At 41.9% G+C, this 72,089-nt stretch overlaps 1 protein-coding gene across 1 annotated transcript; it reads right to left on the bottom strand.

Annotated features, from left to right (window-relative positions):
- Window positions 1-33,804: 33,804 nt before the first annotated feature.
- rragca (Ras-related GTP binding Ca) lies at window positions 33,805-67,888 on the bottom strand. Its single transcript, XM_078422945.1, has 6 exons — window positions 67,384-67,888; window positions 51,587-51,786; window positions 47,545-47,659; window positions 45,566-45,708; window positions 42,953-43,101; window positions 33,805-36,723 (listed from the first exon to the last, which is right to left on the bottom strand). The coding sequence occupies exons 1-6, from the start codon at window positions 67,771-67,773 to the stop codon at window positions 36,572-36,574; spliced, it is 1,149 nt and encodes a 382-aa protein (XP_078279071.1). The 5' UTR covers window positions 67,774-67,888; the 3' UTR covers window positions 33,805-36,571.
- Between the last annotated feature and the right edge of the window lie 4,201 nt (window positions 67,889-72,089).

Here is a 72,089-nt window from a genome sequence, read left to right as displayed (position 1 = left end):
ACAAACTCCACTGGCTCCCCATCCCCCAGAGAATCCAGTACAAAATCCTCCTCATGACCTACAAAGCCCTCCATAACCTGGCCCCATCCTACTTGACTGACCTCCTCCACAGGCACACTCCCACCTGCACCCTCCGCTCTGCTGCTGCCAATCTCCTGTCCCCCCCCATCCGGACCAAACTCAGATCCTGGGGGGACAGGGCTTTCTCCATCGCTGCTCCCACCCTCTGGAACTCACTACCGCAAACCGTCAGAGACTCCTCCTCACTCACCACATTCAAAACATCACTGAAGTCTCACCTGTTCAGCACTGCCTTCAACCACTGAAGATCACCTCACCTTCTGTCTCCTTTTTCTGTACGTTTACTTATTTATCTATTTATTCAATTCTCTATGTTCTAGAAATCCCTGTAAAGCGTCTTTGAGTGTTTGAAAAGCGCTATATAAATGTAATGCATTATTATTATTATTATTACATATGTTATATTGGTGATGAGTTTAGGATGTTGCTGGGGTTGGCTTGAAAGAGTGATAAAGAAGGCAGGTTATAGATGTGGGATGGGTGTGACAGGTATGTTGGTAATCAGAGGAAGGAAAGATCATAGCTATCTTTCCATTTGCATGGAATGGGTGGAAATGTTCCTGAGAGCAAAAAATATCACTTGGGTGCAGGGGAAAGCATTAAGAAAGCAACAAACATTTGTGAAAAAAGGAGGCAATATCTTTGAGACAAAAGACCCACCCACGACAGATAGGGTCATCCACAGAGAGATTGGAAGAACCGTGGAGGGACAGTTCAAACCTGCACCTTCAGAGATTTTGCAATTTATACGTTCAGTTTGTGCAACCAAGGAACAGAAGGGAGAAAACATGTTTAGTAAGGAACTGCAGATGCTGGTTTAAACTGAAGATAGACACAAAATGCTGGAGTAACTCAGTGGGACAGGCAGCATCTCTGGATAGAAAGAATGGGTGATATTTGCCAGGTTAAAGATATTGGCTTTATGTGCAACTTTTTGGATCAGGTTATATGGGGTTGATCGTGGACAAGCTAGCAAACAAGAGAACTCAGTGAAACAGTTGGGCATGCTGGACATGTTATTCAGAGAGGAGGCAGAGAGTCAGTGATGTGGAAAGGACACTGAGCATTGGGCAAGCATTTCAACCAGGGAGCAAACCCACACGGATGGGAATGACGATGCGGTCTTTCTCTTCAGGCTCAATGCATATGGATGCCACAAACACCTTTTGCAAATCAGTAGGTCATGGAAGTGCCAGAGTTGGAAGTGCTGTGAATCATATGGGGGAGGGAGGCATGAAGCTTTGCTATGTCTGCCATAGAAGCCATCCAGCCTCAGTCCATGCAAGATAGTCCAGCATTTTAATTAACACTGAATAGAAAACAATGCACAGGTGAGCACAGGTGAGCACAGGTGAGCAGCTCCCTGAAAAAAGGCAACTGCTGTTAAGTACTGTAAGGGTCCCAACCAAAAACATCACCTAAGCATGTTCTCCAGAGATGCAAAGAGGCACATGTGGGGAATGGTTCCGTTAGAGTATCACCCAGGTGTGGGAATCTGAGAGAAAAAGGTGGAGAGCATACTATAGGTCTTAGCAACACACTGGCAACCTCCTTATGAGCTGAACAATTAGCATGCTTATTGGCACAATGGCAAACCAGTTGTTTAAAGGGCAAGATATGTCCTGGAAATATCTCAAGCACTTTTTGTTGAGGCAAAGTACATCAGTGTTCAGCACCTGTCCTGGTTTGAGGAGATAAACTATTGGGTTGCCAAAGTAGATTGATGGGTCAACGTAGATGGTGGTGATGGATTAATGTTGTGCACCTACAATCATGTGCTTTGATTGGATCAAGTCATTGAAATTGAGTGACTGGATTACAGCATCACAGCATTGAGATGCGAGGCGATCCTTCAATTACACAAGCTATGGCGTACACTCACCACACTCAAGAAGAACATGCATCAGGTTGGTTCAGGAGAGGCCAAAATGCCTGGAGCTCACAGACTGGACCAAACCAACACAACTAACAGGATGATCATGGCAAACTGAAAAAAGGTAATCACTGTTCTACCATCCAGGAATATGAGAGCAGGGTCTATGATGGAAGTAAGTGGCATGTTCACAGGGCAGGTAATCATGCACTAACAGCATTACAGGAGTCAAAGGTGAGACCATCTGAAGAAGAGTTTCTCTAATTTGGGCCATTAAGCAACTGAAACAAATAAATTCAACGACAAGTCTGATGAAGGGTCCTGAACCTACAATGTCATTTGTCCATCCTCTCCACTGATGCTGTTGGACTCATTTAGTTCCTCCGGCATTTTGCTTTTGCTCAAATGAGTGTAAGGTTTGCTTAATTGGAGAAAAGGCTGAAGTTGGGTAAAGGCATGCAAAAAGTTGTAAGCACAAGAATAGTTTAGTTTAGAGATACAGCACAGAAACGGTTCCTTCGTCCCACTGACTCCACACACACTAACACCATCCTGCACACTAAGGACAATTTACAATTTTACAGAAGCCAATTAACCTACAAATCCTAATGCCTTTGGATTGTGGAAGGAAACTAGAGCACCCGAAGAATAGAGTCCCAGCCTGCTCAACCTCTCCCTATAGCTCAGACCCTCTAACCCTGGCAACATCCTTGTAAATCTTCTCTGTACCCTTTCCAGCTTGACAACATCTTTTCGATAACATGGTGTCTGGAACTGAATACCGTACTCTAACTGCAGCCTCACCAATGTCTTATACAAATGCAACATGACCTCCCAACTCCTATACTCAATACTCTGACTGATGGAGGCCAATGTACCAAATGCCTTTTTGATACCATGCACCTGCACTTCTGGGTCCCTCTGCTCTGCAACACTCCCCAGAGTCCTGCCATTCACTGTGTAGGTCCTGCCCGTGTTAGACTCCCCAAAATGCCCATTCCTGCCCATGTTAAACTTCCCAAAATGCAACACCTCACATTTATCTTTATTAATTTCCATCAACCATTCCTCAGCCACCTGGCCAATCGATCAAGATCTTGCAGAAATTTTTCACAACCATCTTCACTATCTGCCAAGCCACCCATTTTAGAAATTAGAAAACTCAAGAGAATGGCATTAAGAATTTGCCAATAATAACTTCTGGCAATAGTACCTTCAATTTACACCCTTCAAAATCCTTAGTGTAAAAAAAAGTCCTAAAGAAAATGATTTGAATTGGTGTTATATTTATAACTGTGGAATTAGAAAACTCATAGGCACAATCCCAAGAGTTTAAATATATAGTTTTGTTTGAGTCATGTTATTCTTTGACCAATGCTGTCAATGATCTGTTGTGTTCGGGTAATAAATCAGCTTCAGCTATGAGTTACCAGAATGCAACTTAATGAAGTACAATACAAGCTCAATCTCCACAGAAAGTCCTTCTTAAAATTTACAAAAAACTTTATCTGGTGCAGATGGAGTAAAACTGATAGCTTTGAGGTTAAATACATTTATTCAATTATTTATAGCTAAGTTTATTGAACTCTAATAAATGAATGGACCATTGGTGTACAGGGAATACTGCTTATATCTATGGACTGCTTGCAAAAGATTGAGGGAGCTTCACAAAATATTTTATTTTAGTCTTCCCTAATATGTGCATGATTTCATTTTCACTCCACAGTTGGTGCTTGCTATATGCTTTAGCTGAAAGGCTGTGGATGAGAGGGTTGTGGAACAGAGAGAAGAATGTTCTCCTGGATTTGGTGGCATGTTTTGTTTCCAGAATGACAGGCAAGGTGACATCTCCATCTCAGGTCTTGCTCCAGTTTCCCCACACCAGAAAGTACTGGCATGCATTATTCGATTAATCAACATTTTTTTCAGAATTAACTTACCTGTAAATTTAATACAACGCAATTGTGTACAGAAGTTCAGATGAAAGTCATCAGTGCAATTACAGTATGTCAAGAAAGATTTGTTACTCCCAAATATTTCTAGTTTATGTCTAAATGACTGAAAAGAGCCTACGACAGTGAGGTAGTTACAGAAGCCACAGCGTCAACCCGAATGATATCAAGGTGCCAATCTTGCTCAGAACTCAGAGTCTGTGGGCGACAGCTATTTCAGTAGCGGTGCCAGAGGACAACCTATCTAATGTGCCCTTTAATACATTTGCAAAACAGTGGTTGAAACAAAATACATTCTCCTTTGCAAAAAAAGGAGAGAAGGGGGAGAAATCAAGGAGTTAATACCCAAATAATTAAAACTTTCATTTTGTACTCTAACTGCACATCATTGTTGTTGGGAAATGTTTCTCATGTTCGACTTCGGAGCAAAAGAGTAATTATAGTCACCCGGCGAGATCGGGGTGCATGACCTCCTCGAGTGCTGTGTGTGACACACGGTAAAACGATCACGTATCTATTTCTGTGGCAGCTTATAACATCAAATCGCCAAGGATCAGGGGGAAATACATAGCGATCTGGTAAGTGGCAGAAGTTAATAATTAGTGACAATGATTGGCAGGTCTGCTCCATCTGCTGCTCCGCAGCCGGAGAGCACACATTCAGCAACTGTCTCTAGGCAAAATTAATACCTCTGGGAAAGAAAAAGAGCATGATTGACAGCCACCTTGGAGACAGATCGAGCCACAATGTCGTTGCCAGTAATGACTTTTGTGTGTAAACATCTGAGCAGGAGAATGGGTGTGCAGATTAGTAGGTTAGCCACCAATTAATTTTTTTTTCCCCCTTCAAAACTTATTCTTCTCAAGTCCTTAATTTTGCCATTCCCCAAGTTTTTTAATTTGTTGTTTTTAAAGCTGCCCACCCGTTCTCCCTTTCTGAAGCCCTCTCCGTTTCATTGTGAAGCAGAATTGTTATACCTCAGCACAGCCCTGAGTGAGATGCAGAAGCGGAATAACAAATAAATCTGCAAAAATAGCCGCGTAGTTTGCATTGCATTCACTTTTTACCGCACCGCTGACGTGAGAATCCAACCTCCTCCAAAGTGATTCAATTGCTTATTTGAATAAAATGATCAGCCTACACAACAAAATGCATTACAATTGTTTAGTCCATTCTGAACACACATTTTTTTGTTGAAAACAATGGCCAATTACGTGTCACACAGTTGGATAGAAACATTTGACAAGCAGAAATATTTTCCTGCTTGTTTGGTGTTGATATGACTGCCTAATACATCTATCCCAATTGATTTGGGGTATGATTAAGTAACTACAGACTTACTTATCCATTATGCATTCTTTATAAACTAAGAGGAGTACCCCTATTAACAAAAAATGTAAGAACCACTTTGGGTCAACAGCCTTCCTGTAGTAACGCACCATAAAGAAACCTATTAAAAATCAACCATTCACACAGAATTTACTTTAAGTTCCTTTTGTTCTGCTCCATTCATTTTCATTGATGTCACATTTTATATTTTGGGCAAAAAAAATACAGGCTGTTGAAAGGATTTGGGATTTTGCCTGAACAATCTACCAAAGGGAATGTAAACTTCATGGTGAAAAGTATCTCTGGATTAAATGTTGCTTTAACACAAATAGAAATTCAACTTCAGGCTGTCAGGTTTTATAACTCCATCACCACTCTTCTACCACATTATCACAATGGTCTGTCAAAGTAAATGAGGGAGAGAAACAAACCGAAAATATAAGTAAATTGGCATTTTTAAAATAAATTTTACCTAATGGATTTCTCATGGGACTTCTGGAACTGTGTCTTGGTAGTGTACGGTAAAAAGGATTTCATTTGTGGAATGGAAGTTAATGATTTCAGGTCTCCTAATGTTAACGAGTTAATTTTCATCACGGACACTGGCAATTAAATGGAATGTTTCTGTTGTCTATATTGAAAAATTAACTATCGACAATTTCCCATTAGTTAACGGAGTCTTGTTTAAACCCCACTGGGATTCATGTTTGCGCTCGGTAATCCATTTTTTAATATTTCAATATCACCAAAGCACAAAGAATAATTTTGCTGAGTAAATGATTTTATTGAAAATATGCAACATAATTAAAACCTTTCCAGAGCCGAAAATCAGTGAGGGATCAACTCAGACATCTCTGTTAAATATAGTGCCAAGCTACATAAATTAGAAGTTTCTGACATCGAGGAAGTCCAATTATTTAAGGTTTCAGACCCCTAAACATTTTAATAATAAGGCAATTACATTTTTTGCTTCATTCATTGGAAATAGGTAGAAATCTTTTCAAAAAATGCATCCATTAATATATTTGCAATGGCAGAAACATTTGTTACCTTGATTTTGCTTTCTTTAGTACTTTAATTTAGCTAAGAGATACAGTTTAGTTTAGAGATACAGCACGGAAGCAGGCCCTTCGGCCCCCCAAGTCCACGCCAACCAGCGATCCCCGCACACTGACATTAACCTATACACACTAGAGACAATTTACAATTTTACCATGCCAATTGGCCTACAAACCTGTTCGTCTTTGAAGTGGGAGGAAACCGGAGGTCCCTGAGAAAACCCACGCAGGTCACGGGGAGAACGTACAAACTCTGTCCAGAGATGCAGGTAAGGCAGCAACTCTTCCACTGCGCCATTATGCCACCCCTTTTATTCTTTTATTGAATGATATCCGCCATTTTATTATTCGCACAATATAACCCAAATTTTTATTGTTAACTGCATAATTATTCTTCTCCATACTAGCACACACTACAACCAGAATAATTTATGTGTAAGCTTTCTATTCTTCAAATACTTAACCTGAGAGTACATCTCTAGTGCAGAGAGCTGGACGTCCATTTCTTTATTTTCTTGCATTTCACCATTCCGTTAATTATCAGCTGTGATGTTTCAGTGCTCACTGGAGACACGAGCCTCAGTAAAATACTGGGAACCATCAATAATCTTTCAAATGTTTTACGGTTTATGAATCTGGAGGCTTTAAAATATACATCTTTGGAATGTCAAAGACCAGTACAAGTGCAGTGAAAATTGAACTCACCACCTTCTCCCTGTTTTCAGGAGTTAGATATTCTCCAGAGCAGAGCATAGCACCTAAACCAGATCTCTCAATTCACACAGAACCTACCTAATTTGTTCATTGCAGAGTTCACACACACCCACACTGTTTCTAAAACGAACAAGCTCTATAATTGCCCAGCACCAGAATTTGGCTTTAAAATGTTACATTAATTTTTCATGGAGAGAGCTTGTGAGTTGGGTGCAATCTCTGACACTGGAAACTGTGCCCAACCAACAAAGTCACAGTTCTTTATTATGAGGGCCATCAATTGCAAAACCCTAAAGTATGTATGTCATTTAAAGCACACAGGATGCCCACAAGAACTCTGAAATTATACTTTGCGAATTCTATAAAGTAAGTTCTACTTCAGATGAAGATTTATTAATAAAAATAAAAATGCTTGTAATTCAGCTGGATTCATTTCCTAACGGTCCCATCATTGATAAGACGCTAAAAGCAATGATGTTTAGTTTAGTTTAGAGATACAGCATGGAAGTAGGCCCTACAGCCCAGAGAGTTCATGCTGACCATCAATTACCTGTACACTAGTTCTATGTTATTCCACTTTCACTTCCTGCAAAGTAGGGGCAATTTACACGTCAATTAACCCACAAACCTGTATGGCTTTGGAATGTGGGAGGAAACTGGAGCACCCGGTGAAACCCCAGGCAGTCACAAGGAGAATGTACATACAATCCCCTGTAGCAAATAAATCTACATTGTACAGGCGTACCACCCTAGCTACAGTGAGGGCATGAATGAAAGTATTGTGAAAGGAGACTTCATCGTGCTCGTTTTAACACTGGCAACTTAGCCAACAGTGCTAGAGCCTGAGAAATGCTCCTTTCCATTATAAGTAAGGACTTAATGAAAAAGTATCAAGACCGAGCAGCAGCTGGTACAGTTCCTTTTTAACAAATCTCCTATTTGATGTGAGTCCTGGTGAACGTTTGTGATGTTTTATGTTCCTGTGTGCCAATATGGTCAGTGCATACAGTAGCACTGGAACTGTTTGTTGCAATGGTATGCACAAGAGACCAGAAAACTCCGTCGAAGCAGAATCAAACAATAAGGTTTGAAAAATATCACTCCTTCTCAAAGAGAGAACCATGTCCCTGTGACTTTAGCTTCAGTTTTAGTGAAAGACATACGTGCCTTAAAGTCTTCTGGATAAGGCTATTTGGCTTCTACTGCTTTCAAACCATGGTGGGTTTTCAAAACGGTGTGGACTCACCCATGCTGAGCAGCATATTATACTCATCATCTTTGGCTAGAAAATAATATTCTCATTGGCACTCCCAAACCTCCATGACAAAACCATTTTAAAATCATTGTCTACTGCATTTACAGAGAGAAGCTATACCCGATCCTTTGGTTCTGCTGCGAAACTTTAATTCACAAAGGCAGCTTTGTGAAGCTCGGGCACTGTTTCCTGATTACATTGGAACATTATGTTCAAAGAATGAATGGTTTTACATTTCAAAAGATAAGTGCTGGTTATTTATTATCAGTCTGAATACTTAGATTATTTGAATCTTCAAAATAAGTGTGTCCTTTTCTTTCATTCATCCTCAACAATGAATCAATTTCTAATGCTGATTATAATCAGAGTCGGAGACCTGCAGTGAATTAAACAATTCATAGTGCTCTTGGCATGAAATAAAACCTTTCATTTGATTTCAATGCAAAAGTGCTCTTACAGTCCTCAAAGGTTAGAGGGATGCACCAAATATGAATTTAAGATTATTTGAATGCAGCACTATCAAGCAAATGATCATCTTGTTTATTCTAATATTTGAGTTGAATAGTTTCCTAAATTGCAGTTCATTATCCATAGACATTGTTGTATTTGCCTCTTAGGAAATACTGAATTGAGAGAACATTCTGCTTATGGCATAAAATTGCAAGTAATTGTGATCTTATTTAATAACGCCGCCAAAATAAAAAGCCCTTTTAACAAAAGGGTGGATAATTGGCACTCTGTTTAGAAAAAAAAGTTTTTTTTAAGGTACGAGGAAGTGCCGCCGGACGTTATGTACCTCATGGAACCCACGTGAGCCTCTCTGGAGGTCTCGATACCTCAATATCTGGGCGACCAGTCTCCACCCAATCTACCCAAACGTGGCAGGGTGTGCAGAATGGTCGATACATTTTCAGTCTCATAACCATAACCATAACCATAACAACACTTTATTGTCACTCGGCACAACACCGAGTGAAATTTCAGCAGTCACACAAAATACAGCAAAAAAGAAAAGAACACAGGACACCCGACCCCAACACAAACATCCATCACAGTGACTCCAAACACCCCCTCACTGTGATGGAGGCAACAAAACTTCCCCTCTCTTCCCCCCGCACCCACGGACAGGCAGCTCGACCCCTACCGAGGCAAACGACACGCACAGCCCCCGCAAGGGGATGGAAGGCCCCGCGGCCGAGCCGCCCCGGGCACCGAAACGTCCCGCGGCCACACCGGGCGATGTTAAGTCCAACGGCCGAGCCGCACCGGGCACTGAAACGTCCCGCGGCCGAACAGCGCTGACGATGTTAAGTCCAGCGGCCAAGCCGCACCGGGCACTGAAACGTCCCGCGGCCACACCGGGCGATGTTAAGTCCAGCGGCCAAGCCGCACCGGGCATTGAAACGTCCCGCGGCCGAGCCGCACCGGGCACTGAAACGTCCCACGGCCACACCGGGCGATGTTAAGTCCAGCGGTCGAGCCGCACCGGGCACTGAAACGTCCCGCGGCCGAGCTGCGCCGGCAATGTTAAGGCCCGCAGCCGAGCCGCACCGGGCACTGAAACGTCCCGCAGCCGAGCTGCGCCGGCAATGTTAAGGCCCGCAGCCGAGCCGCACCGGGCACTGAAACGTCCCGCAGCCGAGCTGCGCCGGCAATGTTAAGGCCCGCAGCCGAGCCGCACCGGGCACTGAAACGTCCCGCAGCCGAGCTGCGCCGGCAATGTTAAGGCCCGCAGCCGAGCCGCGCCCCGGGGAAGAGACCTAATAAAATAAAGGTTTCCCCCCGCCCCACCCCCCCACCCCACCCCACACCCCCACCACACACCCCCACCACACATACACAGCCAAAAACAGAAACAAAAACCATCCCAACACCGACACAAACAAAAAAAAAAGAAAAAAAGACAACAGACTGCCAGAGAGCCGCAGCCGTTAGGCGCAGCCAACTCCTCCCATCATGTCTTCTTCCTCATTTACACAATCCTGTATGAAGTCACGGTGCTCTGAGGTAGTGGGAACATTTGCGATTTAGGATTGAATTTTGTGATTTAGGGCGTGGAGTTGCAGCCTTACAGCATCAGAGACCCGGGTTCGATCCTGACCAAAGGTGCTTGTCTGCATGGAGTTTGTACGTACTCCCTGTGACCTGCGTGAGTTTTCTCCGGGATCTCCACTTTCCTCCCACACTCCAAAGACGCACAAGTTTGTAGGTTAATTAGCTTGGGATAATTGTAAATTGTCCCGAATGGCATTAGTGTGCGGGAATTGTTGGTCGGCACAGACTCAATGGGCTGAAGGGCCTGTATCTCTGAACTAAACAAAACTAAACTAAATTATTCCTAGTGGTCTTTCCAATATTACTCCTCACCATGTCATCAACACCATGAAGATAGATTATCTAGTCTAAATTACATTGCTGTTTCAGGGAACATGCTTTGTGCAAATTGGCTGTCTTGTTATTGTAAACCAACTGTAGTATATTCACTTCAAAAAAATATTCAACACACCTCAGGATCATTAAAGCAACATATAAATACAGATCCACCTTTTCTTGGATTTTGGGCAGGATGTGATCAATGCTACCCAGAACTTAAAAGAATCTCAGCCTTGAAACACTGGAAATACTCAGCAGGTCAGACACCATCTGTGGAAAGGTGCCGAAGTGGATTATAGATAAGTTGGTCTTTTTGAGAATATACACTGCTATTTGTTGGAAACATGCCAACCAATTTGCACACAGAAGGTTCAGTGCGTTGGGTCTACAACCGTTCATTAGATTTCTAGTATCTGCAGCTATGTTTGATCCTCACTTCCAAGGTGACACTTCAGACATTTGTCGATTGGCAGCCAATAACATTGTCATTCACACGTTGCCCATTTCTTTCCTTACTGCCATAAACTGGAGCACAATGGCTCAATCTGCAATCACCCTAGAATGGTCACAGAGGTACGAGGAGTACATCATGCTACTGTGTTGTTTACCTCATTATTTTTAAGGTGTGTTCTGCTGGCATGGGGAGAGTTGACCGTGTATGGTCACACCTCATTACAGGTTGCTCAAATTCTTCCTAAGTGCATCATACAATGGCACAAAATGATTTCTCCAGCATTAATCTGCTGACATGCACATTCAATTGGATCCACGATATTGACATTACAAGCAGTGTTCCACCCACAACCATCACAGATGAAATGTGGAAGAATGTGACACAATGCCATCAGCTGCCACACCAGTGCCACTTATATCTGCAAATTGAAGTAAGTAATTTTTCTGGTTAGGATGAATTCCAGAAGTCTTAGTGTGTTTACATCAAAATATTAAAACAAACAAAAATCAATTAAAACAAAAAACACACGCCATTTTAGTTCTGCATTCTAATAACCAATTTCTTTTTTAAATTTTACAGCTTTATAAGTGGTTTCAATCTTCTGTCCTTTTATTCTGCGGCGGTGCTCTCTGATCCTAGACTCTCCCACTAGTGGAAACATCCTCTCCACATCCACTCTATCCAAACCTTTCACTATTCAGTAAGTTTCACTGAGGTCCCTGAGTGAAACATGGGTCCTGGTTTGTCTCGGTCCCTCTCTCAGTCTGCCTCTCTCCGTCTGGCTCCTCTACATTGCAGGATCACTATCCTCCCTAGCAACCAGCCTGGAACTTATGGGATCAGTGCAGGCCCTGTTTTAGTTTATCTGAAACCTGGGTGTAAATTAGCCAAGCACTGCATCAAATATCCTTTTGGCTAATCTCAGCAGTTCTTCCATGGGACCCAAACGAGAGTTAATGCAAAACACAAGAGTAGTTTAACACACTGAAAAAAAAAGATTAAATCTAATTTCTAGGTATCTGGTAGCCAAAATAAATTTACCAAGGTCACTCCTACTGAGACCTACTTTCTTCCAATATTTCAACGAGTCGACTTGTAAAAATAACTTTTTGAATAAATGCATCCTCCCTCTGATCCCATGTGATGTGCCTCATATCCTGACCATAATTAAGTTGTACAAACTTAAATGTGGCAGCCAACGTTTTGGTGAGAAATATTTAAAATATAGTGGCAAAACATAGCACTGAAAATCGCTCAAACTCAAGAAAATTCCTCCACTTTGATATTTTTCCCTATACTTGCCAGATCCACATTTGAATGCAGACATGCCGACCCCAATCCCATTTCACAAGGGGAAACTTGGGATGTAATGGGAATCTCAGTACCTTCAGAAAAAAATCTCATACAAGTGCCAGTGTAACCACTTTATAAAATTGCCAATGAAACCATCTCCTTCATTACTCAGTCATACAACATGGGCTCCACACCAGCAATGTTATGCAGAAAATCTGCACCAAGACTACAACAAAAGATGAGGTAATTTGAAGGCTAGAAATGAAAGAAAAATAAACAAGTCCTGCTGTTGAATATCATGATGTTAGGAGCCTTATGTGCATACCTTCCTATTCTTGCAAGGATACAACAATATGTTCTGTTTATCCCATTCCAAGAAACCTTGCAATAGAAATAAAATAGCTGAGACAACCAAAGCGTTGGTCTCCAGATCGATTGTTAGAGCTGGAATAGGCTCTAAGATAAACAGACCTGCCAAAGTGACAAACAGACTTGACCACCTTGGGAGCTGACTTCTCTAATAAGACTCTAAGCTCCCTCCCTTACCTCCAGCCCTGATGCAGGGGGATCACTATAAAAAGTAGGCAATTTGCTTCTGCCAGCACAACAGGAAGAAATAGAAAGCTTTTTGGAATAGATCCATTCTGACTGCAGTTTAATATTCTGATTAGTTCAATGAAGTCAAGAAGTTGATCATAAGTCAAACACCAAAGGGCTGATGAAGAATTAACAACTGTTCTGTGTCCACTGCCTGAACAATGCGGGTTGGTAACTGCATTATTAACTTCCTGCTGTATAACTTGTGAGCTGTGACTAGAGAGGATCAGATAATAAGTCTTGTCAGTTTTCCAATATGGCTAGGGTCTGAAGTCTTAAAATCCTGGCACTGAAAACTCTCTTCAAATACAAAACATGAATTCAATGTAAATAGACTTGGATATTATCAAAAGTTAATTGAAAAGAAAATTAGGTATTTAGCAAATAAGGGGAAGCATGCAGGCAAGTTCACCAATGGAGGTCAACATACGTAACCCCTCTCTCCTTCCCTCCCCCACGCTAGTTGTCATGCTAGTTTCATAGTCGTCCTGCCAAGTTTCACTGTCCCCCATGGCCAACAATGGACCATTGTGGGCTTCATCTTTCCTTGATCATCGATGTTTTTTGCATACCATTCATGTGTTCTATGTACCTTCTATATGTATTCAAGACCTCTGGGGAGGAAATCAATTGCTTTAAAAATAAATGCTTTCATATTGGTCTTGTGTTTCTCATCATATTGGTCTTTTGTCATCTATCATTTAAAAATTCCAGGTGAATTTCTAAAATGCAAATTCAGTGTTCTTGTTTTTGAAACATTTCATGATAGAATAAAAAACAGTAAATTTGAATGGGATCAGATTCTCCGCTACAGCACAGTTCACAGTTTGCTTGTCTCTCTCCTCCAAAGACCACTGATGTTAAGCATTTCAAATTGCCATCATCTGGTTACCTTCTCCAAGGTCACCTGTACCTTCCCACGACCACCGATATCATCTCAAGGTTTACTATCCTACCAAGCTCATCACACTGTACCCAATCCCTTCAGCCTCCATCAATGGCTACGAGTTGTGAAAGTCATCATAATTAATTTGTGTACTCTCCATTACCCTCTTTTCATGAAGTTGTTTATTTTCAAGAAACATTTTAAATACAATTCATTAAGTAACTTCTTTTAGTTCGTGTTACCATTTTCCAATTGATGAGATGTTAAAATTCTCATTGTTATTGCAGCACGTTGGAACGCATACATTTTTCTGGCAAATTATAGCATTTAGGATGAATTCTTTGTCGCTCCCTTATTCAACCCATTATAGTTTCACCTGTTAATTAGATGAGAAGGCATTGTTACCACAAGTGCATGTTTTATCTTCATTCTTATATATTTTCAACATTTTTTTTCACTCAGGACAAAGGGTGAGCAAGGGTCTGGTGGAAGGAAAACCAGATCTGAGCAGCACAGTGCTGCAGCTGGTAGAGCTGCTGTCTCACAGTGCCGGGTTCGATCCTGACCTTGGGTGCTGTCTTTGTGGAGTTTGCACGTTCTCCCTGTGACCGTGTGGTGTTCCTCCACCTGCTCCAGTTTCCACCCACATCTCGAAGACGTGTGGGTTTGTAGGTTTATTGGCCTCTGTAAAATTGACCCTAATGTGTAGGGTGTGAAAGTGGGATAACTTTGAACGTCTGTGAACGGGTGATCGATAGTCGGTGTGGAGTTGGTAGGTCTGTTTCCATGCTGTATCTTTAAACTAAACTAAATTTAATTACAGCAAGACAAAGCAAAAGCCATTTTATTACCCAGCCGACATCTGAATCAGTTTGCTGAGAGGGTGAGATGGCGGCTGCTCATGTGAATGAGAACATCCTGAATTCTTGAGCGCCTCATGAGTCAATCTGACTGCAGTCCAGTGTCAAACTCCTCAAATGCTCTAGTGACAGGTGCTAGCTTTCTGCAGTTACACTGGGTAACATGGGCACTGAACCTACTACGAGTTACAGCAGGTGTAAGAACACCAATTCCATGAATTTCAATGGAGAGGAACAATTCAAAGAGAAAGAAGGAAGTTTCAGGTAGTAGGCCAATTTTGATTAATTAAACTACTTTAAATCTATTTGTTTTATGTGTTTTCTGCCGTTTAATGTTTTAAATATTCAAATCTTTTAAATAAGTGTAATTTGAATGTAATTGTTTTAATGAAATGATCAATTTTAAATAGTTTAAATATTTTCCAGAGACATTCACAGACATTTAAAGTCTTTTGACAGTTTGACAAGTGGGGAGTGTTAAATCCCCCAAGTGGCGACATGATGTTGAGCAATCTTCATCATTATTTAGGGCTTTACCACTATGGATCAGGTCATGTTGAGTGCACGAGTCGACAGGTTTTGGCAGTTTTGTAAAAGGTAAAGGTGTATCTACCTCATGGGTCAGTGTTGAGTGTGAAGCCAGCCACTGCCAGCAAGTTCTGGCCCAATTAGTTCAATACTTCCCAGACTTTCCAATCATAAGCAGAGACACTGCAAACAGAGCACATGCCAGTAAACACACAATGCAACTTTCCAACACAGTGAATTGTTGGATTAATAACATTTAACATAGTGTAATTAGAGCACTGGGAACCCCAGCTCTAGAGTTTCCTTCCTGATACTCTCACTCCTCCATGGTTCTGCTTTATGAGAACTTTTACCTTCATCTAGCTTTCGGTCATTTGTCCAAGTATCTTAGTTTAGAAATACAGCATAGAAACAGGCCCTTCAGCCCACTGAGTCCACGCCGACCATCAATCACCCATTCATTAACTCGATGCTTTCCCACTTTCACATCCTACACACTGACAATGTATAGACAATAGACAATAGGTGCAGGAGTAGGCCATTCAGCCCTTCGAGCCAGCACCGCCATTCAACGTGATCATGGCTGATCATTCTCAATCAGTACCCCGTTCCTGCCTTCTCCCCATACCCCCTGACTCCGCTATCCTTAAGAGCTCTATCTAGGTAATTTAAAGAAAATGTTTGGAATGTGGGGGAAAACCAGAGCACTCAGAGGAAATTCCTATGGTCATAGGAAGAACATGCAAACTCCACATAGACAGCACCCAAGGTCAGCGTCGAATTTGCGTCTATGGCAATATAAAACAGCAACTCTACCGCTGTGCTACCCTAATACATTAATATACAGAGGAAGAGAGAGATAGTCTAACCTAGCAACCATGGCATCCTGCAAAGTGAAGCATCACGTTTGACATGGACTTGATGAGCCAAAGGACCTGTGCTATACTGTTCTATCTTCTATGTGAGTGGGCTCCTAGACCAAGTAGGTCGCAGGCAACCATCAAAGGCTTTTGAATATTTTTTGTGACTGAACTCAGTGGGTTAGGTTAGGTTGTTTTGGACTTCCTTTTCAGAGTCAATGCATCCCATTAGCATGTATGCCTGCACCATGAATATTTCTAATAAATGCATCATTACACCAGGTACAATGACAGTCAAAGTAGAATGTTAATTAAATTATAATGTAATACTAGCAGATATAAGTATTTAAGTGAACACTACATTATTGGGAACAACTGGGCTAAAAAATGAGTCCATGCTCTGTTCCAATCCAAGGAAATTGTGCTCAAAGCTAAATAAAATGATTCTCTTGAGCAGGCAATGGATGCCAGCACGTGAGCTGAGCTATAATAGCATAGAATAACAATATGCCATTTTTTAAGAAGCTGTGAAAAGGATTAATGTACAATTCTTTACAAGAAATTAGTGACCTAATGAAGTGGCTAAGAATACTGTCATGGATTTTTTATTAGATCTAAATTATGTAGCACAGGAGTTAAGTGCCTAACACATAATGACATAATGAATAATGACTGGAGCTGGCTGCTAATTTGTCCCAAATCGAGTCAAGGCTGAGGGTTAACTTGCCAGAAAATGTTATATTTTCACACCATTTATAGGCTTCTGGGATCAGTACCACAAACTACTGACACTATGTCTTGGGATGCATCAAATATGTTTGGTGTAGTGCAAATCCTGAGTGTCCTGTTGTCTCCACAGTTGGATTTCTCTTCAATCTAGTCAAACTCAACAGTTCAGTAACTGCAATCATCTGTCTTGTGCAATTGCAACTCCAGAGGCGGCAGGCATTTAGATTTTCCGATTTTACACAATGTAGATGATGGGGGATCACAAAGAAGAAAAGTGACGCAGGGGGTTAATTTACCTTAAATCACTTGGATCAGTAAATTTGCGTGAATGTATTATTTCCAGTTCAAATGCCCAAGAACTTTGGATTCCAAAATAACCTATATTTCAGATAATGTACCTCACCCACTTTGATGACTTTTCTGTTTTCATATCTTCAAGTCCCACCAGAGTTAAGCACATAATGGAAAGAGTTTTATCTGTGCCCAATAGATGTAAAATAGCAGCGGTTGGTTAACGCTATCTTTATATTCTTCCGATTTCTCTTTCCATTCAAATCGGTATTGTGACCTCTGATGTCCCCTTACAAGCTGCTTAATTTTTGCCTGAACTGCATGAAGGTCTACAATAAGAATACAACCAAGAGACTAGCCAACATCGACCAATGTACCGAGATCCACAGCAACAGAAGGCTCGGTGCTGGGACAGCAGCTATTTACAATATACATTAATGATTTAGATGAAGGAATTAAAAGTTACATTAGCAAATTTGCAGATGACACAAAGCTGGGTGGCAGTGTGAACTGTGAAGAGGATGCTCTGAGGATGCAGAGTGAATTTGGACAGGTTGGGTGAGGGGGCAGATGCAGGATAATGTGGATAAATGTGAGGTTAACAACTTGAGGCAGGAACGGGAATGCAGATTATTATCTGAATGGTGTCAGGTTAGAAAAAGGGGAACCTGGGTGTCCAAGTACATCAGTCACTGAAAGTAAGCAGACAGGTACAACAGGCAGTGAAGAAAGCTAATGGCATGTTGGCCTTCATAAAGAGAGGAGTTGAGTATAGGAGCAAAGAGCACCTTCTGCAGTTGGATAGCACCTGGAGTATTGTGTGCAGTTTTGGTCTCCTAATTTGAGGAAGGACATTCTTGCTATTGAGCGAGTGCAGCGTAGGTTCACAAGGTTAATTCCCGAGATGGCGGGACTGTCATATGATGAATGAATGGAGCGACTGGGCATGTATTCACTGGAATTTAGAAGGATGAGAGGGATCTTATAAAAACATAAAATTATTAAGGGATTGGACACGCTAGATGCAAGAAACATGTTCCCGATGTTGGGGGAGTTCAGAACCAGGGGCCACAGTTTAAGAATAAGGGGTAGGCCATTTAGAACTGAGATGAGGAAAAACTTTTTCACACAGAGAGTTGTGAATTTGTGGAATTCTCTGCCTCAGAAGGCAGTGGAGGCCGATTCACTGGATGCATTCAAAAGAGAGTTAGATAGCGCTCGTAGGGCTAGAGGAATCAAGGGCGATGGGGAGAAGGCAGGAACGGGGTACTGATTGTGGATGATCAGCCATGAACACGTTGAATGGCGGTGCTGGCTCAAAGGGCCAAATGGACTACTCCAGCACCAATTGGCTATGTACAGTGCCCTCCATAATGTTTGGGATAAAGACCCACCATTTATTTATTTGCCTCTGTACTCCACAATTTGAGATTTGTAATAGAAAAAAATCACCACATGTGGTTAAAGTGCACATTATCAGATTTTAATAAAGGCCATTTTTATACATTTTGGTTTCACCATGTAGAAATTACAGCAGTGTTTATACATAGTCCCCCCATTTCAGGGCACCATAATGTTTGGGACACAGCAATGCCATGTAAATGAAAGTAGTCATGTTTAGTATTTTGTTGCATATCTTTTGCATGCAATGACTGCTTGAAGTCTGTGATTCATGGACATCACCAGTTGATGGGTGTCTTCTCTGTTGATGCTCTGCCAGGCCTGTATTGCAACTTTCTTTAGCTTATGCTTGTTTTGGGGACTAGTCCCCTTCAGTTTTCTCATCAGCATATAAAAGGCATACTCAATTGGGTTCAGATCAGGTGATTGACTTGGCCACTCAAGAATTGACCATTTTTTAGCTTTGTTGCTTTAGCAGTTTGTTTGGGATCATTGTCTTGCTGTAGAATGAACCACCGGCCAATGAGTTTTGAGGCACTTGTTTGATCTTGAGCAGATAGGATAGGTCCATACACTTCTGAATTCATTATGCTACTACCATCAGCAGTTGTATCATCAGTGAAGATAAGTGAGCCAGTAAGTTCAGCAACCATACATGCCCAGGCCATAACACCCCCACCACCATGTTTCACAGATGAGGTGGTATGCTTTGGATCTTGGGCAGTTCCTTCTCTCCTCCATACTTTGCTCTTGCCATCACTCTGATATAAGTTGATCTTCATCTCATCTGTCCACAAGTCCTTTTTTCCAGAACTGTGGTTGCTCTTTTAAGTATTTCTTGGCAAACTGTAACCTGGCCATCCTATTTTTGCAGCTAACCAGTGGTCTGCATCTCGCAGTGTAGCCTCTGTATTGCTGTTCATGAAGTCTTCTGCGGACAGTGATCATTGACAAATCCACACCTGACTCCTGAAGAGTGTTTCTGATCTGTCGGACAGGTGTTTGGGTTTTTTTCTTTGTTGTAGAGAGAATTCTTCAGCTGTGGAGGTCTTTCCTGCCAGTCCCTTTGCGATTAGTAAGCTCACCAGTGCTCTCTTACTTCTTAATGATGTTCCAAACAGTTGATTTTGATAAGCCTAACATTTGGCTGATGTCTCTAACAGTTTTATTCTTGTTTTTCAGTCTCACAATGGCTTCTTTGACTTTCATTGGCACAGCTTTGGTCCTCATGTTGATAAACAGCAATACAAGTTTCCAAAGGTGATGGAAAGATTGGAGGAAAGACTAGGTGCTGAGAGTTCTCTTATACCTGGCATCTGGGATATCAGGCTAAACTAGGATAGATTGTTCTATAATAGACACAAATTGCAAAAGTAACAGCGGCTCAGCAGAAAAAAGAATAGGTGACGTTTCTGGTTGAAACCAATCTTCATATCTTGTTCCAGTAGATTAGTAAAAGAACAGGCTTTGTCAGACATCACAGATTCCTGTAACAGATTCTAATTCAGATTAGTCTGTTGCATATACACCAGGGTGCAATAAAATTTATAGTTTGCATGAAACTCATCGAGTAAACAATAACTATAATAAGTACTACGATATATATGATGGCAAATGCAAAACAGCAGGATAGTGGAAAGATTTGAGTGTAATCTGAAGTAATGCAACAAAAAAAAACTACATTGTAGAAAAACGGAATGAAGTAGAGTTAAGAGCAGTACTTTCTCCGTACAGCCAAAGATCCTGGTATGCATGGTTAACAAACATATTTGCCACATAGCCAGAAAACAAAATAATGTTTGATTTTTTAGTGATGCCAATCTGCCGTTTTGGCCCGTATCGTTGCAAAAAAAAAAGTCAAGAGTGTATCCAGAAAGCGAGTATGAAAGAGGTGACAGGTTCACGAGACCAATAAACATGGGGAAGAAACTGTCCTTATGTCTGGATGCCTGGGCTTCCTTGCTCCTGAATTTTCTCCCAGGAGATAGAAGAGCAAAATGAGAATAGCCAGAGCCTTGACGATACGTCCAGCCTTCCTGAAGATGGACTGGGATGGAGGAAGTGACAAGCCTGTCATGGCTTGCTGTGTTCACCACTCTCTGCAGGTTCAGCCAATCAAGAGCACAACAGTTGCCATACCTGGCTGAGATGCATCTCATCGAAATTCTTCCTATGGAGCATCTTTTTTCCAAAAGTCTCTTGGACATGCCAAATTATTTCAAATGCCTAAGAAGAATCTTGGTCGCCACGTCAGTGTGAAGGAACCAGGTTAGGTTGCTGGTGATATGAAAGCCAAAGATGTACAGGTATGTAGGTTAATTGACTGGGTAAATGTAAAAATTGTCCCTAGTGTGTGTAGGATAGTGTTAATGTGCGGGGATCGCTGGGCGGCGCGGACTCGGTGGGCCTGTTTCCACGCTGTATCTCTAAATCTAAAAAAATCTTAAAGAAGCTTGAAGCTGTTGATTATATCTACAGCAGCTCCTTTAATGTGTTAATCCCCTGCGGACTGTAGGGCAGCAGCAGCAGGACTGTATTCCAGATAGTCCCGAGGTCATCTTTTGCCTGCCTTGATTTGTTCTGGTCTTTTCTCCCCTCCAATTTATTTCTTCCCCCCCACCTCTACTTTCAGTCTCAAGAAGGGTTCTGATCTGAAACGTCACCTATTCTTTTTCTCCAGAGATGCTACCTGACCCGCTGAGTTACTCCAGCATTTTGTGTCTATTTTCATCCTAAAATCCACAACTTCACGTGCCTTGCTCGGAAATTACCTGCAGATCTAAGGGCAAAACTTGGTGCAAAGAGGAATGCTGAAGAGCATGCTAGCAACAGCATGGGTGAATCTAAAAATGAGAATCATCCCAGTGAAGCTGCACCACATGCATGCTAATGTGTCATTCCTGAGTATTCCTAATCTCAAATGCAACATATTACGGACTAGCATAATTATAACTTCCAGACAAGAATGGCAATAGACAATTAAACAATTTGTACGATGGGAGTGTTTTGGGAATATATGCTGAATACACAACACATGAATACACAGACAATGCTCAACCATTTACAACTGCCTTCAGCCAGAAATGTGAGGTCAATGATACAGGTGTGCTTCCTCCACCATCACTGAAGCCAGACTTCAATCAATCCAATTCACTCCACAATCTGTTAAGAAACAACTACCTCCTGGCAATATTCCAGATTTACAATATTTTCAATGAATACTGTTCTGTGAGGAAGCCAGAGTCCAGTTATATTGTGATGAGTGATTCACCTTCTCAATTGGCAAAGTATTTATGCCCTCTACAAGACACAAGTCTGGCGCGTGTGATCAAATGCTGTCGATAAATAAGCTGCTGGAAGAACTCAGTGGATCAGACAGCACCCGCGGAGAGAAATGGACAGTCAACGTTTCAGGTCGAGACCCTTCATCTGGACTGAATGAGTAGAGGGAGGAGAGCCAGTGCAAGGAGCGGAATGTGAAGATTGTGGCAAAAAGGGGCAAAAGGTGGATCCAGGAGAGGAGTGGTTGTTTAATAGAAGAGTCAGGCGGCTGAGGGAATGGTGGAGATGTGACAGATGGGAGGGGAGGGGAGGTGATAAATGGAGATTGTACAGGGCTGCAGATATGGAGTCTAATAAGAAAGGAAGGTGGAGAGTGAAACCTAATAAAGGAGGTGTGGTATGTAGATAGAAACAGTGAAAGGAGGGGATACGGGACCCAGTGGGAAGAATGTGTGGTTATGGGCAAATGGAATAGGCAAGGAAAGGGAAAGAAATGGGGTGATAAGGGGCTGGTCGGTTGTGGGGGATTAGAACTAAGGGTGTGTATGAGGGGGCCTGGGTAGATCAGAAGAAAGAAAGGGACAGAGGAAAAGCAGGTTCCAAAATTGGAGAATTCAACATTCATACCATCACATTGCAGACTACCCAGGCGGAAGATGATTTTCTTCTAAATTCATATCCCTTCCTTATTTGGTCCCACACTTTACATTCCTTTCTCATCAGATAGAGTCAGAGTGCTACATTGTAGAAACAGGCCCTTCGGCCCAACTTGCTCACAACAGCCAACGTTGTGGCTGCCCCAGCTACACTTGTCCCAACCTGCCCGATGGTGATTCCATAGAGTGCAGACCTTTGCGGTCTCTATTTATGGCCTCTACCCTTCCTTTCCCTTCATTGATGCTGCCTGATCTGCTGATTTCCTCCAGCAGCTTGCATTTTGCTCCAGATTCTGGCACCTTTTGTGTTTCCAAGTGCTGTACATTTGGCTGGACCCTAATATAGTTGCAGCAAAGAGAGGCTCAACAACAACCTGGACAAAGCAGCCCACATGATTTCACCATCTAGAAGATAGAAAAAGAACAGGCACATAGGCAGACCTGAGACTTATACTTAAAGTAACACAGCATCCTGATTTGGATATATTGTCATTCCTCAGTTGGTGTTGGGTCAAAATCCTGGAACTCAGTACCAACTCTTGGTGTGTCTTCATGATACAGAGGTTCAGAAGCTGGTTTTCCAAAGGCTATTACTAATTGGCTGCCTTTCCCTCTACACCTCTGTTCCATGAATGGGTAAATAAAACAAATTGGCCCTGTGTTAAGTGGGTTTCCAACCTTGCCACCTGTTTTTCACCCACTGGAAATAGGTAGGTTGGGCACTCTAGACTGACAATTCTATTCAGCAGACAGCGAGTGCAGAGTTGTCGAACAATATACCTTCTGAATGTTAAACCAAAGTCACTATCTGTAGCTCTTATTCCCATGCAACATTTCAACTAAACTTCTTTTACTTAAATAATTAAAACAAAAATTGACCATGGGAACTTAAAATTATTGCCACATTATTATAAACTTCCATTATTTATTTAACTTTTTGAATTAGTTTTGCAATAGTTCAAGCTTAAACTTATTGTTTTAAGACCCATTCACAAGAAATAGGTAGCAATGCTGAGATCTGGAATTAGACGCAATTTCATTGCACTTTCGGTTCTCTGAATTCCAAGTGCTTTTTAAAATAAAATAAACATTCTGCAGTATTACTCAGTGTGAGTCTGCTCTCCCTAATATAACATCTAGATGGCATACATGATATATGCGCTACATCTCAGCATATTTGCTTCAAAAAGAGAAAAAATGACATTTGCTAAATTATATGATAATCTCAAGTGATTTTTCATTGAACCCATGGAAAGAGTAATGTGGGCTGTGAATATGGTTGCATGGGGAGATGACTGCAACATATGTCCAAAACTGGCCTTAAGTAGCTGCCTAGTGACCTGATTTAATGCTTGGTCTATGAAACATAGTTAACTGAAGAAACAAGCATATTTTAGAAGATTAATCTTACTTAAATAGATAATATGTATCGTTCTTTTTCCCTGATATTTTCAATTTGTTTACTTAATGGAATATTGAATTTGATGCTTTGTAAAATATTCTTTTCTGCAACAAATCAAAATGTTAATCGCTGTTCACATGGAAGTACCTTGGGAAAGCAACCAACATTAATCAGAGGTGCAGAAGCTCAATTGAAGAGGTGTGCAAGGTGCCTCCCACCTCCTTCAAATGAAGGTACTGGTAGTCCTAGCTCTTCTTTGCCAAATTATTTGAAGTAATTTATAGAACTGCTCTTGCAAATATTTCATCAGTGGGATAATTCAAATGAATGACAAATCTGATTTGTTAGGTGTGAAGGTCCCACGTTTCTAACATGTTTCTTTAGCTATTTTCTAACCTTGCCTCTCCTCTGCCCAAGATTTTAATAAGAACTAGGATGTAGTTTCACAGGCACCGATTACCCCTCAGTACTTGTAAGAAAATAACTGCAGATGCTGTTACAAATCGAAGGTATTTATTCACAAAATGCTGGAGTAACTCAGCAGGTCAGGCATCATCTCAGGAGAGAAGGAATGGGTGACGTTTCGGGTCGAGACCCTTCTTCAGATCCCTCAGTACTTAACTCAAGGGCCCATTATCCTTTGAAATGATTACCCAGCACTCAGATAGACAAATCAGAGCAGGGCCTGATTGGGTGATGGGTGACAAGACATTTTCTAAGCAGAGTCATTCACAGGATGGGTGTATTTTTGTGAAGATCATCAGTCATTGCCCATCTGTGACTCCGTAAACACACTGCAAAAAATGTTGCTCTCCTCACCATGAAGCACTCTACAATAATGTTGGACAGAGAGCTCTAAGACTGACCCAGTGATGAAACAGGCGATATGTTTGTAAAGTGGTGCAGCAAGGGACTTGGAGATGGTTTGCACCCTGACAGCTGAATGTTTGTTCCCTTAAGTGGTAGAGGATGCAGCTTTGGAAGATGCTCAAATGAACATTAAAGATGGTGCATGCTGCAGCCTCAATTCTTTCGTGGTGGAAGGTGGGTGAAGCAGCAAGCAGATGCTTTGCTCTGCAAATGTCACGTTTCTTAAATTGACGGTATTCATCATTCTTTCTTGCCCACTGTGAGTGGTGGAAAGAGTTGACAGTAAAAGAACGAGTCACTCACCTCCCTCTCCAGTGGTAGTATGTGTGTGGCTGGTTAGGTTCTGCACATGTTCATACTTCTGGTAGCAACCTGCTGGATTATAACCTGGGACAAGATTATACTCGCCTCCAATTTGAGGTGCTGAAACCTATACATAAGACTTGGAGAACAATACCATCTGATGCTTTCCTATAGTTCGGTTATTCACTGATACAGGAAGCTTCAAAGAGAAAAAAAAAACGTCAATGAAAGACATGATTGCTCTACATTGTGTTCACTACACTGACGAAGAGACCATCCTGAGATAACCAAGATAAGGGAAGTTCTCGAGATTCTTTCTAAACTGTTCTTTCGTGAATGATAAGCCTACTGCACTTGGTCAAAGTTACAAACTTGATTCCCAAATTGCCCTGTTCTAAACCTCTCACATTTTTAAACGTTCTTCTTTAACCACCTATTCCCACTTTAGTTCTATAATATTATAATATTTGATTGAAAATCACTTTCTGATCTGTCATTTACCAATCCATTTCTTCATTTACCACAGCCTTTTTTCTGATCCTATTAATATGCTTCTCTATCTCCTGTTCAGTTTAAGGATGTCAGTGCAGATCAAGTCAAGTCAAGTCAAGTCAAATTTATTTGTCACATACACATACTCGATGTGCAGTGAAATGAAAGTGGCAATGCCTGCGGGTTGTGCACAAAAAGAATTACAGTTACAGCATATAAATAAAGTTAATAAGTTACTAAACATAGCACAAAAAGTGTCGACAAAAATTTAGTCTCCCATAAACTGTCTGTTCTCCACAGCACACATGGGCTGACCACTGTATGCTTTTGCCCATTTCAAATGTTCTCAAACCATCTTGTAAATATTAAATTGCTATTGATTTGGAAAATGTTTATATGCTCAGGAACTGCATTCCTTGACAAATCTGAAGTATCATTTCTCACACTGGCTTTTCATATGCCAACTGCTCAAGATGACACACTCTTATTCTGTCAAGAAATGCCGCTTCTAGGCATTTAAATGCAAAGCATAAAGAAATAAAATGTTTAATGGATCAGCAAATGAACTTGACCTTTTCAGAATTGCTTTGCCTGATGGTCTCAGACTGTCCACATCATTTCAAAGCAATTAAAACAAATTAGCATCAACGATAGAAAACAGCCCCAACAAACGTAAGGTGTGCCCAGTCAAAGTGGCTTCCTGCAGATCAGCTGCAAAAGAGCTGCTTGAACATCACTTACGGAAGCTGCCTTCTAATGTCATGTCACCAGTTTAATGAGACCTGAGGGACTGCCTAATATTTTTTTGGCATAAATTGTTTTTTAATCTTTATGAAGTACTGCAGTAATAGGCTGAGTAGAACGTCGATGTCAGTCAGGAGATGTTTAGATTTCAGTAGAAAATCACGCTGGGAGCAAATTATGAAAAATTTATTTCATTAATCAACATTCTTCATGTTGCTTTCTTTACTAATTACATTTTGTTTGTGACTTAAGGGCCACTGTTTTTTATATGTTGTAATCACTCAGATTCAACCAATACTCTGCTGTAAAAAACTTACAAGAATTTCAATGTTATTTTAATAATTTTACTTATTTGGTCATTTTCATTAATGGTTGTTTTTATTAAACTGACATCGCTGTTGAGAGCATTAAAATCAATATAGTTGTGAACATATTTCAGCAAAATTATTTCAAGCAAATATTCAGTTCAGGATTTTGAGACAAGAATTTCACTTTGCAGCAAAAAGCAACAAATTTTATATGAATCTTCTCCAAGAGAACTGCAATAGTTATTCAGGCATATCGAATAAGAGTTAACTTAAACTACATAAATCATTTACCAACACCTTGCAATTATGAACTGGTCATTTACGAGGATCTGCTGATCAAGCCTGCCACCTGCTGACAATTCCCATAAATGAAACCAAAGCAAGGAGGTTTCTACAAATTGAGCATCCAGCAGATGAAAGAGTGCAAATTTATCTAATTAAACAAGAGTTCTGCAACACCCTCTCTCCCAGCTACCTTGAGACTCCCTCTCCCCTGCCCCTCAGTCTGAAGAAAGGTCTCGACCTGAAACGTCACCCATTTCCTCTCTCCAGAGATGCTGCTTATCCCTCTGAGTTGCTCCAACATTTTGTGTCTATCTTCGTCGAATAACCAGCACCTGCAGTTCCTTCCTGCACACTCCTGTGGATGGTTTGGTAACAAGCTTTGCCCTCATTATGTGCATATCTGATTGTACCTATTGTTTTCTTTCTCATCTTCATTCACACCTGATCATAAATTTTTGGATTCTGTCAATTATGAAATGTTTCAAATTAAAACAATATTTTTCAATTTAGAGATACAGCATGGAAACAGGCCCTTTGGCCCATCGAGTCCACGCTGATGAGCGGTCACCCGTTCACACTGGTTTGATGTTATCCCACTTTCTCGTCCACTCCCTACACACTTGAGGCAATTTACAGCGGCCAGTTAACCTACAAACCCACATGTCTTTGGGATGTGGGAGGAAACCGGAGCACCCAGAGGAAACTCACAGGGTCATAGAGAGACCATGCAAACTCCACACAGACAGCAACCCAAATCTGGGTCTCTGCCGCGATAAGACAGCAGCTCTACCACTGCGCTGCTCACGTGCCTTTGTCAAAATAATACAAACATCCAAATACTGTTGATTGTGAAATTCTAAAATTTTAAAAAACATTAAGAACATGGGCATGTCAGACAGCATCCATGGAGAGAGAAAAATCCAACATTTCAGGTCGATGACCTGAATATCTAACTGAATAATTCAAAGCTGTATAATTAATTTGTTTATTAGGTAGTCTGAAAAAGTGAACAGTTGAGTTCGCACCTTGGGCTTTTTTTGCACAGGAGTAGAAAATATTTCAAAGTGCTTTGGATGGGTCTTGAATAAGAGTCATAGAGTCATAGAGTCCTACAGCACAGAAAGAGGCCCTTCGGCCCATCGTGTCCGCGCCGCCCGTTACCAGTCTAATTTTAATCCCATTTTCCCGCATTTGGACCGTAGCCCTGAATGTTGTAGCATTTCAAGTGCCCATCCAAATGCCTCTTAAACATTGCGAGTGTTCCCGCCTCCACCACCACCCCAGGCAGTGAGTTCCAGACTCCAACCACCCTCTGGGTGAAAAAGTTCTTTCTCACATCCCCCCGAAACCTCCCTCCCCTTACCCTGTATCTATGTCCCCCTCGTTGTTGAACCTTCCACCGGTGGAAGAAGTTCCCCGCCATCTACCTTATCTATGCCCCTCATGATCTTGTACACCTCGATCATGTCCCCTCTCAGCCTTCTCTGCTCCAGGGAAAACAACCCCAGTCTGCTCAGTCTCTCCTCATAGCCGAGGCCCTTCATCCCTGGCAGCATCCTGGTGAATCTCCTCTGCACCCTCTCCAAAGCTATCACATCCTTTCTATAATTAAGTTACACTTAATTAACTTTTAAGAAAAAAGACTGATAGTTTAAAGCCAAAAAACTGACATTCCCCAGAAAGTACTGCAATTCTTCAGCTGGTCTTAGCCAAATTGCTTACTGTCCATTATGCCTCCTGGCATGTAAGGCAACAACGAAGGTTCTCCACTCCTGTCTGTTCTTGGCTAGTTTCTGGACACTACCCCAGGTCAATTCAATAGTTTTCATTTCCTCCTCTACAGTTCGACGCCATGTGGTTTTGGGTCTCCCTCTTTTCCTTTTCCCTTCTGGTGTCCAGTGCAGAGCTATTCTTGGGATGCTGTCTGGTAACTTCCACCTTCATGCCAGTGGCTTCCTTTCGGCTTTCACCATTGACATTCATCCTAGCGTCTGTCGATAGCCCTGGAAGTCCGTCACGCCCAGTAGTGTTGATTCCCTCAGTTGTTGTTTCTGTAACATATTCGTTTTACGAGGCGGGGTTGTTAGCCCTGTGCTCAACCCCCAACCTGGAGGACCAGTGGATCGCTCTTCGTCTCGTCTCTACCCTTCGTCCTGTCCAGCATGGGAAACCCTAACAGGAGACGAATCTCCTGCTGGCATAACTCTAGGGGTCACTGAGGCACACAAGCTCCCCGACCACGACAAGGTTGCAATCCAACAGGGATGTCTTAGCCAAAGCCACTGGTTTACCATTAAGATTTCGCATTCCGATTGCAAAAAAATATTCAATTTGTAATAGCAGTGGAATTAGAATTGACAAGGGAGGATGCAGGTGCTGAAAGGACGATATGTTGGAAAGGAAATTTCCCACACTAAAATAAAGTATTTTGAAGCTCATCATAATTAAACTATTCTTTCAAAGCCCAATGCAATTCCAGCCTATAAATGTTCTAATTAATTTATTCAACCAAAAAAAACATTGAGAGAACTTTAAATAAAGGAGAATTTCTCATGATACTTCACAGCCAAGTTAAAAAGATCTATCACTCGGAGTCTTTATGTGGCACCAAGTCACACAAGGGTTCAGTCAAAGTGATATATTTTTAGAGTAACTTTAAAGGGGGAGAGAGGCAGATGGGTTTGGGAAGGCAATTCCAAAACTTAGGCAGCTGTAGGCATGGTTGCTAATGGTGAAAAAAATATTTTCAGGAATGAAGAGACGAAGATAACTCGCTGGCCGAAGATAAGCATGGCAGAGACCATGAATGTTATAACTGATGCACTACTCAATAGTGAATAAACAGGGGATTGATCGCAAATAGGACTTGATACAAGTTGGCATACAAGCAGACAGTTTAAAAACAAAAAGTGATCTCAAGTTAAACAAAGTGAAATGAGAGGTAGGAGGGGTCAACCAAATATGCACCATAATAGACTTTAGGCGATGTTTGCAGGAAAGAATGAAGTTCTCAGCAGTAGATGCACCAATGCAATGACTGAGTCAGGTGCTGCAGACGAGGAAACAGGCACTATCAGCCACAACATTATTTACAATCCGAAGCTCATCATGAGGTCAACTGTGACACTAAGTCTGGTTCAGTTTCATCTAGTTGAATATTTTGAAATTGGTGGCTATAGAATAATATTTACAGCAGGCTCTATAGACAATGGCACATCCACCTTCTCAAAGAAATGAGCTAAAGATCGTGAAACTTTTACAAGAGCCTGCCACACCATTTTCACAATTCTGTAAGGGTTGTTCAAAACACTCAAATGTGAATGAGGTCATTTGAAATTTCATCCTTTAATTCCAGTGGTATAATCATTGGGCCTAACTTTCCAGATAATCAATGTAACTGATACCAACAACTTTCAATCCAAGACAGATTGAAACAAAAAGCTGGCAAGTTATATAAATTTACCCCATATCAACTTGCCAGTCAGTCTGAAGCAAGGTCTTGACTCGAAACATCACCTATCCATACCCTCTAGAAGCTGTCTGACCCACTGAGTCACTCTTCATTTTGCTCAGGATTCCAGCATCTGCGGTTCCTCAGGCCTCCAATTATAATTACCAAAGAATTATAATTAAATACTTGGCATCAATAGAAAAGTGTATCAATATCCAGAAACATTTACCTTTCCAAAGTTTAATTTCTTTTTCTCCCTCTCCCCACCCCCAAAAGGGTAATTTATATTAAGAGTGGGTCTATCCTATTTCATGGTTTGAACCTATCAGGTTCCAGTATATAGTTGGTTTGAAAGTACATTTGCAGATGCAGACAAATGGAGGAAGCAGGCGTGGGAAACTAAAAATAAGTTTGACAAAATGTTTACCTGTAATTCTTGTTGCTCACCCACTTATTTGATTGTACAACTGTAGGTGAAATATTAATTTTCTTTCTATTAAAACCTTTTTGCAATTTGATTATATCAGAATTGTTTTCTATTTGTAGTTAAAATAGTTTTACATCAAAGATGCCCCAAAAAAAGCATAGACAAGATGGACAACAAGAGAAAAGTATTGGAGACTTTAGCTCAAAAAAAGTGCTGGAATAACTCAGCAGGTCGGGCAGCATCCTGGGAGAACATGGATAGGTGACGTTTCGGGTCTGGACCTTTTGTCAAAGTGAGCGCAATTCTTTAGCTCAGTAAGTTTCTGAAAAGTTAAGTTGATGATGCTGGACACAAGACTAGACATTTTGCTGGATCCCAGCAATAAAGAAAGCTTAAAACTTTATTTTAGACTCAAATATTTCTCTGATTGAAAAGCATCCAAAGCTCCATGTTCTCAACACAGCACCACACATTTATACTGTTATGTACATCCTGCCCCCTCTGCTGGTGCAGGCCCAAAAGCAAAGACATTACTGCAAGTAGTTTTGTTTTTAAGCGTAGCTCAGATCATTTGAAAGATTTCACAATCCAATTTCAAGAGAAGAGATTTAATCATGGTATTTTGATCAAAAAATGCAAAAGTTAACTTGTGTACTGCAAAAGTTAACTTGTGTACTGCAAAAGTTAACTTGTGTTCCCATAAATCCTCTAGATGGCAAATGTCAAAGAAAAATTTAAGTACAGGCTGTCAATAAGTCACATGCATCAGTTCCCAGGCATCTGCAGAAGGAAAAGAAATTGTCAAAGCTTTGGGTCGAGACCCTGCTCAGTCCTGATGAAGAGTTTCAACCAGATGCAGATGTGGCTCAACATGTTGAGTTCCTCCAGCACTTTGGCTTTGGCTCTAGAAACTCTTCTACATTGTTTACATTAAAACAAGTCAAGCACCAAAGAAATTCCCATGTAAACATATATAGATAATTTTTTAGGTAGATATGAACAGGATTAAAAGGGACAGACTTCTAACTAATCTTCCTTTTGATACTTCCTAAACCAGTTGTAACTTGACAGGTAAAAAAAAGATATCAACTTAAGATTCAAATTTGAAACTGTACTGTAAATTAAAATCTCAACTTCAAAACAAAAAACGTGTCACCTACTAATCAAAACGATCAGTGACTTAGTGCCCTCCATAATATTTGGGCCAAAGACCCATCATTTATTTATTTCCCTCTGACCTCCACAATTTGAGATTTGTAATAGAAAAAAATCAAGTGGTTAAAGTGCACATTGTCAGACTTTAATAAAGGCCAGTTTATACATTTTGGTTTCACCATGTAGAAATTACAAGTGTTTATACACGGTCCTCGTCCTCAACCCTCCTCAACCCCCCTCCTTTGTTGCCTTAGCAGTATGTTTAGGATCATTGTCTTGCTGTAGAATTAACCACTGGTCAATGAGTTTTGAGGCATTTGTTTGAACTTGAGCAGATAGGATGTGTCTATACACTTCAGAATCCATTATGCTACTGCCATCAGCAGTTGTATCAGTAATGAAGATAAGTGAGCCAATACCTTCAGCAGCCATACATGCCCAGGCCATAACACCCCCACCACCGTGTTTCTCAGATGAGGTGGTATGCTTTGGATCTTGGGTAGTTCCTTCTCCCCTCCATACTTTGCTCTTGCCATCACTCTGATATGTTAATCTTTGTCTCATCTGTCCACAAGACCTTTTTTCCAAGACTGTGGTTGCTCTCTTAAGTACTTCTTGGCAAACTGTAACCTGGCCATCCTATTTTGGCAGCTAACCAGTGGTTTGCATCTTACAGTGTAGCCTCTGTATTGCTGTTCATGAAGTCTTCTGCGGACAGTGATCATTGACAAATCCACACTTAACTCCTGAAGAGTGTTTCTGATCTGTCGGACAGGTGTTTGGAGATTTTTCTAAGTTGTAGAGAGAATTCTTCTGTCATCAGCTGTGGAGGTCTTCCTTGGCCTGCCAGTCCCTTTGCAATTAGTAAGCTCACCAGTGCTCTTTCTTCTTAATGATGTTCCAAACACTTGATTTTGGTAAGCCTAAGGTTTGGCTGATGTCTCTTAACAGTTTTATTCTTGTTTCTCAGTCTCATAATGGCTTCTTTGACTTTCATCGGCACAGCTTTGGTCCTCATGTTGATAAACGGCAATAAAAGTTTCCAAAGGTGATGGAAAGACTGGCAGAAAGACTGGGTGCTGAGAGCTCTCTTATACCTCCATTAAGGAGGCAATTAAACACATACGAGCAATGACAAAGACCTGTGACGCCATATGTCCCAAGCATTATGATGCCCTGAAATGGGGGGCCTATGTATAAACACAGCTGTAATTTCTACATGGTGAAACCAAAATGTATTTTTAATAAATCTGACAATATGCACTTTAACCACATGTGATTTTTTCTATTACAAATCTCAAATTGTGAAGTACAGAGGCAAATAAATAAATGATGGGTCTTTGTCCCAAACATTATGGAAGGCACTGTATATCACTTTATTTTGAAGACATTAGATTCTTTTACCTCTGGTCCCAATATTCTGGATTTTGATAGGTCATTTGTTGAACAATGCTTATTAACAAAGAATAGAGAATACATACGACAATTATTTTGTGTCATCGTCAACAATATGAATTACACACAGCTCTCCGATGTCACCAGGTCTAATGATGTTTGTGGATTTGATTGAACCAATTCCAATACTACTATCAAGTAAAGAATTTTGTTCCTTTTAGGATTTTATCAATATTTGTATTCCCTGTCAAAAAGCACAAGAACATTTTATCTGTAAAACAGTATTTAAGATGACAAACATTGAGACAATTCAGTGCTTAATTAATACATATACTACCTGCACTGTTCTCATGTTTGAAAGGGACTGAAAGCCTTAGAATTGTCCTGCAATCTCAATTACCTGCTTCTGAAGTATTCTTTTCCCAAAATAAATTCTGATTTTAAACACGTTTGCGTACTTTTATTTTATTAAGAGTAGGAACAATAGACTGCCTCACTGGGGGAAGGGGAAAGAAAACAAAGCAACGCTGGTGATGAAAAATTACAGATTTATTCTCGCACACATTCTGACATCAGAATGTTCAACTCCTTTGTGTAGGCAATACAAGGATCCAGTAGGCCATGTGTATATATAGTCTCTCATTACACAATAATGAACCTTGGAACAAAATTACAACGGCCATAACAGCAGCTTTGCAATAAACAATCAGCTTGATGAAGGATTAAAACAGCGTATTTTAAAGAAGCTGATAGTTGGCAAGCAGGCTCCATTTTGGTACAAGATATCAACACATAAGCAGTTAAAACAATCTTCCATCTCTGTCCCCGTTTTTACTCATCACCTTTGAACAAGGAAAGCAAGTGACCAATATCAAGGACTCGTCCACAGGTAATCAGACTCTGGGTGTGCTTCAATAGTTAGGGTTGAACGCACCTCCCAATGAATTTACCCCTCCTGCAGGAAAATACCAACAGGTAATCAATCCAACCATTATTAGATCAAATTACAAGGGAAATGAAACTACTTTAGATTAGCTTGAAGACTTTAAGTGGTTGAATACCTAGCATTTCTAGGTATACTCTATGGTTTAGACCAACATACAAAGCTGCACTCTCCAAACTGCTTCAGTATTAGCTTTTCATCAAAGTGAAACTTTTGAGCAGTTTCTCACGCATTTTTGATTACCATTGAGATACCAGCAATCAAATTTATACCTGTTCCGTTCTGCTTCATGTGTAGCTTCAATTGTAAAATATTTTAATATAAATTGGTCAATCTGACTGATTTTATTTAGCACAATATAGGAGCAAGCAGTTTTGATCATGGGAATGTAACCCAGTTTTGGATCTGGAAAATTCAAACACATGCCCAAATTTACAGAAAGGAACTACAGATGCTGCTTATACCAAAGATACACAAAATGCTGGAGTAACTCAGCAGGTCAGGTAGCATATCTGGAGAAAAGTAATAGGTGACAATCTGGGTGGAACCCATCCTCAGACTGCTAAAACCAGTCCGAGGAAGGGTTCCGACCCGAAATATCACCTATTTCTTTCCTCCTGAGATGTTGCTTGACCCACTGAGTTACTCCAGCATTGTGTCCAGCTTCTGCTTAAATTTACAATAGCTTGTAGACCAACCAATTAGAGGACCCTTGTTAAATGAAATAAACTTAGTTGTACAGATTCTTGCATCTCATTCACTTAAAATGTTAGAATAGTACCACAAAGATTCAGGATTCTATAAAGAGTACAAAACGCATAATGCCAGTTACAGATTTATTGACAGCCCAAGTTTAAAACAGTTTTGTGAAAGAAAGCTATAAATAGAAAGGCATCACGTTACCAGATGAGGAATATGAAGAGTTTAAGTGAATACTGAAGCAAGTCACCATCACAGTACACTCAAGAATTACCCGCAGCATGTTGGTATCAGTCTATTCACACTGTTAATGCATACAAACATACAGGCATTTTTAGGAAGTGTGAAACACAGAACAAGTAGTAATAACAAGGGGATTTGCAATATATTCAATATTGTTGTAAAAGTCGGCTGTATAGTATCATTAAAACACATGCTGGTTATTACTTAATTGCAATATCTCCCTCTTTCACCTTTATTACTTGACTGGCCAACTGGCCATATTTTCATGCCAGAGTGGTTTCCTTTTATTAAAACAATATCTCAATTCACTTTGTCTTATTAATCAATGAAGAAATCCATTAATGACCACCAATGCATGTGGTCATTATTGGCAGCATTTTGAATGAAACATTATTCAATAAAACAAAGATAAGCTTCACACTCAATTCACCTTGTTACTGGTGTGTATGCAACGGTTCTATACCACGCATAAAAAGAACTGGATCAAAATTAAATAAGCTTGTGACAAGTTTCTGACACAAAATCAGGGCAGCTGCAATACAATTTGCAGAATGCTGACAATTACTACACAAAACCACACAGCAGGTTCAGTATTTCCATTTTACTTCACTCAAGCCTCCATTTATTTTAATTAAATCCAAATTTCTCTATATTTATATTGTGCATTTTTGGCATTTGCAGTGAAAGTGATATTCAAGTGAAATGAGGGGTGGGGGGGAGGGAAGAAACTGCAATCTGCAATGCACTGAAGAAATGATGTTAGTGCCAGCACTCACGCACACATTTAGAATCACTCTAAACAGTAAACAACGCAGACAGTATCCTCTTGTGACCATGTATAAACCCCTCACAAAACTATAATCGGTCAGGTGATTGTGGTTTTATTAACATTGTCGTAGTATGTGTGCTGCTACTTCCAATTATTTTAACTTTCACCTTGGGTCCACAAACCAAAGCCTTCAGATAGGGGGCAATGGGAGAAAATAAGTTGTGGGAGGGGTGGAATAGAGGGAGGAGCATTTATAACAATAATTCGAGAGTTGTAGAAATATTTAGGCCATGTGAAGGATGTTATTTTATTCCATCTGTACAATAGTACAGATCAGATCAAAAGGCTAATCCAATGGAAATATTATTCTGGCATGATTGTGGGTTTGGTACGTTGCAAAGCCACCACTGTACTGACACAGCTAGACCTCCCGGTGTACAGATACAGCTTACAGAATTGCTTAGCGTTAATCCACAAAAGTTCAGTACACAATGTTCTTCTCATCAAGAGAGTCCTTAATGCAAGTCCTGATGTGCTCTGCTTCATTTCAGTTTACTGCTGTGTCAGCAAACATGGATCACAGGAAGATTGGCACAGTCATCCTTTGGTTGGGCTACACAGCAGCTCTGGGTGTGCCATTGTGAGTTACTGTCTTCATGTTCTGCATATTCACTTGGTGGCTGCTTGGTCTATGAGCACTTACTCCAACCTCAAATACCTCATGGATGGCTTTACGGAAACAATGGAAATTGTAGTCTATCAAACCTGAAAGAGAGAGCAGCACTACTTCAATTCCGAAATACAGACAATATCCTTCACAATTAAACCACTAAATAATAAATATTAATTATTTGCAGTATTCTTTACACTGTTATGACTGCACAAGAGAAATGTTCATTAAACAATTATATATTTATCCTGCAGTCAAACTGGGAATTTCTTATTTTCATAGCAAAGGGCTTACTATTCCAAACACATATTTGCACTGTGCCCATTTCCCAAATTCCACAGGGCATGTTCACAATGAAGAATCCTTGCCACCATCAAGAGTAACTGGTCCTTTGATGTCACCTTGTTAGCAATTTTTTGAACATAAGAATTATTAATTTATTATGGTTAAATTATTGAATTGCACAAATCTATTCAAAATTCATGATAAAATACTGACAAAAAGGTGTACTTTTCATCTACTTGTTGCCCCTTATCTACCTCAGCCAAAGACATCAGTGTTTGCCCAGGTACAGTAATGACGCTCTTTTCTTCCCAAATAACACCTTTCAATTGCCAGTTTGCCGAACATCCAGGGATGCAGTGCTGCTGGACCTCACCAGCTCCGGCACCTCTGGTCTGAAGAAAGGTCTCAATCCGAAACATCACCCATTCCTTCGCTCCAGAGATCCCGCTGAGTTACTCCAGCATTCTGTGTCTATCTTCGGTGTAAATCAGCATCTGCAGTTTCTGCTGGCACATAACTTCCTGACGGGCCACGGCTGTGGACTGCAAACGTGACGGGAAGCCTTTATTGCGACACCGCGGTCTCGATGCCTCCTGGATCGCCGCGTAGAAGCCCAAGTCGGGGCCCGGCCGGGGCCTCACGGGTAGAAGCCCGGGTCGGGCGAAGCAGCCGACGGAGCCCACAGCTGGGGCCCGGGTCCGCACCACAGGGGCGAGAAGTGGGACGTCGACAGTGGCGAGGCCTCGGCGGCGGCAGCGGGTGAAGCCTCACGACGATGGGACCACGGCGCCCCCGGTCGACGAGAGCGTAGAGGACAATGGAGGACCTGGCGTGGGGGGAATTGCTGTGGGGGCGCAGGGGGGTACACAAAAGGAGGAGCTGCCGTGCTTTGTGACTTTTTAATTTTTTGTACACCGATTCAAATTTGAGATTGAAATGCATTAAAAGCTAAGATGCTGGAAATATGAAATTAAAATGTAACAAAATGCTGGAAACACCCAATCGGACAGGTAATATTATAATAAGGGAAATTTTTAGCGTTTCAGAGCCGTTAGGTGATTTATGCCCTCAGGATCAATGCAATTTTAACACCACCTGGCATCATTTGAACTTTCATACTTTGCTTATGAACAAAGTTTGTTGTTGTTTGTCATCATAAGAAATGCAAATTTTATAACAAATCCTATTTTGAAAATATTTCCTATGAGCACCACTCCGTGAACCAAAATTGAATAAGCCAGAATAAACAGCGGGGAATTTTAACTAGCTGGGAATTTAACAGCGGCTGCTTATTAAATAAAGGGGATTTTACGGAAGCGAAGGTTAGGGTGGATAAGATAATAATTTATGTAAAGATTCAACCTTCTTATATATTTAAAAACTAAACAGGATTTGTTTTGGTCTACTAACCATGTAATACCCCACATGAGGATATTGTATCGACAAGTACACTCCCTGTCCAAACATTTCAGCGAGAGAAACAGTGCGAGGCAGAGATGCCAACCTACCGCTTTTGATACTAATATTCTGCGATATTCGTGGCCTTAGCAATAGTTCATTAGACGTTCTTTTTTCATACTTGATTACTTGGTTGAGTTGGTTCCAATTTAGGTGGCTAAAATGCAAAAAAACTTATTTGCTTTATTTCAGTAAATTCTGTGATTTTTATAACTGCAGCTTAGCAACACTGCGAAGCATTGCGGGCCCTGCTGTCTGCACTGAGTCAGTCGCATTAGTAAGGCTACATCTGTGGTAGTCCTTGCCACTCCGTAGATTACTCTCTAATACTAAAGTTAATTTTTCTCACTACCAACCCTATGGCTTCTTGGCAAACAACGTTAACTTCTTTCTTTCGTAAACAAGCTGAGGAATGTAACAAGAATAATGTACAAGAGACTGATAATAGTAAAAGTGACAAAAGCTGTGTTTCGCCGGCTTCGAGTTCAAATTTTCTAACCGGGTCCAAATGTAGTTCTGAAAGTAATGATGTTTCGAAGTCATACTTGTATCCCTGTTCAGGTGTTCTTCTGACTGAAGAAATGTGGAAGAAGAAAGAGACTTATCCCTGGTTAGACTTCAAGAATGATAAACATGGGTGTAAAGTATGTGCAAACATAAGCAATCTGACACTTTTCACTTCTGAGGGTTTGAGACTATCAAATGAATGGCAAATGTACCAAATATCCTATTATGGAGTCGATCAAAGTACACGCTTGAAGTCTCTCAGAAAAAAAATTGTTGATCACAAACAATCAAACGCTCACAATACTGCTCTACCTGTTGAAAATAAAGCTAGTGAAGATGCTCTTGGAAAATTACGTGACACTGTGAATGCGTCGCATCTAAAGGAGATTAGTGGGCAAAATTAGGGCACATGGTATTGGGGGTAGGGTACTGACATGGATAGAAAATTGGTTGACAGACAGAAAGCAAAGAGTGGGGATAAATGGGTCCCTTTCGGAATGGCAGGCAGTGACCAGTGGGGTACCGCAAGGTTCGGTGCTGGGACCCCAGCTATTTACGATATACATTAATGACTTAGACGAAGGGATTAAAAGTACCATTAGCAAATTTGCAGATGATACTAAGTTGGGGGGTAGTGTGAATTGTGAGGAAGATGCAATAACGCTGCAGGGTGACTTGGACAGGTTGTGTGAGTGGGCGGATACATGGCAGATGCAGTTTAATGTAGGTAAGTGTGAGGTTATTCACTTTGGAAGTAAGAATAGAAAGGCAGATTATTATCTGAATGGTGTCAAGTTAGGAGGAGGGGGAGTTCAACGAGATCTGGGTGTCCTAGTGCATCAGTCAATGAAAGGAAGCATGCAGGTTCAGCAGGCAGTGAAGAAAGCCAATGGAATGTTGGCCTTCGTAACAAGAGGAGTTGAGTATAGGAGCAAAGAGGTCCTTCTACAGTTGTACCGGGCCCTGGTGAGACCGCACCTGGAGTACTGTGTGCAGTTTTGGTCTCCAAATTTGAGGAAGGATATTCTTGCTATGGAGGGCGTGCAGCGTAGGTTCACTAGGTTAATTCCCGGAATGGCGGGACTGTCGTATGTTGAAAGGCTGGAGCGATTGGGCTTGTATACACTGGAATTTAGAAGGATGAGGGGGGATCTTATTGAAACATATAAGATAATTAGGGGATTGGACACATTAGAGGCAGATAACATGTTCCCAATGTTGGGGGAGTCCAGAACAAGGGGCCACAGTTTGAGAATAAGGGGTAGGCCATTTAGAACGGAGATGAGGAAGAACTTTTTCAGTCAGAGGGTGGTGAAGGTGTGGAATTCTCTGCCTCAGAAGGCAGTGGAGGCCAGTTCGTTGGATGCTTTCAAGAGAGAGCTGGATAGAGCTCTTAAGGATAGCGGAGTGAGGGGGTATGGGGAGAAGGCAGGAACGGGGTACTGATTGAGAGTGATCAGCCATGATCGCATTGAATGGCGGTGCTGGCTCGAAGGGCTGAATGGCCTACTCCTGCACCTATTGTCTATTGTCTATCTATTGTCTATTGTTCAATTTTTCGTTCTGCATATTATTTAGCTCAGAATGACAGACCATACTCTGATCACTTTGACTTACTGGAACGTCAAAACAAAAATGGTATTGACATTGGAATTGGACTGCATTCCCACACTAGTGCTACAGAGATCATTAACCACATAGCCATTAACATGAAAAAGAAAATTTGCCAGCATATTAAGCAGATAAATGGCAAAATTTCTGTTCTCATTGATGAAACAACACACCTGAGCAGCAAGACCACCCTAATAGTTTATTTGAAATGTGAAAGTGATAATGAAGGTGACCCCCATTTTATGTTTCTAGATCTAATTGAACTGCCTGATCAGAAAGCTGCAACTGTTGCTAAGCATCTATTGAACTGTCTCAGTAACCATGCGTTTGATGACTCTAACTTGAAACAGAACCTTGTAGCATTTGCTAGTGATGGGGCGATCGTAATGCTTGGTGTCAAATCTGGTGTTGCTACAATTCTCAAGGAACATTACCCTGATGTGATAATTTGGCACTGTCTTAATCACAGATTAGAACTTGCAGTAGGTGATTCGGTGAGCGAAGTTTATGGAATTAATCATTTTCAATCATTTATGGACAAATTGTACTTTGTTACAGTAGATCACCTCTAAATCAAAAAGAACCGAATGTGCCTCTCAACTAGAACAACAGATTTGCAAAATAGGCCATGTTCTGGGCACCAGGTGGGTAGCTAGCTCATTTCGAACAGTTTCAGCAGTGTGACAAAATTATGAAGCACTGTGTCTTCATTTTGAAAAAGCAATAAAGGATGAAACAAGATCTGGGAGTGACAGAAAAACCTATGAAGGTCTATTGACAACTCTCTTCAGAACAGTTTCTCTTGGATTTAGCTCTAATGCATGACATGTTGCATGAACTTGGTTTACTGTCAGGGTGTTTACAGAAACGCACTACTACAATTGTTTATGCAAACTGATCCAACAGAGCATAAGATCAGTTGAAAAGGGGAAGTTTGGAGAAATTACCTCAACAAGCAACAACAAAATCGTCTCCATTAATTATCAACAGTTTCTTACTAGGCATAAACAATTTGCAGCACCGTATGTTCACGACAACATCCTTGAAAGGTTCTCATTCTTCTGAACCTCATGGTATATATAAATCCCGGCTAAATGAATTGTGTGTCCTTGATAAATGCTGTTGGCCTGCTGAAATACCACCTAATTATGGAGAAGCTGCAATATCATCTCTCTGTAAGAGGTTTAAGCTTTCTTCTTCCTCTGTAATAAATGCCTTCAGAGATTATGTGGAGGATCATGGACACCGCATCTCCCAGGATTTACGCCCATTACTGAGCTGTTCACAAGTTATTCTTATTAGTACTGCTGAGTGTGAGAAGGGATTCAGTCACATGAACTTGATAATAACACTAACACGCTCAAGAATTCTCATAAATCATGTATCAACACTTATGTTTGTTAAGCTACACGGACCTCCTCTGGTTCTGTGGAATCCTGAGCCGTACGTCACATCATGGCTCCGGTACCACAGATCAGCAGAAGACATCAGGACAAGTTGCTTCAGACCTCAAACACATATTACGCCTGACCCTTTGTGGAAATTATTGTGAAACTTCTCATTGGTGGCATTTGGTAAGTAGGTAATTACTTGTAAATTGGTAAAATACATGATTACCGTCTTTTTCTTTACTTGCTTGATAATTATATTTCATGATAATAAGTGAGTGCAACCGTGCAATATTTTATCATATTATTAACGTATTATATGTTTTATTGTACAAGTTATACACTGGGATGTAGTGATAGGCTGTAATCTTGTTTGACCCTAGTGGGAGACTAGCTTGCCTTGCCCCCCCCCCCCCCCCCCAGCAAAACCTGAAATGGCGCCCCTGTTTGACAGCTCCGGCACCTAAAAAATGAGCACAGCAACTCTGCCAACATCTAGTGCTAATGAGCAGCAATTTTTCCTCAGTGGGGCTTTGTCAGTATAAAATGAAAGTTATGAAGAAATTCAAATTATATAAGAAAGTTACTTTCATCAAACAAGTACAAAGTGTGAAAGCTAAGGTGATTAAGGACAGATTTGATAAACAACAAATCACTGCAGAAGGCATTCATCATGCCATTTATCTTAAGCTGGTATTTCTAAATGATTCAAGCAAAAGAAAATGAAAATTCAGTCACAATAGTAGTACAGTGACGATAGAATTATGTTCAGCATGATCTGACATCCAAAAATATCAACAGTCAGGAACCAGGCATTTGCATTTGAATAAATTTACTTCAAAACATGCAATCTTACTCAAACTAAGGAGTGTTGGCACAAAACGTTAAAGGAAAACCAACAAATGCCATTAAATTAAATTAGGAAAGATGAATATAAACCTGAAAGTAGAAGCTCACAATAAGCATAACCAAGTCTTTGAAAGCTAAATAGAATCAATCAATAGATCTGTACAAATTTTAGAGAGAGAAAAGTTTGCATTTATTCTTCAATATTTAAAATCTTATTTTATATTACCTTTCCTCTCAAAGCTTTCTTCTCTCAGAATGCATACAAGAGCAAGAAACCTCGTCACTTCTTTAAGGTAGAGAACTGTTGTGTTATTGAGTTTGATAATTGCCATAGATTCTTTATCGTATGCACTTCCAGTGCCATCTTCTTTAAGTCTGTAACCAACATAATTTAGCATAAATTTACTTTCATGTTATACTGAATATACAATTCCCATTACTAAAGAATGGGATTGGGCAACATGGATCTTATTGACAAATGCATAACTAAACAGAAAATACACATCAAATCATTGGCATTATACAGCGAATCACTGGAATATTACCTAGATACCCTAGGACCAGGTTCTGCTCATCAATCAATCACAGCCTTCTGCACACACAGGTAAAGTATATCCAAGAAGAAGGGTCCCGACACAAAACATCAGTTTGTCCATTTTCTCCAGAGTTGCTGCCTGACCCACTGAATTACTCCAGCAGTTTGTGTCTAATTAAGTAATATCTAAGTTATAAACCTCAAACCCAGAACAAACCTAATGCCCTGTCAGGTACCCGATTTCAAAACTCATGTGTGCTTCCAGGAAATGGTCTAGTTGCAGCAGGCCTTTCAAAGCATTAGAGAACATGACCAACACTGTCTGCACAAAATCCACTAACGTCAGTGTCCTTGTCCAGGTCAACATCTCAGGCAGAAATCAAAATTATACACAGTTCCAGTAGGCAGGCCAAATCATTCGCATGACTGACAGCAAACTTTTAAACAGACACACTGAAGGAAAAGATTCAAGGATGTTTGAGGCCTACTCGCAAAACTACCAAATCTCCCATGAATTTGTGGAAATCTCCCATGAATTTGTGGAAATCTCCCATACACGACTAATCAAAATGAAACAGCAATATTTAGCAGAGCATTGAGAAATTCAAATCCATTTCTCAGGACAGAATGATACTATATCCCAAACTGTCCCATCAAGCACCACCTGCCTCACCACTGAGCACCACCTGCCTCACTACTGGCAGATTCTGCAGACCCCACCAGCTACCCATTAGCCCACAAAAGCAGAAGGTATCCAAAGGACTGTCAAAGATGATGGAGTAGTATTTAGTTTCAGTCACTAGGTGGCAGAATATGCACAGCTTCGCATATACTTTTACATATGAACACATACATATCAGAAAACTGACCACATCCCCTTATGCAAGTAGTTCCAACTGCATGCTATTTTAAATTTAAACAATAAGCACAGAATAAGAATAAAATCAAGGATTAACACACAAATCCTTGATTTGTTATCAACTTGGTTGATAAGGCTATTAAAAAAAACTAATTCTTGGCCCCAAATGGAGTTAGTAGTGCAAAAAGATCATTAAGCATATTTATTTATTTATTATATATATGAATGTCATATTAATTACCCATTCCCAACTGCCCTCAAAATGATGTTGGTGAGCTGTTTGATGCAACTCTACTAGCACATTTCAGTTAACCACAACAGTCAATTTATTCATACCAGCATTCTCAATCCCTGTCCATTCCTAAAAGCACAGCATGTATTTCCATTCTATTGAGCACCATTTCCCTTTTAAAAAAGAATAAATCTGTTTAAATCACTCAGTTTTTGTAGTGCATTATAATTACAATGGTTTCCTGGTTTAAATAAAAACTTTTCACCTCTTATCTGGCTCAGTTGCTAGGGAGAGAGCTTTAACAAGAACAGTAGATTTCCATCTGCCTGTGAATAATTCTGTAGTTTCATGGCTACTTTTATGGTTACAGTTTTAACATTCCAGATTAACTCATTAACTGAATTTAATTCCCCGGGTTGCCATGGTGGGTTTTGAACTGCTGGGACTTGATTTTTTTCAGTCCGCACCTTGGGTTAATAGTTCTATCAATTAAACGTTATGCTGGTATTTTCATTCCGCTCTAGCTGAATTTCATATCCAATTCTGGGCACTACAAATTAGGAAAAAACACAAGCATCTGAAAGGGTATGAAGATGATTAATAAAATATCACAACAAATGTGGGACCTCAGTTACATGAATCAATTAGAGAACCTGGTGTTCTTTGCCTACAAACATACACATATGCAAAAATCTGATAAATATACTCCCAATTATGAACATGTTAGCTGGTGAATGAAGAACTGTTACCAAACAGAAAAGTAGGTAACCAGATGCCATAGACTTAATATAGTTGGAAAATGAACTGGAAAAGTGAAAAGACTTTTTTTAATAAATAGAAAACTGTTGTACGTATCTGTAATGTATCGGAAAAAGAAAGTGAACACAGATTCAAAAAGGTTTAAAATGGAAGTGGGTGATAATTAAAAGGGAAACATATACTGGACTATTGGAAAAGGACAGGGATTAAAACGGGTATTTCTTAGAACCAAAACTGACAAAGGGGCTAAACAACATCGTTCTGTGATGCATCATTCCAAATACAGTGACGACCGGAGAACATTCCCAAATCATGTACAATAAACTGCAAATCTAGCAAAATTGCCAGAATGCTATATTTTCCCCTCCCAATATACAATTATCAGCTGTGATCAGTTTTGTTTCAAGGTACAGAAATTGATCAAGTACTATAAATGCTCTATTATTTTGCTTACCCATAAATGCAGGAGACATCAATCACCACATCTATCATATCACAGCATAGCTCATATGACTGCATATCTACAGGTGAACTGTCTGTGGCAATATAGATTTTACTGACTACATCAAAAAGAAAGGCTTTTTCAATTCCTGAATTCTGCGGAAGGGAAGGAAAAAACAAGTTTCAACATTTGGCTTATCAAGCTTTTTCAAAACTGCTATTTGCTTTAAATAATGATCACCAACATAAAACATTGACATATTACACATTTTTAAATGCTTTTGAACTGTGATTCAAGTCACTGCAGTAAAAAGATGCCAAAACGGCTTCAGGCGATGATGCAAACAGGAGCAAAAAGCACTCAGGATAGCAATAACTTGTCTCTTGGGTTCTGCTTTACCACACAATAAAAACATGGATGCGACTTCTATGATCCAATAATTCAACTCTTTCAACACTAATCTCCCATTTTGCTGAGTTATTGACATTGTTTAATTAAGTTACTCTAAAATTATTTATGATGCAAGCATTTAAATATTATCGCACTATAACTCTAATTTTTAAATAGTTTTGAACAGCATCTCTTGCCAATTAAAAAACTTGGCTGAAAGGCCAAATCAAATTAATGGGCAAGGCTACAGATTTGCAAAGTCTAATGAATTTATGGCACCTGTTAAATACTAATCTCTAGCAAATATTTTGTTGAAAACCTGATGACTTAATTCATTGTGATGCGGAGAGACAAGGAGACCACAAACATTTCCAGAGAAACTAAGTTATTTATAAAAACTTAAGGTAGCCAAAAGCAGCTTTCATTCTTCCATTAACAGAAGGAACTGACGAAAGGCTGGACTATTTCTCAGGTAACCTATTAATACATTTCTGACATCCTTTAACTGTAGTAGCTCGGCTCTAAGGTTCAGCTAAGTCATATCAATTACTAAACCAATCCCAGTCCGAGAAGCCCTCAAATAACCTAATGGGAAAAGAGCTTATAACACTACAAAGTAAACACTGAAAACCAGAGGTCCACTAGTTGTCTTCTGGGTCATTCAGAGCGGTTAAGTTTTAGAAGTTCCCACAATCTTGGTGCTAAATGAATAGTAGCTCAAAAAATAATGAACCACAGCAGATGACATTTATGACTCTATTTCAAAGAATACTTCAAAACTGCTGCCTGTAATCTAGTTCATCCAACACAAAAGCCTATATTGACTCCTAATTATTATTTTTTTAAATCACCTTTATTTTCAAATCTCTCCATGGTGAAGCCTCTGTAATTAGAATTTTCTCTAGCCCCGAAATCTTTGGAAATATCTGCACTCCTCCAATTCTGCCTTAATTATCTTCAAATTTAACCACTCTTCCAGTTGCCAAATCCCATGATGGACACAAAGTGCTGGAGTAACTCAGCAGGTGAGGAAGTATCTCTGGAGAAAATAAGGATAAGTGACATTTTGGGTTGGGGTTGGGACCTTTCTTCAAGACATCCCAATCTGAAATGTCACCTATCCATTTCCTCCAGAGATGCTGCCTGACCTGATGAATTACTGCAGCACTTTGTGTCAATTTTTGGTATAAACCAGCTTGTTTCTACATTTTCTGGAAAACCACATGTTCTGGAATTTTCTCAAAGCTCTCCTTGCTTTAAGGAATTTCTCAAAAAAAGGCTTCTATAAACAGACTTTTGGCTATCTGTACTAAGCTGTCCTTATGTAGCTTAAAGAGTACTTTTCCCTGAAAATACTCCTGTGAAAGCTCCTGATGTGCAAGGCATGATATTAATGGAAGCACTTGCTGCATTCTGCATTGTTGCAATGGATCATCAAAATTGCACCAGCCACATGCTTAAAACATCAGGTAAATTCAGAGAGATAACAAATAGCTTCAGATTGTGCATGAGCATGTAATGTTCAGTCATGTTTTTTTTAAATAATGAAAACCCTTCATCCTCAAATTCTGCAATGAAATGGTCAAAACCTAGAAACTCACCGATATAAAGATGTTAAGTAGATTTTCCAGTGTTGGTAGCTGTGGGATAAGTTTTTGTACTACTTTACTAAATGCTTCAAATATTGAATGATCATAGATGCTGGTTAAGTAAAAGCTGATAAAACAAAAAGGAACATTGTCAGTTACACTGAACAGATCTAAATCCATCAGTCAAATACATACTTGAAGCTGCCAGGCAGTAAATTTCCCAATCAAAACAGAAATATTCATCAAAATGGTCTGAGAAACCCATCAAAATAGATGGTACACTTTCATAGTTAACCGAATAGCTGCTGTGATCTTGGCCATCTTGGCCATGTTCTCTTACATTATTGATAAATGCTGAGGAACATATTCAATGCTAGCATTTATATCAAGAGGACTGGAATACAAAAACAGATGTAATGCTGAGGCTCTATAAAGGTGCTGGTCAGGCCACATTTGGAGCACTGTGAGCAAATTTGCACCACCATATCTGAGGAAGGATGTGCTGGCTCTGGAGAGGGTTCAGAGGAGGTTTACAGGAATGATTGCAGGAATGAGCAGGTTTTGCATATGATGAGTGCTTGACAGCACTGGGCCTCTACTCGCTGGAGTTTAGAAGGTTGAGGGGGGACCTCATTGAAATTTACAGAATAATGAAAGGCATAGATAGAGGATGTGGAAAGGATGTTTCCACTGGTTGGAGTGTCTAGAACCAGAAGTCATAGCCTCATAATTAAAGGGCACTCTTTTAGAAAGGAGGTGAGGAGGAACTTCTTTAGTCAGAGGGTAGTTAATCTCCACAGACCTCGTTGCCACAAAAGGCTGTGGAGGCCAAGTAAGTGGATATTTTTAAGGCAGAGATAGGCAAATTCTTGATTAGAACGGGTGTCAACGGTTGTGGGAAGAAGGCAAGAAAATGGGATTAGGAGGCAGAGATCAGCCATGATTGAATGGCAGAGTAGACTCAATGGGCCAAATGGACTAATTCTACTCCTGAACATAATATCCACTAAAGATTTTTTTAAATATTTACCTGCATAAAATAATTATGCTGACACAATACAGTATATTTAACTGTCTCTTCTCACTTTTACAGATACAGTTAAGGGAATTGTGATGGCACTTGAGATGATTGGTACGATTCTGTGAGTACTGCTGACAAACCAGAGAAGCAGCTAATTATCCTAAAACTGTAGTTTAGCCTATTTAGGGAAAGCTATACTTGTCCAAAAGAGCTGAAGAAAGCAATAAAAGAAAATAACTGCAGATGCTGGTACAAATCGATTTATTCACAAAATGCTGAAGTAACTCAGCAGGTCAGGCAGCATCTCGGGAGAGAAGGAATGGGTAACGTTTCGGGTCGAGACCCTTCTTCAGACTGATGAAATGAAGAAAGCAATAAGTGTATATGATTTTAAGATTAGCCGGAAAGCAAACAAAATGATAAACTATGAAATGGGATGAATTGCAGAACATAAATAAAAACAATTGAGCCACAGCTGACAAAGGTGTCCGAAAATAATTTTAAAGCAAATTATGCTGAAGATCGAAAAGTGAAAATTCATAAATGTGTACACAAAGCTAGGTGAGATACCATGTGCATAATTTCCTGCATCGTTCAATTTTAAAACTTATTTTATCTCTCCTGCAATATACAAGTGCATGTTGCCAACAATGCAAAAGCAACAGGACATCTGGGACCTCAGCAAAGGATTAACAGGATCTCCCAAGCACTGAGTTTAGACCATTATTTTTCAATCCACAGAACAGTGTGTCAAATCAGGTACAGAAAGAATGAAAATCTGATTGAAATTAAGGAAAACTATATAAAATCTTCTGACTCGAGGTATGAGACTCTCTTCAAATTGTTTGATTTTCAGCCCCATCTTTATTGAGTCTACACTAACAATTATCACCTTGATAAAAAAGTCTGCAATTTTTTCAACAAACAGATAAAGCTTTTTGTGGCAAGATTAATCTGCAACAGATGTGCAAATACATTTTTTTTAAATAATGGAGAGGCTCAAGGTGAGAAGTTGTTTATGTAAAGCACATGGTGGAATACAATAAATTGGCCAGCAAATTCTAGAGAGTCACAGTTAACTGTTTAGCTTATAGAACTTAGTTATTAATAATAAAGGATGTTAACATCAGCACCCATCATTTAGAGAAGGATTATATAAATGCTTTAGGCTTCAGAACAACAACATAGTTGGAAGCAGAGAATAAATGCTTCATATATAAACCCACTGACTCACACAGCTATCTGGACTACACTTCTTCCCACCCTGTCTCCTGCAAAAAGTCTATCCCCTACTCCCAATTCCTCCGTCTACGCCGCATCTGCGCCCGGGATGAGGTGTTTCACACTAGGGCATCAGAGATATCCTTATTCTTCAGGAAACGGGGCTTCCCCTCTTCCATTATAGATGAGGCTCTCACTAGGGTCTCTTCTACATCCCGCAGCTCCGCTCTTGCTCCCCCTCCCCCCATTCGTAAAAAGGACAGAATCCCCCTCGTTCTCACCTTCCACCCCACCAGCCAGCGTATCCAACAAATCATCCGCCAACATTTCCGTCACCTACAACGGGACCCCACCACTGGCCACATCTTCCCATCCCCTCCCCTTTCTACGTTCCGCAGAGACCGCTCCCTCCGTAACTCCCTGGTCCACTCGTCCCTTCCTACCCAAACCACCCCATCCCCGAGCACTTTCCCCTGCAACCGCAGGAGATGCAACACCTGTCCCTTTACCTCCCCCCTCAACTCCATCCAAGGACCCAAACAGTCTTTCCAGGTGAGACAGAGGTTCACCTGCACCTCCTCCAACCTCATCTGTGCGCTAGTCAAGAAGGCACAACAAAGACTGTTCTACTTAAGAACACTGAAAAAGTCTGGTCTACCCCAACAGCTGCTGACGACCTTCTACCGCTGCACCATAGAGAGCATCCTAACGCATGGCATCCCTGTGTGGTACCTCAGCTGCACGGAGGCAGAAAGGAAAGCTCTACAGCGGGTAGTCCTTAGAGCTCAGAGGGCCATCGGAACACAGCTACCAGACTTGGAGGGCATCTACAACACACGATGCCTCAGAAAAGCCACCAGCATCCACAAAGACTCTTCACACCCCTGCAACAGTCTGTTCGAACTCCTTCCATCGGGCAGACGATACAAGGCCTTCTACGCCCGCACCTCCAGACTCAGGAACAGCTTCATCCCCAGGGCCATAGCTGCTATGAACCGGTCCTGCTGAGCCGGATGGCCACAACGCATAGATCAACTTGCACTTTACCCTGTCTAAAAACTGTTACAATTGTTTCGTTTCGTTGGGTTGCTGTTAATTACTTAAATTATTGCATCGTATGGGAGGCGCATTCCCAATCTCGTTGTACCCCCGGGTACAATGACAATAAAGATATATTGTATTGTATTGTATTGTATTGCATCCGCTGCTCTAGATGTCAACGCCTTTACATCGGCGAAACCAAACGCAGGCTCGGTGATCGTTTCGCCCAACACCTTCGCTCAGTCCGCCTTAACCAACCTGATCTCCCGGTGGCTGAGCACTTCAACTCCCTCTCCCAGTCTGACCTTTCTGTCATGGGCCTTCTCCGGTGCCATGGTGAGGCCCACCGGAAATTGGAGGAACAGCACCTCATATTTCGCTTGGGCAGCTTGAAGCCCAGCGGTATGAACATTGACTTCTCCAACTTTAGATAGTTGCTCTGTCCCTCTCTTCCCCTCCCCCTTCCCAATTCTCCCTCTATCTTCCTGTCTCCACCTATATCCTTCCTTTGTCCCGCCCCCTGACATCAGTCTGAAGAAGGGTCTCGACCCGAAACGTCACCAATTCCTTCTCTCCTGAGATGCTGCCTGACCTGCTGAGTTACTCCAGCATTTTGTGAATAAATACCTTCGATTTGGACCAGCATCTGCAGTTATTTTCTTACATTATAAATACTTCAGAGATCATCACAAAATACTTTTTCGTATGGCTAGCTCAAGGAGAAAAAAAGTGCACTTTAGTATTGACATGCCTGATAGCAATATTGCTTACCTTAGATGGAGTTTCTCTAAACCAGCATCAGCAAGGTCATCATTGGCCCGCTGGTGAATGTCTCTTTGGGTTTCTATCTTGTGATCATCTGACAAACCATCTACTTTGTGGATGAATACTTCAAAATTAATTTCAGGATTGACTTTGTACGCTCTGGATACTGTCAGGTGAAGTCTTGCTAGAGCTTCCATGTAATCATCCTGTCAAGGACAACATTCGTCAGTAATCTGCCATTTGAATAAAGGCCAACATAAAAGCATCTAAAAAGTATTTGCAGCACCCATTTGGACCAGTAAAAGGCAAACCTATAAGATCAATTTTGTAAACCAGTGATCACTCTCCTCTTCAATTTATTTTTGTTTGTCAGTCAACAACCATCACTATTAGACTAATTAAACAAATAATTAGAAGGGTATTGGGGAAAGATGAAGAAACAAAAAAAATAAAAGCATAGTGCATTTGTTAATTTCTTTAATTACTATAAACATTTTATCGGACCTGTACAACATTGCCCTGGTAGAATCCAAATACTAATCCTGGCAGGAATAGTAATCCAGATTTACTACAGCAGCAAGGAACAGCAGTTTGGGCCCTGGCAAAAGTTTCACTACGTTTAAGATTAAAAGAATGTTACCTCACAACAACAGTTCACATGTTCCATCAAATCTTGAAGAGATGCACTATACCCATTTTCGGTATAAAATCCACAAAAAGTGAAAACCAAAGACATTGTTTTCATATATCTATCATTACCTGATGTCCTGCAGGCAGGTCCTCATTCAGTTTCATTTCCACAACAAAAACCCTTTCTCCAAATTATTAGCCCTGAAAGTAAAATGCCATAGATGCTGGAAATGTGCAATTAAAACAAAATGCTGGCAATACCCAGCAAACCAGTCAACATCGGTCGACTGTTTTCTCACCCCACCACATTTTCTCTTCATGTTATAACATGTTTCATTTCTAATTCTTCACTCTGATGATGAAATATTATAGAGGCAGGAACAGGGCCAAAAGCACATCTTGCACAAACAATCCTGGTATTGCAGCGATTGTCAAAAAGTTCATCTTTCCCATCAACCTCTGAAATGTATGTTGTAAAACTGCATCTTAATTGAGCAGACCCTTTCACTATATATTGCTTTAAATACAACAAGTATCAGACAAATTCTAGTATAGTAATCACAGCACAATGTAAAGTGCAATTTTAACAATTTTCAGGTGTACACAATTTTATATCACACAGCTGCTTCTTGCTACGTTATGAAATGTTAAAGAGTGCAAAGACCAAACACAAATCATAATTTAAAATAATTCTGTAAAATAGTCAATAATTGAGAAGATATTTTACAGTTTGCATATCCACATTGTTCAAAGGCATTCAGTCTTGACATTTTCACAAAGTTTAAGTTACATCTGGTGCAGCTTTGCTCTAATTAAAATAGCAATAATGTCCAGCTGATCAACTTACGGTCATTCTTTAAATCAGTAGTTATTTGAAAATATGGTAGGAAATACAAGGAACCACAAAATATCTACATATGTTTATAAATTCAATAATGAAAAATAGTCAATTCCACCACTTGCACAAAATGTTTCTATTAACAAATGCAATTTTGTCTTGCATCTCAAGGTGACACAAGCCTGAAGCAATCAAAAGCAGCCTGATTTTGATATGTTACAGGGGACATATGCAATTAAGGTAGTTGTCAAGAAGCTGTTCGACAACAAATATGTATGTTGCATTTTGATACTTCTGTTCTAAAATAGACATGCATGTTACAAGTTAGCATAGCCAATTCAAGCCAGAATTACTGTGGAACACAATAGAATCAACAACCCTGCCATGTTGCCGTGGCTTTGCCATTAAGAGTTTTGAAATCCAATGAATAGCATAGAAAATGCATAGTACAAGAAGCCAGTATCTTGATGTTGTATGGGACTCAATTAAAGTATTATATTCACAATTCTTTGCACTGTCTCACACAAAGATACACAAAAGAAACAAATCCAAAAGGTACTCATAACAGATGACTTGTAAAACATAGATTTCACACAAAACTGACTTCTCAACAAAGGACCTACAGGGTTTAATCGTGTATGTACTATTGAGATAAAGTTCCAGTTGTTCGAAAGCCATCTGGTTAGTGGCAAATTATTGGACTTCCCTGCAATGCTGTTTTTTAAGATACAAAACCGCAACTACTACTCTTCAACGATGAAAACAAACATTTGCTAGTTTTCTGCAGCAGACTATATATTATATCCCAGTCCAATGACCAATTGAAAATCACGTATTAGCGAATGCACAATTCTATGAGCACAGAACTGCAGAGGAATAGGCCCGTCTGCTAATAATGCCTGTGCCAAATGCAAGAATATGAAACATATAAAAGAAACATGATGTACTGCTGCCATCATCTGGGAGAGTACAAAGTGCAAATAATTTCACACATGAACTTCTAGGCAGAGGATGATTCTGTATTGCACAAAAAAGTTAGCATAACCAATTTAATGCCAGGCAAAGCAGGCGCAAACTCTATTAATAAAGTGATCAACGGGGTTATGCAACAAATGGTTGATCAAATTGAAATTCTGTGGCAATCACAGGCTAATGTTCTTGCATGCAAACCAAAAAATTTAAGACATGTTGGTACAAGAAATCATTTAAAGTAATTGTTGAAAATTGCAATTCCATTGGGCACAATATCTCTCCTCACATGCTACTCACTAATCATTATGCTTCTGAAAATTTGCTTCCTTTTTCCAAGAAGTTGGTCCTCCCCAGAATAATGTGGAGAAAGTTAAAATAAAAACAAATATTGATTCTCATGGCATTTGTTTGTTTTATAAAATGACTGGCTGACTTGATACGAAGGATGGCAGGCACTGCAGAAACAAGTATTTTGAGATTCTCAGTACAAAAGAATCAAAGGGAGAGAAGGAATGGGTGACGTTTCGGGTCGAGACCCTTCTTCAGACTGATGTCGGGGGTGGGACAAAGGAAGGATATAGGTGGAGACAGGAAGATAGAGGGAGATCTGGGAAGGAGGAGGGGAAGGGAGGGACAGAGGAGCTATCTGAAGTTGGAGAAGTCGACGTTCATACCACCGGGCCGCAAACTGCCCAGGCGAAATATGAGGTGCTGCTCCTCCAATTTTCGGCGGGCCTCACTATGGCACTGGAGGAGGCCCATGACAGAGAGGTCAGACTGGGAATGGGAGGGGGAGTTAAAGTGCTGGGCCACCGGGAGATCAGTTGCGTTAATGCGGACCGAGCGCAGGTGTTCAGCGAAGCGATCGCCGAGCCTGCGCTTGGTTTCGCCGATATAGATAAGTTGACATCTAGAGCAGCGGATGCAATAGATGAGGTTGGAGGAGGTGCAGGTGAACCTCTGTCTCACCTGGAAAGAATGTTTGGGTCCTTTGATGGAGTTGAGGGGGGAGGTAAAGGGACAAGTGTTGCATCTCGTGCGGTTGCAAGGGAAAGTGCCCGGGGTTAGGGTGGTTTGGGTAGGAAGGGACGAGTGGACCAGGGAGTTACGGAGGGAACGGTCTCTGCGGAACGCAGAGAGGGGAGGGGATGGGAAGATATGGCCAGTGGTGGGGTCCTGTTGTAGGTGACGGAAATGTTGGTGGATGATATGTTGGATCCGCTGGCTGGTGGGGTGGAAGGTGAGAACGAGGGGGATCCTGTCCTTGTTGTGAGTGTGGGGATGGGGAGCAAGAGCGGAGCTGCGGGATGTAGAAGAGACCCTAGTGAGAGCCTCATCTATAATGGAGGAGGGGAAGCCCCGTTTTCTGAAAAACGAGGACATCTCGGAAGCCCTAGTGTGAAACACCTCATCCCGGGCGCAGATGCGGCGTAGACGGAGGAATTGGGAGTAGGGGATAGACTTTTTGCAGGGGACCGGGTGGGAAGAAGTGTAGTCCAGATAGCTGTGCGAGTCGGTGGGCTTGTAATAAATGTCCGTCACTAGTTTTTCTCCTGTGATGGAGATGGTGAGGTCCAGAAACGGGAGGGAGATGTCAGAGATAGTCCAGGTATATTTAAGGGCAGGATGGAAATTGGAGGTGAAGTGTATAAAGTCAGTGAGTTCTGCATGGGTGCAAGAGGTAGCACCAATGCAGTCGTCGATGTAGCGGAGGTAGAGTTCGAGGATGGGGCCAGTGTACGTCTGGAACAGGGATTGTTCGACGTACCCAACAAAGAGGCAGGCGTAGCTAGGGCCCATGCGAGTGCCCATAGCTACGCCTCTGGTTTGGAGGAAGTGGGAGGAGTCAAAGGAGAAGTTGTTGAGGGTAAGAACCAGCTCTGCTAGGCGGAGGAGAGTGTTGGTCGATGGGGATTGGCTGGTTCTACGGTCGAGGATGAAACGGAGGGCTTCGAGACCATCCTTGTGGGGGATGGAAGTGTAGAGTGACTGGACATCCATGGTGAAAATGAGGGAGTGGGGGCCTGGGAACCGGAAGTTATCCAGGAGATGGAGAGCGTGTGAGGTGTCTTGGACGTAGGTGGGGAGGGATTTGACCAGGGGGGATAGGATGGAGTCGAGGTAGGTAGAGATAAGTTCGGTGGGGCATGAGCAGGCAGAGACAATGGGTCTGCCGGGACAATTGTGTTTGTGGATTTTGGGTAGGAGGTAGAATCGGGACGTGCGGGGCTGGGGAACTATGAGATTGGAGGCACTGAGGGGTAGTTCGCCGGAGTTGGTGAGGTCGGTGATGGTGCTGGTGATGAAGGTCTGGTGTTTATCGGTGGGGTCATGGTCCAGGGATAGGTAGGAAGAGGTGTCTGATAGTTGTCGTCTGGCCTCGGTGCGGTAGAGGTCAGCACGCCAGACTACCACAGCCCCTCCCTTGTCAGCGGGTTTAATTATTAAGTCCGGATTTTTGCGGAGTGAGTTGAGGGCTGCACGTTCAGGAGGGGAGAGGTTGGAGTTAGTCAGGGGAGTGGAAAATTTGAGGCGGCCGATGTCACGCCGGCAGTTTGAAATAAAAAGTTCTAGTGGGGGTAGTAGGCCATACTGGGGGGTAAAAGTGGAGGGGGTCCGTTGGAGACGGGAGAAGGGGTCATCAGTGGTGGGTCGGGACTCCTTGCCATGGAAAAAGGCTCGGAGGCGGAGGCGGCGGAAGAAGAGCTCCACGTCATGGCGGACGCGGAACTCGTTGATGTGGGGGCGGAGGGGAACAAAGGACCGACCGTTCGGTGTCTGAAAGGGGGAGGTCAGGGGGGATGGTGAACACCCGGCAATGGTGGGGGTTGGGGTCGGATGGAGGCAGGGGGGCAGGTGGAGGGGATGTATGGTGGGGGGGTGGTGGGTTAGCTGGGCAGAGGGGGGCATGAGAACCGATGTGGGGAGTACTGGGGGTCGCCTGGCTGAAGGGGGAAGGGGGAGACCCAGTGGAACCCCTGCTGTAGTTACCTGTAGTAGAGGGTGGGCAGTAGGACCCAGCAGTGCTGAGGAGCTCTGCCTGGTGGGGGCTGTGGGCCCAGCGCGGTGTGTGTGGGCCAGGTGGAGCTGCAGCCTGTTGTTGGTCCCGGGGGCCGGGTACAGCGACGGCTGTGACCTGCTGCTGGGCGGTGGAGCGGCGCGGGTCAGCACGGTCGCTGGGGGAAGCCCGCGGGGACCCGGAGTCCGGGTAAGTGACGGTCGGCTCGGTCAGCGGATGGCCGGGGAGGGCGTGGGCGGCGGTGAAGGGGTCGGGAAGGTCGGCGGCAGCGGTGAAGGTGTCGGGAAGGACGTGGGCGGCAGCAGTGAAGGGGTCGGGAAGGACGTGGGCGGCAGCGGCGGTGCAGAGGCCCCGGGGAGGCGGTGGAGGTCGGCGGCAGCAGCCTCAGGTGAGCCTACTACCCCCACTAGAACTTTTTATTTCAAACTGCCGGCGTGACATCGGCCGCCTCAAATTTTCCACTCCCCTGACTAACTCCAACCTCTCCCCTCCTGAACGTGCAGCCCTCAACTCACTCCGCAACAACCCGGACTTAATAATTAAACCCGCTGACAAGGGAGGGGCTGTGGTAGTCTGGCGTGCTGACCTCTACCGCACCGAGGCCAGACGACAACTATCAGACACCTCTTCCTACCTATCCCTGGACCATGACCCCACCGATAAACACCAGACCTTCATCACCAGCACCATCACCGACCTCACCAACTCCGGCGAACTACCCCTCAGTGCCTCCAATCTCATAGTTCCCCAGCCCCGCACGTCCCGATTCTACCTCCTACCCAAAATCCACAAACACAATTGTCCCGGCAGACCCATTGTCTCTGCCTGCTCATGCCCCACCGAACTTATCTCTACCTACCTCGACTCCATCCTATCCCCCCTGGTCAAATCCCTCCCCACCTACGTCCAAGACACCTCACACGCTCTCCATCTCCTGGATAACTTCCGGTTCCCAGGCCCCCACTCCCTCATTTTCACCATGGATGTCCAGTCACTCTACACTTCCATCCCCCACAAGGATGGTCTCGAAGCCCTCCGTTTCATCCTCGACCGTAGAACCAGCCAATCCCCATCGACCAACACTCTCCTCCGCCTAGCAGAGCTGGTTCTTACCCTCAACAACTTCTCCTTTGACTCCTCCCACTTCCTCCAAACCAGAGGCGTAGCTATGGGCACTCGCATGGGCCCTAGCTACGCCTGCCTCTTTGTTGGGTACGTCGAACAATCCCTGTTCCAGACGTACACTGGCCCCATCCCCGAACTTTACCTCCGCTACATCGACGACTGCATTGGTGCTACCTCTTGCACCCATGCAGAACTCACTGACTTTATACACTTCACCTCCAATTTCCATCCTGCCCTTAAATATACCTGGACTATCTCTGACATCTCCCTCCCGTTTCTGGACCTCACCATCTCCATCACAGGAGAAAAACTAGTGACGGACATTTATTACAAGCCCACCGACTCGCACAGCTATCTGGACTACACTTCTTCCCACCCGGTCCCCTGCAAAAAGTCTATCCCCTACTCCCAATTCCTCCGTCTACGCCGCATCTGCGCCCGGGATGAGGTGTTTCACACTAGGGCTTCCGAGATGTCCTCGTTTTTCAGAAAACGGGGCTTCCCCTCCTCCATTATAGATGAGGCTCTCACTAGGGTCTCTTCTACATCCCGCAGCTCCGCTCTTGCTCCCCATCCCCACACTCACAACAAGGACAGGATCCCCCTCGTTCTCACCTTCCACCCCACCAGCCAGCGGATCCAACATATCATCCACCAACATTTCCGTCACCTACAACAGGACCCCACCACTGGCCATATCTTCCCATCCCCTCCCCTCTCTGCGTTCCGCAGAGACCGTTCCCTCCGTAACTCCCTGGTCCACTCGTCCCTTCCTACCCAAACCACCCTAACCCCGGGCACTTTCCCTTGCAACCGCACGAGATGCAACACTTGTCCCTTTACCTCCCCCCTCAACTCCATCAAAGGACCCAAACATTCTTTCCAGGTGAGACAGAGGTTCACCTGCACCTCCTCCAACCTCATCTATTGCATCCGCTGCTCTAGATGTCAACTTATCTATATCGGCGAAACCAAGCGCAGGCTCGGCGATCGCTTCGCTGAACACCTGCGCTCGGTCCGCATTAACGCAGCTGATCTCCCGGTGGCCCAGCACTTTAACTCCCCCTCCCATTCCCAGTCTGACCTCTCTGTCATGGGCCTCCTCCAGTGCCATAGTGAGGCCCGCCGGAAATTGGAGGAGCAGCACCTCATATTTCGCCTGGGCAGTTTGCGGCCCGGTGGTATGAACGTCGATTCTCCAACTTCAGATAGCTCCTCTGTCCCTCCCTTCCCCTCCTCCTTCCCAGATCTCCCTCTATCTTCCTGTCTCCACCTATATCCTTCCTTTGTCCCACCCCCGACATCAGTCTGAAGAAGGGTCTCGACCCGAAACGTCACCCATTCCTTCTCTCCCGAGATGCTGCCTGACCTGCTGAGTTACTCCAGCATTTTGTGAATAAATCGATTTGTACCAGCATCTGCAGTTATTTTCTTATACAAAAGAATCAAAGCTATCTTTCTGCTGCCTAAAGTTCAAAGATTCAATAAACTTATCCGAAACTTTTTAAAAACTCTATCTTGGATTTCTCTCTCAATATCTTTTCCAAGGCATTAAAACCAATAGAATTTTTGTTACAGAAATTATGCAATCAAAATTAAAAGGAAAGGTATTCTGATGGTTTTAAAATTTTACAGGGCAAGTATAAAACCAATTGCGATAATCTTCAAAGTTCACATTCACACTTATTTTAATTAATTAAATTAAAGAGTTCATAATCAAAATTCAATTAGAAAATGAGACACAAAGAATTCTGTTCAACATGATACCCCACAATGCATTTTTAAGCTGCAATAGCTTTGTTGTAGAGGAAAAAATATTGTCTAAAGGATCCCAGGTCATATCAGTCATTGAAAAATATTTCGATATTAAGTCTTGTGACACCACAGTCCTTCCAGGATGAGAAATAAATCAGTGGCACCCATTCTCATTAATATGCAATATATGTTATTGTGAACACCAAACACCTTTAAAAACCTAGTGAAAGACTAATGGGCAGCTAATTACATTGCAACAACAAAACAAGAATAAGGTTAAAAGGATCGGGGCTAAACACAAGCAGGTGGGGCTAGTGTAGATGGGCCATATTGGTCAGCGTGGGCAGGTTGGGCTGAAGGGCCTGTTGCCATGCTTTATGACTCAAAAGAAGTTTCAGAATTTGTCATTCTCACTTATGTTTCATCAACTTTTCTAATTTCACGTACAGCTGTGAAAACTGGTGATTCATGTATAATGTATGCATAAAGCAATACAACTCACTACCTGGACCATAATTTTAAAATGTTTATTTTGAGTTTAAGGGATATGGAACTGGCTACAGAAAGTTAATGTTAGAACAATACAGCACAGGAACGGCCCCTTCTGCCCACGATGTTTGAGCCAAACTTGCAGAGTTAAACTGATGTCAGCTACCTGTACATGATCCACATCTCTCTATTCCCTACACTTCTCTGTGCGTGTCAAGGCCTCTTAAACACAACTATCATATGGGCAGAAGGCTCCCAGGTTGCTGTGGAGCTGGCAGAAGGAAGACCCGGTATGCCACGGCGGGAGGCGGAAGCCTCCACATCTTTCTTGTAATGGGCAAGCACTCAATACACTAAATGCGGCCTAACCAAAGTCCTATAGATCTGCATCATGACTTCCTGACTCCTTCAATGCCCCTAGCAATGAAGGCAAGCATATCATACACCTTGACCACCCTATCTAATTGTGCGGCCACCTTCAGTGATCTACAAAATTTCTTCTCCAAGATCCCTCTACACATCAGTGGTCTTGTCATCACCTCTCTCGCTCTCTCCTTACATTCAACTTCCCAAAGTGCAACACTTCACGCTTGCTCAGGTTAAACTCCATCTGCCATTTATCAGCTGACCTATAATTCCTGCTTCTTCTGACAGCCTTCTTCATTGCAACTCCTCCAATTTTGGTGTCATCAGCAAACATACTCACCAACCCATCTATATTTGAGTACAGATAAAAAAAGATATATATATATATATAAATATAAATAAATATAAAATCTGGGCTTAAATATAGATGGGTTGGTGAGTACGTTTGCTGATGACACCAAAATTGGAGGAGTTGCAATGAAGAAAGTTTTATATATACTGGTCACAGAAGTTGAACCAGGATATCTACCTTCCACCACAATGCTCTGTCATCCATGAATAAACCAGTTCTGAATCCAAAGTGTTCAAAACAAAACAGTCCACAAAACAAATTGAATCTATTTTTCCTTCCAACAACTTAAGTGGAAAAAGTAGACTTATTTGATAGTAAGACATGTATGAATATTTCTTAATGAATTGAAATCATAGCCCTAATTGGGGCCTCAAAAAATTAAATTGTGGAAATACCCAAATTATCCATAATTGATTAACATCCACACTGGTGCAAACTAGTTATTGTAATTGTATGATATTGCTACTCTGTATTGAGGAGCACTAACTGTTTTTCAAATTACCTATTGATTATGATAGTTTCCTGAATGTAGATTAGCTAAGATAGTTCTACATGGAAAGTAAATTATTGGCAGTAAAATGTCTTGGGACATGCAAAAGAACATAAAAGATTCTTTGTAAAGCAAACCTTTATGAATGCAACACAAATAAACATGAAATGTTTTGTAAATACTCCATGGCAATTTGGCGCAGAAAGTGTTTTGCTTCAATTATCTTACCATTAAAGAGCAACTAAAAGCCAGTTATCAAATATTTTACAAATATATTGATCTGGATACACTGGTGGCACAGTGGTAGAGTTGTTGCCTTACAGCGCCAGAACTCCGGGATCAATCCTGACTATGGGTGTTTGTCTGTACGGAGTCTGTACGTTTTCCCCGTGACCTGCATGGGTTTTCACCGGGATATCTGGTTTCCTCGCACACTCCAAAGATGTAAAGGTTTGTAGGTTAATTGGCTTAGTACAATTGTCCTCAGTGTGTGTAGGATAGCGTTAGTGTGCAGGGATCTCTGGATGATGTAGACTCAGTGGGCTGAAGGGCCTGTTTCCACACTATCTCTAAACTAAACAGGCTGTGTTGAAATATTATCATCCAAGGTTGCAAAATTTGTAAGTTTACAAATATTAATCAGCTCAACGGTTTTGCACAAGCTCATCAATGGCACATTGTTACAAATGAAGCAATGCTGCACATCAATCCCATTTGTTATAATCAAATATCCCAAATTACAAAGAGAATGATGGAAACCTCACAAGTACTTTAACTCAAATAATGCTGTGCAAGCTCATCAGTCCAAGAGTGAAACCAGTTCACAGTTGTATTGCAAATGCACCCATTAGGAATCAAACAGTTTAAAAGGGATGTAGAATATACAGGGACCATACCAGAGGTAGGATTGCACATTACAAACATCTAATAGCTGATGTTTCATTACAATGACACAGCAGATGAGACCGAAGTAATTAAAGGCCAGAGTTGCAATTGAGTCATTGCTTGTTATGTTGCCAGCAACATATTTCTAAAAGCTATGTATGATAAGCACTTATTTGTATATTCATGGTATCAGCTAGCAATCCAGAAATCTCGCAGTATTTCTTAATAACCCATTCAGGAAAGTATTGCTCAAAATGTCTCCCCTTCATGAACATGTGTTCAAACTCGACTGGAGAAAGTTTTTGATCATAATTGCTTGGAACCTTGATCTTCTTTTAAAACATGCTAGACTCAAACCAGCACTGTTCTATTACAGCTCTGCACAGACAAGATAATGTTTCTATTATCTTCAAATTCATTTGTCAGAAAATGTATTCCAAGCCCAAAGATGTGGGTGACTTTCTCTTCCAACTGATCTCACTTCACTGCTTTCCAAAGAAAGATGTATCATTGGTGTGCTGTACATCCAGCACATTTTTTTTGGGGGGGGGGTCGGGTAAATATTTGCAAGAAATAATAAGAATTACGATTAGAACATAGCACGAGGAGTTTAGAGTAAATGTAAAAGACCCACTACCCTTCGGATCAAAAACTGGCATTGGTATACGATTGTTATGTCTACCAAGATACATTAAAAAGTTTTGTGTGCTAAACAGGCAGATCATGCCATACAAGTACAATCATACCACACCCCAAGAAGTTATGCAAAATGAGAAAGGAAAAAGTGTAGAATGTGTTGCAGCTAGAAAGTGCAAATAAAAATGTACAAGAGCTGTAATGAGGGAGATTGGTAATACATCCTTAGCATTGAGAGGTTTGTTCACAAGTCTGATAACAGCGTGGAAGAAGCTATTCTTGAATCTGGTGGTAGGAGTTTTCAAATCTTTTGCCCAAAAGCGAGAATGAACGAGTTCCTTGATTATGCTAGTTACAGCCACAAGGAGTGCAGATGCAAACAAACCATCATACACAAGAGAGAAGGTGAGGGGAAAAAATGTCTGCTGGGGATTTCTCAACAAGTGCAATAGAAAACTTGGATAAAGACATTAATTCAGGAAATGTGGATACAATAAAAAACCTCAAGCTACCCAACTCAGAATCAGAATCATTATAACATCTGCAGAGAAATTTTATTCAGATACTTCAGTCTGAAGAAAGGTCTCAACCCGAAAAGTCACCTATTCCTTTTCAGAGATGCTGTCTGGCCCAGAGTTCCTCCAGCTTTGTGTCCATCTTTGGTTTAAACCGGCATCTGCAGTTCCTTCCTACACACTTCATTCTAATGTTTACTTACTTGATTTGAATTGCGAGTGCATTTGTTTTAGTTTAGTTTAGTGATGCAGATTGGAAACAGGTCCTTCGGTCCACCGAGTCTACACCAACCAACGATCCCCACACACTAACACTATCCCACACACACTAGGGACAATTTACAATTATACAAATTATACCACGCCAATTAACCTAGAAACCTGTTTGTCTTTGGAGTGTGGGAGGAAACCGGAGCTCCTGGAGAAAACACACACAGGTCACGAGGAGAATGTACAAATTCCGCACAGACAAGCATCTAAGATCAAACCCAGGTCTCTGGCGCTGCAAGGCAGCAACTTTACCACCGCGCCACTGTTTGTTAAAGCTATTTGCAAAGCCATAACAAGTACAGCCATCAGCAATAGTTGTCCCCACCATCTTTGGTTTCCATATATAAACTCAAAATGATCATGCTGTCACTTGCCTCAGTTAAGAATGCAGAACAGTGGCACTAGCAAATTCTGAAATTAAAACCTAACAAACCCTTTATGCAAACTGACATCTTCTCTAGTAAAAGGCTTCCTTTAAGATTACAGTACCACGTACAGCATTATTCTTGATTGGCTGCATCCTGATTCAAACTACTATTTCTGGTACCATTTTCTCCATTTATTTTGTCTACCTCCATTAAATTTGAATTTTAAGAGAAAAATATTTGGAATTGTAAAGCTACATAGAATTGGACAATAATTCACTTTTAGCCTAAATACATAAACTGCCACGCAGTTATTCCCCACACATCGGAACACCATTGAAACATCCAGCTCCAATGAGGCCAAGGAGCCTTCGACTATCTAGAAACAAAAAGTCAAAAATAGAATTTGGTGATTCGACCAATACTACAAATAAGAACAGAACACAGATAACCCAACACATTCCAAATGCAAAAACTAAACATAGCATGATGTTGGCAAGTCAGAACTAAAATAAAATACTAGCAATACTCAGTAGTTTGGGTGGCATATGTGATGGAAGAAATAGTTAAAACATTTCAGATTGAAGACCTTCCTTTAGAATAATAGCATTCTAAACTTAACACAAATGGAAATGTTTAACTATTAGAGCTGCAGGTTTCAGCAGTTCTCCAAAAAAATGTTGACAGCCTCTGCTCCTGGTAACTGGTCTTCAATCAGCAGAGGATCTGAAAGTGGCAAGTGAATTCCCCTACCTACACAGCTGCATGTTGAGCACTAGATTTAACCTTCTCCGTTAATAGCAGACAAAAATCACAGATGAACACATATCAAAACTACAGTTGTAATGCAAGTGCAATATTCTGATGTATTGGATTGGCAACGTGAGTGACTTAAGAAGAATGGGAGTCCCAAACTCAACTATGAAAGATCCAGGAAGTTGTTTGTAAATTTTATCTATCTATATGTCCTGGGGTCAACTTAATGCAAGTTTTATTCAAATTGGTCTTATATTTTAAGTTAGAGACATTTTCAAGTTTTTAAATTACCTTTTCCAAGTCCCTGGCCGTCAGACGCATTTGACGTCACAATGGGACCGGCCCGAGCGACGGGAATGGCGGCCAATGAGGGGGGGGTTCTGGGCCGACGGGCTGCCACTAACTCACACACTCCATCCCCCCTGAACCCCCCTCCTCCCCCTCACTCACTCCATCCTCCCTCAACCCCCCTAATCCCTCACCCGCTCCCTCCCCTCCCCCCCACCGCATGAGCTGCGTTTTTGACCGTCCGTGTGTGCGCAGTTGGGGCGACCTGATATTTCGACTTTGAGATGATGCAAACAGCAGCGACCCGTAGCATGCCGCAGCTTGCTTCCGGCCACGTGAGGGGGGTTGGAGTGGTTGAGTGAGTGAGGGGTGCGGGGGGAGATAAGGGGGTTGAGGGGAGATGGAGTTGGGTGAGTGGGTGAGGGAAGGGGGTAAGAAGGGGGGGATAAGGGGGGTTGAGGGGGTATGGAGTGGGTGAGTAATGGGGGCGGTGAGGGGGATGGAGGGGAGGAGGTGGAGATAAGGGTGGTTGAGGGGAGAAAGGGTGGTTGAGGGGAGAAAGGGTGGTTGAGGGGGGATGGAGTGGGTGAGAGGAGGGAATGGGGAAGGGGAGGGTGCTAGACCAATGCAGGAGAAGTTTGGGGGATTGAGGGGGGATGACGTGGGTGAGTGATGGGGGTGAGAGGGGGGATAAGGGCGGTTGAGAAGGGATGGAGTGGGTGGGTGAGTGAGTGAAGGGGAGGGGAGGAGGGGGGTTGAGGGGAGATTGAGTGAGTGAGTGGGGGGGAGGGGAGGAGGAAGGGATAAGGGGGGTTCAGGGGGATGGAGTGGGGGGGGAGGAAGGGGGATGGAGTGGGTGAATGGTGGGGAGAGGGAGGGGAGCATGCTGGACCAATGTACGAGAGGTTTGGGACCAATGAGGGGGAGGGGGCTGCTGTGAATACACAGTTTACTTTGTATCACCCAAAATACACCATGAACGATGAGTTATTGATAAGCACAAGGTAATTAATAATAATAAAACTTTGGCTGATGTCATTTTCTTCAGTATGAAAGTACCAGACAATTTACAAATCTGGGGCAATGACCAAATTATTTTACATCTTAATTTAGTAAGAAGTTAGCAAAAGAGTGGGTGGAAACATATAGTTCGAGCCTAAATCATGCAAGTAGTATGCTGATAGATTCTGCATTTTCACTTGATGGCAGCTCCATTCTTAAACACTGTGGTACTCCAAATGCCAATTATGTTTTAATATTAAAGAACTGAAAGGATAGAAAGCTAATGGTTATTTATTATTTTGGCAGAAGATTACTAAATGTCTTTTATTCTTAAAGTTTGAAAATACTTCCAAGGTTTGTTCACACATAGATGAAGATATCATATTCTCATTGTGAATTATGTTCAACTTTGCTTTATAACAAAGATTAAAAAAATATGTACATTGTACACTGCTTCACCTCTATAGGTACTTTAAAATAAGCATATCATGTGGAAACCCCCTGGAAAATTGTCATTGTGAGCAACAATTAAACAAACACATGTTTGTGGAAGTGCAGAACTGTAATGATAGCCATTTATCAGTTAACACAGTATTAGAATGAGGCCCAGTTAAGGTCTGCCTGGGCCAAAGATCTTTCAACACATCCAAATAACCTCAAGGCACATCAAGATATGCTTAGCTGTTTAATGTGATGAAAGAGAATACGGTGTGTAGGTAGAAACAAGGAACTGTATATGTTGGCTTACAAAAAAGAAAAGAGTATTGGAGTAACTCAGTGGGTGAGGCAGTATACATGTCGCCTGACTCGCTGAGTTACTGTAACACTTTGTGTCTTTTAATGGTGTTTAGGTACAAGTTTTACAAGATGCCACTGACCTTGTACGATTGCAAATATTCAAGGGTTGTTAAGTGAAATAACCGCTCGAAAAGGGGGAAGATCTACAGCTGAAGTTATCAGCTCCCTCCCCTCCATCTTAAAGAGATTACATCACTGGTAGAAGGTTGTCCGCACCGTACAGCCCTCCGTCACTGTGCTGTTGGGTTTTACCTGCGCGTCTATCACAAAGATGAGCGCTCCAGTGCCCCTGAAGATCATCTCATAGTCAAAGGTGGGGTCGAAGAAGTCCACCTGGCCGGGGAAATCCCAGATCTGGAAGTTGACGAAGGAGCTGTTGGAGATGTCGTCCTTATAGATCTTGTTGGTGCTCTCCAGGAAGAGCGTCTCGTTGGGGGACATCTTGTGGAAGACCACCTTCTGGATGGACGACTTGCCGCTCCGCCTGAGGCCCATCAGCAGGATGCGGGGCTTGTTGTCCGACTGCGACTCGTTCCCTTCCATGTCGGCTTCTTCCACCCCATAGCCGAAGTCCTTGGGGAACGAGTCCACCCCGCCGTAACTGCCGGTTAGCTGCTCCTCGTCGCCGTACTGGATCGACATGTCGCGACCCGCGAGGTTGAGGCGCTCCCGCCCTGTCCCGCCCTGCCCGGACTCGGCCGCTCTCAGCTGGACAACAGCGCTCGAGCTTCCCGCACCGCGCAACCTAACTCGTCGCCTCCGCCGCCGCCGCCGCCTCCTCCTTCCCTGTCGCCGCTCATTGGATACGCCTCCTCTCGGCGTCGACCCCGAGCGGTCGGCGCTGCAACACTATTGGCTGCCCTCGACGTCCGTCAAGCGCCCGCCGCCAACAAGTTTGGTGGCATCTGTCATGTGTTAAAATCACCTGACTTTGTCCTGGCAACTTCTGACTTCCTCCTGTGCCAGGAAGCAGCTTCTGGCAATGGAGCAAACAAAAAAAAAAGGGGAGGAGGAGAAGAAGAAGCAGAATCAGGTGGAATTGGAGGTATGAGAGCAGATGACAGCTAGATTGATGGAGGGAAGTGCTGCTGATGGCCGCGAGAAAATGCAGGATGGAAGGAGGGAGTGAACGGTTAATGTGGTTGAAATCTGGCACTGACGTTGCTGTTCCAGCGGGTGAACTGCAATCCCTGTGACCAGAGAGTGCAGCTGAATCATGTGACTGGTTTAACAATGTTTGTTTAACAATGTACAGCAAATCCCTGAATTGCTCAAATAAACTAAGCAGTAGCTGATTATCAAACCGCCTGATTTGAGGGTGGAAGACCATCATCTGTCATGGGTTTACTGACCATGTGAAAATATGCAGTAAAAATTAAATAGTATGCTTTCAAGGTTAGATGGCCCATCCATTCTTAAGACTTTGATATCATCAAAAATAATAGTGGACCAAATATTCTTCAGGGCCTGGAAAGGTGCATTATAATGTGGTACATGGTAGACCAATGCATTTTTTAAAGGTGGAGGAAGGAACTGCAGATGCTGATTTAAATCAAAGATAGACACATGCTCTGAAGAAGGGTCTCGGTCCGAAACGACACCTATTCCTTTTCTCAAGAGAAGCTGTCTGACCCGCTGAGTTACTCCAGCTTTGTGTCTATCTTCGCATTTTTTAAAGGACTCATTGCAAATTTTAATGGCACATAAAACCTAACATTCAATATGTTCAATTTTCTTTTTTCTTATACTTCAACATTGAAAATTGGGCATGTGAAAATATATGGTTTATGGGTCTAATTCATTGTATAAGAGGTAAGGGAAGCAAGAGGCCTTGAGAATCTGGGAGTGGGATAGGGGGAAGAATCATCAAGATATTTGTTTGGAAGAGTAGGAGCCAAGACTTCTAGGATCAACGATAGACACAAAATGCCAGAGTGACTCAAAGGGTCAAGCAGCATCTCTGAAGAGAAGGAATAGGTGATGTTTTGGATCAAGACCCTTCTTCAGACTGAGAGTCAGGGGAGAGGGAGACTGGAGATATGGAAGGGTAAGGTGTGAAAACAGCAGATTAAAGCAGACGATGATCAAGGAAATATAAAATGGTTCATTGATGATCAAGGAAATATAAAATGGTTGTTGGCTGAGGGGAAGATGACAACAAGGCATACAATCAGTAAATTTAATCATTTAAATGTGAAACCAGTTGGAGAACTAGAGTGGGAGAGGGACACAGAGAGGGGCAAGCAAGGGTCGCTTGAAGTTGGAGAAATCAAAATTCATACCACTGGGTTATAAGTTGCTCAAGCAAAATATGAGGTGCTGCTCCTCCAATTTGCATTAGGCCTCACTCTGACCATGGAAGAGGTCCAGGACAGAAAGGTCAGTATGGGAATGGGAGGGGGAATTAAAGTGTTTCGCAACCGGGAGATTGAGTAGGCCTAGGTGGACTGAGCTGAGGTGTTCAGCAAAATAATCGCTGAGCCTACTCTTGGTCTCGCCGATATATCGGAGTCTACATCTGGAACAGAGGATACAGTAGATGTGGTTGGATGAGGTGATCCTCTGCCTCACCTCAAAGGACTGTTGGGGTAATTGGACGGAGTCGAAAGAGGGACAGATGGTGCATCTCTTGCGGTTGCAGGGGAGGAGGTGGTTTGGGTGGTTGGGGATGAATTAACCAGGGAGTTGAAGAGGGAACAGTCTCTGCGGAAAGGAGTGGAGATGAGAAAATGTGGCTAGTGATGGGATCCTGTTGGAGTGGCAAAATGTTGGAGGATTATGTGTTGTATGCGACGTCTGATGGGGTGAAAGATGAGAACGGGGAAATATCACCCATTCCTTCTCTCCAGAGATGCTGCCTGTCCCACTGAGTTAATCCAACATTTTGTGTCTCTCTTCGGTGTAAACCAGCATCTGCAGTTCCCTCCTACATACTTCTAGGATCAAGTCAGACTATTGGTATGATGTGTTGAGATCCACTGCTCGGAAAAGGAATTGGGTCGGGATTACTGTCAAGGGGATTGCCAATTATTTTCTGGAGAAACAGCATGGAAACAGGCCCTTCGACCTACTGAGTCCACATTGACCATTGATCACCCATTCACACGAGTTCTATGTTATCCCACTTTCTCACTCCCAACATATTGGGCAATTCTACAGAGGCCAAATAACCTACGAATCGGCACGTTTTGGGGATAGAGGTGGAAACTGGAGCACCTGGAGGAAACTCACGTGGACATAGGGAGAACGTGCAAGCTCCAGACCGATAACACCCGTGGTCAGGATTGAACCTGGATCTCTGGTTCTGTGAAGTAGTACCAGCTGCACCACTGTACTAATCCAAAGTTGTCCTTTAAGCCAAGAACCGAGGGAACACCTGTACAGTATGGGGTTTTCTGAATATATTGGACACAATGTGCTACAAACAACCATAATAACACTGCTTTAATGTATGTTAAAGCAGATCTCTAGTTTTTGTAAACATTAGCTTTTGCGTGAATGGCGTTCAAATTTATGACATTTAGGAAAATGATACGTCCACATTGGCGCCATTTGTAACACTCGGCAATCTGGGATTCTCCATGTCACATACAGACAATTCAATTAAAAATTTCCCAATCAAGGTATGTTGTGTACAAACATAACTGCGCATTGGAATGTCGAAGACAATGTCTTTTACAATGCAACACAACACAAAAGATAGTTCACAGAGGCATTAATTAGACATAAATGGAAAACTTAAGCTAAGCCAAAGGAAGTGCGTTTGAAGAGGCTTAATAGTAGAATAGCTAAGTGCAAGAATGCTTTTGGAAAAAAATTACAGAGTATGAGACCTGGAAGATAAAAACTGCAGCCTTGATTGATTAAGATTAAGATTCCATTTCAATGGGTGGATCCCAAGATTAGAGTTAAACTCCCAAATGAATAACGTTGGGAGGATTATATGTTGTTGTTTAGCCATTTCCCTATTTTAATATACAATATGGTCACCTTTACCAACAGGAAACATTGATATTACACATTGTAGAAGGTTAAATAAGGTGGGGAAGGAGACATCAATTGTTTCTGCAGCGTGGAGAGGAAAGGTGAACCACCATTAAAAACGGTCTAATTTTCTCGGAAGGCCATTTGCCCCATTGGGTCCATGTTGGCTATCAGGGAAGAAATCCCGTTAGTCCTATTTCCCCTCTCCATACTTCCCTGCACTCCACAACTTACTCTCTTTTGCAAATCTGCCAATTCCCCTTTGATTATTTTTTTCCTTTAACATGCATTGCATGGTAATTCATGGTCAATTAACATCCAAGCACATCTTTGGAGAGTGGGAGGAAACTGGAGCAGAAGGAGTAAATCCATAGAGCGTACAAACTCTGCTCTGACAGTACCTGAAATCAGGACCAAATGCAGGTCCCTATGAGACAGCAGCACCACTGCGCCATCCTGTATAATCTAGAGTGTACATTTGTTTATAGTCTAACATACAACTTCTTTGAAAAGTTTCAGAGAATCAGTGGGAATAAAACAATTGCATGATTGCTACTGTTCTGTGATGCAATACAATGTTACATGTGATCACTTCACTTCAAATTATGCTGTTCATGGCAAATGTCCTTGGCAAAACAAGTGGAAAAAGTTATACTACTGAACGAACATTCTGCATAGTTTGCACATTTTTATTCTTTTGTTTACTTTTTACAGAGCCAAAACTTTAATGAAGAGGATTACACATATTAGTTAAAAGGTTGTTACCAGGTTTTAGTTGTGTTCAATGAAGGGGGAAAACATTAACTAAGTTATCAGTAGAATTCCCTGAACTTTGAAAAGTATTATGTGACCTGTGAACATGGAGGCAGGTCCTGAATGTGATATCTCATCCAAAGGACAATAGATCTAACATTGCCATGTGCATTGAAATCTATGTCTGGATCATGTGTTTAATTTCTGGAATGAGCCTAGCA

Source organism: Rhinoraja longicauda, chromosome 27 (genome assembly GCF_053455715.1).
Source record: "Rhinoraja longicauda isolate Sanriku21f chromosome 27, sRhiLon1.1, whole genome shotgun sequence".
Taxonomy (NCBI): domain Eukaryota; kingdom Metazoa; phylum Chordata; class Chondrichthyes; order Rajiformes; family Arhynchobatidae; genus Rhinoraja; species Rhinoraja longicauda.
Note: the sequence above shows the minus strand (reverse complement) of the source record. Positions and strands in the feature narration are given on the sequence as shown.

Bases quoted from the DNA above. Each gene is read 5' to 3' on its own strand.
- rragca (XM_078422945.1), bottom strand. From the start codon at position 67,773: ATGTCGATCCAGTACGGCGACGAGGAGCAGCTAACCGGCAGTTACGGC. The intron at 51,787-67,383 runs GTAAAACCCAAC...TGTCCTTGACAG, and splicing joins TCTTTGTGATAGACGCGCAG to GATGATTACATGGAAGCTCT. The intron at 45,709-47,544 runs GTGAGTTTCTAG...TCCCTTCCGCAG, and splicing joins TACTTAACATCTTTATATCG to AATTCAGGAATTGAAAAAGC.